Raw genomic sequence first — 72,089 nt, 5'->3', positions numbered from 1 at the left:
AGAGAACTGTGACTGGTTGTGTCTGGCTCTGCCCCTCCAGCATTCACTGGTGCACTGGGCTATGGAAGGGACGGGGGGGGGGCTGGCTCAGCCTCTCAGCAGGTCGCTAAGAAGCTGAACCAGGTGCCGATCTAGGTATCTGGGTGGACTGACTCTGTGACTTCAGCCGACAGAACTAACTGCACTCCTGTGATCCAAAAGAGAAATATAGCCAAAAATGCTTTGACTATACATCTCCTTTTAAGCTAGGTAGACATGGGTTGAAATTAGTTTAGTGAAGCAGAAACTGGCAGAATTTCAATCCATGTATGGCCATTCCCGTTTGAGAGGAATTGAATTAGTGATTGACTCCTAGCAAACAGGTCCGTCTGTATATTTTTTCTTCATCAGCATTTGCAGCCAATTGGCTGCAGTGCTGTTCAGTGTATTCTGGCAATGGAGAAGTCTTAGCTGGCTGATTAAAAAAGAAAAAAAAAGATTCATCCAAAATAATTTTAGGCCTGAAGATTACACAAAACCCCCAAAACATTACATATTTTCTAAAAGCAGACACTCTAGAGAATAAAATGATGGTAGTTCCAATTTTTTTATCACCCAATTTTCTGAAAAGGTCTAGGAAATGCACAATTGTGGTAAAAAAGTATATTAAAGTTAACTTTAGGGCACAAAAACGCAATAAATTACCCAATTTTTGGGAAAATATAAAAGATGAGGTTTCTGTGAGTAAATAGATACCCAACATGTCAAATCTTAAATTTGCAAGCGCCCGTGAAATGGCGACAAACTTCAGTACCCTATATTTTCCATTACTTTAAAAGCTCCCTATAGGTCATCAGTTTACTGTTACGGATGACATCTGGGGCTAAAACTATTGCTCTCTCTCCGGCATGTGCAGCAATATAGAACATGTGTATCACAATTGGCATGTGTGTCCGTACATGCATATATGTGGGGGACCTCAAAAATGTTTTGGGGGAATTTTATGTGCTTGGGTGTAATTTATATATATATATATATATATATATAATTTTTTACTTTTTTTTCATCAAATAGGGGACAAAAAGTCCCCTATGTGATATTTTTTTTCTGACATGTTCTCTTTAATGAGATATCCAGGGTCTCCACTGTATGTAATGCAATGCAGATCATATTGCTTTTTGTCCTTTCCCGACCATGCCGAGAGACTGACCCGGAATTGACATCAAACACTGCTTTCCAGGTCAGCAACAAGAAGAGTGATTGTATGTTCGCTCTGCTCCTTCCCCTCTTCCTGGTGACACCCACTATGCTAGTCCCGGGCCCGCAGATTGGCAAGCAGAGCCCAGGATACATTGCAGGGATGCACGGTGGTGGTGTTACTGGAGGTATGTGGAAGCAATCGAGTTGTAGCTACCGTGAATATGAAAAAAAGCACATCCTTCTATACTGTGTACTTGTCTCCATCCAAAGCTCTGAGTGTCCTTTCTCTCTGCTGCCTGGTTCTTTAGTTATCAGCATGATTCAGTCCTGGCAGCTTTTCCCAACACCAAGAGGTAACATAATGATGGGTGAGGGAGCTACAGCCCAGCCTCTGATTGCTATCCACAGCTGTGCATGTTCTCTGTGTAAAGAAGGGTGTGTCCATTCCCTCCAATCAGGCCTCAGAGCTGTTGGCTCTGTGAAGAGTTCAGATCCCTATTCACTGCTCCTAAAAGGAATGAGAAGTTCTTTCTTCTGTGTGATTTTAGAATGATCTACAGAAGAAATGGCTGCAGATACACAGCTACAACTTAAGTAGGTTGATTTGTTTCATCTATGTTTATCCCCAAGGTTAGTCACTCCATTGGGTACATGTGAGGGTTTACAACCACGTTAAGTGTGTTTTTCTTCCCCCTGTAATGTCCTGAATGCACTCTTGAACTTCTCAATATCCCCCTAACTTCGATCTGTTAGCCCTTGTACACACAGTCGGAGATTCCGACGGAGTGTGTCCTATCGGACCGTTTTGTCGGATATTCCGACTGTGTGTGGTCTCTATCGGACTGTTTCCGTCGGAATATCCGACGGACCAACTTTTCCAACTTGCCGGTAAAATTTTCCAACAAAATGCTCCGATCAGACATACTCCGATCATGTGTAGCCTACTCCGACGGACAAAGTGCCCCACATGCTCAGATCAAATTCCTAGACCAAAGCTATTGGCTACTAGCCTGAACGTAGTCCCGTCGTTACGAAATAACGTCATCACGTTATGTACAATCAGATTTTCCAACAACTTTGTCCAACCGTGTGTATGCAACAGTTTTGGACAAAATCCAACGGATTTGGTTGTCAGAATGTCCGATCGTGTGTACAAGGGCTTAGTGGTGTTCATATGCACAGCTCTATGCGCACTACAGGTCCTATAGTCCATAGTTCCTAGACTCTCAGGAATAAGCAAGAGAGGGTGGCTACATTCCTACATACAGTGGACCATGGAGAACAAACATAGCCACCCCTCAACAGGAAATCAGATCACATCAGTAAAGGAATTTGTTCGGAGAAGGATTTGGAGATTTGTAGGAGGCTGAGAACAATAGAAGGTCATTTTAAAGTTAAGAATACATACTTGATACGATTATTTTTTTTTAAATCAGAGTTTAGTGTCACTTTAAGTTTTCCTCTTTACCATCTAGTCTCCAGCATAAGAGTGACTGTGTCTGTGAGGATTAGTGGTTTTTCAGGAAAAACTGTCATTCATATTTACATCAAGAATCCTTTAGAAATCATTAAAATATCACGTATAAGTGCTCGAAGGCCATTTGTGTGTGGCTCCCACCATGCTAGTATAAACCACATGCCTTCAGCATATTTAGGCTTTCTAAATGTCCTAAAAATGGGAATCTATTTCAAAGCACCGATGCTAGATGCTGACAGACGTAACAAACCTGTTCATTTTCAGAAGTAGAACAGCAAAGGCAGCCTCCATTTTTTTTTCTCATGTCAGGTTTACTTCAATAGCGAAAGAAGGATGAAATGACAGCTTTGGAGGTTGCTCTTTCGAAAACATGGTAGCTCCCATCATTCCCTTCCTATAAAACATATCTTTGTGAACTGGATGCACTTAATCATTTTCATTTAGCAGATTGTAATATAATGGAAATATATATTAAACAGAGAATGCACTAATAGTCACGATGTCACAATCTGCTCACATATCTAGATGGACAGTAAGCAAGCTAAGTCTAAGATGTTCAGGTCTCATGGACTAGGTCCAGTACATGTGTGTGCTTACTTTTGTATGATATCATGCCTGCATTCTTCATATTTTAAACAATATATTTATATATATATATTTGTAGTATATTGGTTACTTTTAAATTGTGCCGCTTCAATACAGTTGTCTCCTCATCCATATGAGTACAGCCTGCCTGGTACCTTTATTTCCCATTGATCTTCACTGTGGGACCCTGGCTGGCTCCAAATAACTGTTGCAGTCCAAACACTGCTCTATTCAATTGATGGCTGGAGGCTGTAATCAGTAGGAGTTACCAATAGGAATGGATAAGGTTGTGGTGCACAGAAAGAGTAGGACCCTGCAGGACATTCTGGCAGCAAAAGCTAAAGCGTGTCATGCAGCACCACACACTGAAAATTGTCTAAACAGGGACAAATAGAGACAAGGATTTTTTTTTGTTCCTAAAACAGTGGTATCCAAACGGCCGACCATGGGCCAGATTTGGTCCTTTGCGTTTATTTGGTCCTCGGGGCACTATTCCTTCCACTGGCACCGATGATGAGCCATTATTCCTCCCACTGACACCAGTGATGGGCCATTATTCCTCCCACTGACACCAGTGATGGGGCACTATTCCTCCCACTGACACCAGTGATGGGGCACTTTTCCTCCCACTGACACAAGTGATGGAGCGCTATTCATCCCACTGACCCCAATGATGAGGCACTATACATTCCACTAACACCAAAGATCAGACACTTTTCTTCACATTACACAGTCTGGCCCTCCTAAAATCTGAGGGGAATAAACTGGCCCTTTGTTTCGAAAGTTCTAAAATTAATTTATTTTGTTTTGTTACTCTGTAAATGCTTTCACTATATTCTAATTTCATTTGATTTTGGAAAACCCTAATGCCACGTACACACGATCGGAATTCCAGCCAGAAAAAGGATGATGAGAGCTTTTCATCGGAAAATGCGACCGTGTGTATGCTCCATCGGAATTTAGCTGTCCGAATTTCTGTCAGCCAAAAATTGATAGCATGTTCTCAATTTTCCAGATGGAAAAACTTTCTATAGGTAATTTCAAACGTGTGTATGCAATTCCGACACACCAAAAATCACGCATGCTCAGATTCAACTACGAGACAGAAGCTATTGGCTACTGGCTATTGAACTTCCTTTTTCTAGTCACATCGTACGTGTTGCACGTCACCGCATTATAAATGATCGGAATTTGATGTGACCGTGTGTAGGCAAGACAGCTTGAGCTGAATTCCATCGGGAAAACCATTAGAGCTTTTTCCAACGAGAATTCCGATCGTGTGTACGCGGCATAACACTAAAATTTATTTGGAACTATTCTGTCTCCTGAATCTTTTTATTGACCTTTTAATGTGATGGGCAGCTTCACTGACCAAAAAGGAACACTGAGAGGTAGAAGGGATGGGGTCAAGCTTGATTCCTTAGGATAGGTCAACAGTTACAAATAACAGTTTGTCTATATCTTTAATTTCACTGATGACATTTTTTCATCATATGCTCAGTTTTTATTGCCCTTGTTTTTGACAGGTTTCCTTTTATTTTGGCTATTGCTGTGATTGCTCTTACAGATGTGCACAAAATAAAAATAAATAAATAAAAGGATATCGCTATATCATTTTATACTCAGTCATTTTCATATTTTAGAAACCGAAAATTACACTATTTATGACCAATAAACATAAATAAAATCATACAGGTTGCCAATAAGTTCCCTTTAATTTTCCAAACCATTGAACATAAAATACATTCAGCAAAAATGAGCTGCCTGTGCACAACATTAAGAACTCTACAAGTATGCAAGCATACCTGGAATTTACATATGATGAGAAAGCAGAATGCTTGAATGTTATTGCACAATCTGTCATTGATGCCGTCCATATGGACACATGCATTTCAATTTTGGCAGATCAGCAAATCCTGTTATTACTGGAGCAGAAACACCCATTTTCAAAGAAATAGTATATTATTAAGCAAATTGCTAGTTCTTTCAGGATATAATTTGGAATTGTGAACAAGATGCTTGCTGCAATCTGTGACCTGTCAAGTATTAGAAAAATCTGGGTACAATAAGGAAACATTTGGGTGATATTTATGTGAAATATGATTGTTTTGAAATATGTAAGAGCACTTTGTGCAATCATTTTGTTAAATAATTGGACACTTTAGAGCATACCTTCCAACTTTCTGAGATAAGAACGAGAGACGCCTATTATAAAATGTAGGTATGCATAGGACACACCTTCTGTCACGCCCTCTTAAAGGAGAATTATACAAAAAAAGAATAAAAAAAACACACAAGTACTATTTTTTTAACACTACTATTCCTATGTACTGACTTTTGACTTTAACAAATGCAGCAATTTAGAAATAGGATGAAAGGTTTAGCATCGGGAAAAACTATTTGAAAGATAAAAAGTGCATTGTATATGCAACAATATAGATCAGACCAAAATGAGGGACACATGAGGAAGAAAAAGGAACAAAGGCACTTTGTTCCAAATCAGGGACAGTCCCTCAAAATCGGGGACAGTTAAGAGCTATGTTTAGAATGCTACTAGAGAAAATATGGGCTCCTGACTATATCCAATGAAGAACAGAATAAATAATAATATTAACAATAATATTAATACAACTAGAAGGACTGTATATTTTATGTTTCTGAATTATACTTTATTAGCAAAAGTGACAAAGTGTTAAGACATAGGCATGACACTAAGAACTGATCTATAATGCTACTTTCACACTGGGACCGCGCCACATTAGTGGTAAAGCATTGCGGCACTTTTCGGGCACTAGCAGGGTGCTTTTAACCCTGATAGTGGGCGAAGAGAGGGTTAAAACCACCCCTGTTGTGGCACTTGTGAAGTGCTTTTCAAAAATGATATCGGTGAAGGTGTCCCTGTAAGGTGCCACATCTAAATTGACTAGACAGAAGAAGGGATCCCCTAAGTGGACTTTTAAGGCACTAACATAAATTGTAGAAAAAAATTATTTTATTAAACACAATAAGCGCAGTAAAAACAAAATATATTGGAATGGTTACAATTACTGTGTACTAGGTACAAAATCATGATGATTGACTGTAAAGTTCTCGTAATTCACCAGATGTGTTTATAAGTAGGTCAATCATACATCTATAATGTAGTAACAGCAGAAAGTCAAATACAGAGCAGCCATACAAAAATGTACAATGAACAATATTATTTACAGCATGTATATGACAATAACAATGAATATTGTGTAGACTCACACATTTTGTGGAGATATCGTCGGCGAAACATTCCAATAAAGCTATTTAAAACCAAAGAATACAAGCGGAAGTGTGTCTCCAATAATCTGCCTGTTAGGGTAACTGGTCTTCAGAGCATATTTTAGTATACTATCAAATGAGATTTGATTACAGCCGGGCTAGCATGAGAGACATTGGACAGCTGACAATACTGAAACCAGGAGGGTGTAGCCCTGTAAGTAAAAGTAGTATATTGTGATACGGGGCATATTAATTGGTATGATTCAGCTAACTTACATTACTTTTTTACTAAAAGAGTTTTTAGAGAATGCGCAAGCAAGATGTACACAGGGAGATCATTATATTGAAGAGGTATATATCTAAAATATATGAAAATAATTTATATTATATATTTTATGTATATATGTATCCTATGTGCGCTCAATGAGAACAGAAAAATGGTTGAAAGGTTGTGTCAGAGCTGGGCTTAGCCCTCCCTTCTCTGAGCTGTCTGCTCAGCTGTCGGCTAATTGCCAGCTCTTTTCTCTCTACAGTTGCCCGCCTGTTGATGATATCCTGCTCATCAGTCCTGCCTACATAAGCAGTCCAGTCCAGAGGTTCCCTGTCTTCGCCTTGGTCAAACATCACAGAAACTATCTCCTGCGATCTTGTTCAAGACTTGCTTTGCTGACAAGACTCTTGCGATCTTGTTCAGACTTGCTTTGTTCCCTTCTGGCTCCAGATCCTGCTTGCTGTTCCACTACATTGATCCCTGACTTTTGGTTTGGCTGACTATCCGTTCTGGTTACTGAATTTTGGCTATGTTTTGACTACGTTTATTCTTTTTATTTTTATTATTAAACAAGTGTGATTTAACTGTACTTCTGTCTCAGCCTGATTTCATGGTTTCTGTCAGTAGGGGAAGGCCACTGTCAGAAATGACGGCTGGGCGGCGCGGCTCTTGTTCTGGGTGGACATCATATGAAGGCCCTCCAGAAAGACCGCTCTTGCGTGCCCCCGGGGGGGAGCAACGCGGCGATCACGACCACGTTGTGTTGCTAGGACATGGCGTAACCCCGATCTGTGTGAAGAGCCGCGGCTCTTTAACCACTTAACCCCCAGACCAATTTGCAGCCAAAGGACCAAGCCCCTTTTTGCGATTCGGCACTGCGTCGCTTTAACTGACAATTGCGCGGTCGTGCGACATGGTTCCCAAACTAAATTGGAGTCCTTTTTTTCCCACAAATAGAGCTTTCTTTGGTGGTATTTGGTCACCTCTGCGGTTTTTATTCTTTGCGCTATGAGCAAAAATAGAGCGACAGTTTTGAAAAAAATTCTATTTTTTTTTACTTTTTGCTATAATAAATATCCCCCAAAAATATATAAAAAAAACATATTTTTCCTCAGTTTAGGCCGATACATATTCCTCTACATATTTTTGGTAAAAAAAATCACAATTAGTGATTATTGATTGGTTTACGCAAACGTTATAGCGTTTACAAAATAGGTGATCGTTTTATAGCATTTTTATTATTATTATTTTTTACTAGTAATTGCCGGCGATCCGTGATTTTTATTGTAACTGCTACATTATGGCGGAAACATCTGACATTTTTGACACATTTTTGGGACCATTGTCATTTATACAGCAATCAGTGCTATTTAAATGCACTGATTTCTGTGTACAGGACACTGGCAGTGAAGGAGTTAACCACTAGGGGGCGGGGAGGGGTTAAGTGTGATGTGTGTGTGTTTTTTTACTGTTGGGGCGTGGCTTGGCATGTGACATCACTGATCGTCTTTCCCTATAACAGGGAACAGACAATCGGTTACAGCCACACTAGGAAGCACGGGGAGAGGTTTGTTTACACATAACTCTCCTCGTTCTTCAGCTCTATGACCCGCTCGCGGGACACCAGCAGCAATCGGGTCCCGCGGCCATGGTCACAGAGCTCAAGACCGGGTTGCAGCGGCGCGCGTGCCACCCACGGCTGGGCATTTAAAGAGCAACGTACCTGTACGTTGATGTGCCCAGCCATGCCATTCTGCCGACGTAAATGTGCAGGAGGTGGTCCTTAATCGGTTAAAGGCCTGGTACGGTTCAGGAGGGGGCAGGCACTCGCTTGTCCCCACCCCTTTCCTGACCCGCCGGGCTGCGTGCTCAGATAAGAGTCTGGTACAGACTTTGGGGGGACCCCCACGCCATTTTTTCAGCATAGGGGTTACCCATAAAACCCATACTAGGCGACGGGGCTAGCAAGGTGTCAATCTCCCCGATGGAGGTGACGACATTGACCTCCTTCTCTAGTCCTGTCGTACCTGAAGTCACGTTCAAAATGAATGGACTTTACTCCATGTGTGGGCAAGTCCATTCATTTGGAAAGTCCGGCGGACTAGCACACAGACGAGCGGATTGTCCGCTGGACAGCCGAGTCCAGTGGACAATTTTGAGTCAAGTCTTCTTTCACCCACCGGGCTGCGTGCTCGGATAAGAGTCTGGTACGGACTTTGGGGGGACCCCCACGCCATTTTTTCAGCATAGGGGTTACCCATAAAACCCATACCAGGCGACGGGGCTAGCAAGGTGTCAATCTCCCCGATGTAGGTGATGACATTGACCTCCTTCTCTAGTCCCGTCGTACCTGAAGTCACGTTCAAAATGAATGGACTTTACTCCATGTGTGGGGAAGTTCATTCATTTGGAAAGTCCGGCGGACTAGCACACAGACGAGCAGATGGTCCGCTGGACAGCCGAGTCCAGGGGACAATTTTGAGTCTTCTTTCAAAGTCCGCCGGACTTTTGGAAAGAAAAAGTCAGCCGGAGCCCACACACGGTTGAATTGTCTAAGTCGCCGGATAGTCCGATCGTTTGTACGCGGCATAAGAGACGAAAGCTATTGGCTACTGGCCCGTTTATAGTCCCAACATACGTGTTTGATGTCACTTCGTTCAGAACGATAGGATTTTCCGACAGCTTTGTGCGACCCAGGTTTCGGCCAAAATCCATTGCGAAAAAAATCAGACGGATTTTGTGGTCGGAATGTCCGACCGTGTGTACAGGGCATTAGACTACACACTCGGTTGTTCACATATAAGTTGGTGTCCATGGTCCTTAAATCTTATTGTTCATTAATCCGTGTTAAGAATGCATGTGAACTCTTCTGTAAATGACTGTTTTTCTGCAGATGACTATAATGGGAAAATCAGAGAAAACTTCCAGTGTTCTAAATCCACTTTCTTTTTTCTAAACCAAAGAACTCAATGAAATATGTAGTCAAATCACAATGTTAATAGCCTCTCTCAAATTCCTTCCTTTTCACCATTTAAGGAAAATTAATTTTGAAGCTGTTGAGCTTTAAATAAGTTCCATTAAAGAAAGATAATTTTCTCTGGGGCTTGTGGAATAATACTCTATGTAAATAGGACCATATATTTGCTTATATAAGTAATCCCTTCATAGTAGCTCTTTTATATATCAATCAATCTTTTTATCGCTGCATGCAGTGAAATTATTCTTTGCCGCCATATGAAGATAAGTTTCCAAATCCCTTGCTGTTACTTCGTATCTAAAGTCATTTTAATCAACTTAAGATGGCTCTCTCTCTCTGTAGCTCTGTTCTCCTTCAGGAAAATTGTCTTTGTCAGAATTTCAATAACTTTACATAACTCATGTGAGTGCTTCAAGTCTTTGAAGACTACTGCCCTGTGCAGAAATGAAAATTGTTACTCTAGGTAACGAGAGCCAGTTCTACAATTTAAAACTTGTAGGTCCCATCTTCTACAATTTCTTTTCTTTAGGCATTCATTATATATGTTGTGTACGTTTTGTCTTCTGGATCCTTTCCATATGTAACATCCAATGCAAATGTTCCTCACCGAAACAGTATGCAGCTACCTGAGCTTGCTCAAGATATTAGCAGCTAAATGTAACTGTTCACCTTTACAGTGGGCTTCAGATCTACAGATAACTTAACCTGGTCATACATGGTTAGATTTATGTTGAAATAGTTATATGGACATTCTGAAAAATTGTTAAAAAGAAAATGTTTTCTTGCCATAATTGAGTCAGCTAATGTCAATTGAAGCCCCTAAAATTTCATTCATACCTGCCTTTTTTAAATCACAAGCATACTAAAAAAGGTTTTGTTACAATATGTATGATTCTTCCTGAATAAAAACCACATTCACTGTTTGAATTTTGTCTGTTCTAGAAAAAAATTTCCATCCTCATCCTTCAAATTTTCTTAATTAGGGTAAAAAAAAAATTTGATTTCACCCTACTAGCCCACTACATCCTGAAAACACTTCCTGCCCAGTTGTTGCTGATATACAACAAATAAGTGAAACATTTTAGAAATCTTTGAGGGAATCATTTAAATATTTCTCTTATTTCCTATATGATCCAGGAGTTTAGCATTTGTGTTGAATACCAGATTCCATCTAGTTTGCCGCCGTGGACCAAGTTGGCACTGGGAGCTAAATCAATACCTTTATACACTATGTCACCAAAAGTATTGGGACTCTTTCCTTTACACCCAAACAAATGTTTTGCCTTTCATTTCTATTTTAAAATTAATAAGTTGTTCTACAAGGTGATTGTTTACAATCACTTTAAGTAAAATGTTCATACATGACATAGACAGAACCTAGGACAACTGAACTGTTTTATTTCAGTCACAATTGTATGATTAGTTTTTTTCCTTCACAAAATAAAATCCACTGCAGAACACCAACTAGTTGCTATGAGAATTAAGAAGACATACACTTTATTACCAAAAGTATTGAAATGCCTGCCTTTACACCCACATGAACTTTAATGGCATCCCAGTCTTAGTCCGTAGGGTTCAATATTGAGTTGGCCCACCCTTTGTGGTTATAACAGCTTAAACTCTTCTAGGAAGGCTGTACACAAGGTTTAGGAGTGTGTCTATGGGAATGTTTGACCATTCTTCCAAAAGCTCATTTGTGAGGTTAGGCACTAATGTGGACGAGAAGGCCTGGCTCACAGTCTCTACTCTAATTCATCCCAAAGGTGTTCTATCGAGTTGAGGTAAGAACTCTGTGCAGGCCAGTCAAGTTCCTCCAAACCAAACTCGCTCATTCATGCTTTTTATAGGCCCTGCTTTGTGCACTGGTCCAAATCATTTGGTGGAGTTGGGATTATGGTGTGGGGTTGTTTTTCAGGGGTTGGGCATGGCTCCTTCATTCCAGTGAAATAACTCTTAAGACATCAGCATACCATGATTACAGCTGCAAAGGGTGGGCCAACTCAATAGTGAACCCAACAGACTCAGACGGGGATGTCATTAAAGTTCATGTGCGTGTAAAGGCAGGCGTCTCTATACTTTTGGTAATAAAGTGTATGTCATCTTAGTTCTCATAGCAACTAGTTGGTGTTCTGCAGTGGATTTTATTTTGTGAAGGAAAAAAGCTCACACATTTGTTAAGTGATTCAAATAAAACAGTTCAGTTGTCCTAGGTTCTGTCTATGTCATGTATAAACATTTTACTTAAAGTGATTGTAAACAATCACCTTGTAAAACAGCTCATTCATTTTAAAATAGAAATGAAAGGCAAAACATTTGTGTATAGATATAAAAAAATATATATATATACTTTTTTTCCTTTTTCATGATGCGTCTTTCATGTGTATAGATATAAAAAAACATAAATACCTTTTTTCCCTTTTTTTTTATAAGTAATCGCATTCTCAGCTGCATAAGAGCTGGGGGGAGGAGAAGCAACAGCACGTTGAGCTTCCCAGTGAATGGCTGTGCAACGGGGGTGTTAGGACCAGTCTGATCATTGGAGGAGAGCAGGCTAGGTTTTCCAGCAAAGCTAGAGAACTGACCATGGTGTGCTCTCCTGCTTCGTGTGATCAGTTCTTAATAGAAAAACAGGGGGACTGGCAGGAACACCAGGGATTTCACATGAAGGAAGCAAAACAAACAGAACAGGATGCTACATAGTACAGCAGTCACATATCAGAAATATGAAGTGTTGGGGTAACAAACGCTTTAAGGTATATTTTTTCCATAAGATACAAGACAGAACATACCTCCCCAGTGGTTAATGATATAAACATAAGTATATAAACAATAAAGAAGGGAGGACAGACCATATTGGCTCCATAAAGAATGAGGAAGAACATCTGGTTACAAAAACTGGGGAGATGTGGAAGGTATTGAATTTATTCTTCTCCTCAGTCTTCACGAGGGAATTGGGGGGCTTCAGTAACCAAACTACAGTTTTTGTGCTCATGACCCATCACAGGAAGCACCCTTATGGCTAACAGAGGACAGAATTAGAAATAGACTTGGGAAACTTAACATTAATAAATCACCGGTACCAGAAGGCTTGCATCGGTACTTGGGGAAGTCAGTCAAGTAATTGCCAGACCATTGTTCCTAATTTTTACTGACAGTCTACTAACTGGAATGGTACCAGCGGATTGGAAAAAAGCCAATATAGCACCAATATTTAAAAAAGGACCAACGTACATCCTTACAGACCAGTTAGCCTAACATCAATAGTATGCAAGCTCTTGGAGGGAATGATAAGGGGCTATATACAAGATTTTAGTAATGAAAACTGTATCATTAGCAGTAATCAGCATGGATTCGTGAAGAATCGTTCTTGCCAAACCAATCTTTTAACCTTCTATGAGGAGGTGAGTTGCCATCTAGATAAAGGAAGGCCGGTAGACGTGGTGTATCTGGATTTTTTCAAAAGCATTTGACACAGTTCCCTATAAACATTTAGTGTACAAAGTAAGGTCCGTTGGCATGGACCATAGGGTGAGTACATGGACTGAAAACTGGCTACAATGGCAAGTTCAGAGGGTGGTGATAAATGGAGAATACTCAGGGATGGTCAGGGGTGGGTAGTGGAGTCTCCCAGGGTTCTGTGCTTGGACCAATCCTGTTTAATTTGTTCACAAACGACTTGGGGGATGGGATAAACAGTTCAATCTCTGTATTTGTGGTCGACACTAAGCTAAGCAGGGCAATAACTTCTCTGCAGGATGTGGAAACCTTGCAAGAAGATCTGAACAAATGAATGGGGTGGACAACTACATGGCAAATGAGGTTTAATGTAGAAAAATGTATAATAATGCATTTGGGTGGCAAAAATATGAATGAAATCTACACACTAGGGGGTGAACCTCTGAGGGAATCTATGATGGAAAAGGACTTGGGGGTCCTAGTAGATGATAGGCTCAGAAATGGCATGCAATGCCAAGCTGCTGCTAACAAAGCAAATAGAATATTTTCATGCATTAAAAAGGGGATTAACTCAGGGATAAAGCGATCATTCTCCCGCTCTACAAGACTCTGGTACGGCCACAACTAGAGTATGTGTTAGTACCTGGGCTTGAACCTGGGGCCTCTGGTGTGTCTGGCAGTGACTCTGCTTGCTGAGCCACCTGGAATGCTGGACAGTTCTGTGGACAGTTCTGTGGACAGTTCTGTGGACAGTTCTGTGGACAGTTCTGTGGACAATTCTGTGGACAATTCTTTGAATGATCTTGTCTTGAATCTTGTTTGCCTTGAACCTTGAACCCTTTGCTCCTCCCATGAACTTCCTGATTTAAGCCATGTCTCTGCACTTCCTGGTTGCCAGAATATTGTGCCTTCACCAGCCAATATCTTGCTCCTGGCTCTCCTGCTGCAGACCGTATCTTCGCTACCATTCGTTACCGACATTTGGCTTGTTCCTCGACTACACTTCTGCTGAATCCCAACCTGCAACTATTTGTTACCGACTTTTGGCTTGTTTCTCAACTACGCTTCTGCTTGATCCCTACCTGCTATATCTGCTACCAGACCCTGGGTTGCTCACCTCCTGGTGGGGCTATCCTGAGGACCACGACCTGGCACTAACACGCAGCAAAGCCCATCTCCACCATCAGGAGCTCTGGTGAATACCGGTTAGTGCTTAGAGCCCGCACCTCAGGTGAACCCATGTCATCAGCCAGGGTGACCTGTGTGAATACCTGCTCTGCTGCTATAGCTACTGGCCTCTGAGCCTGACTCCATACCGTGACAGAATATTCTGGCCAAAAACATGGAGGCTGTTGTAGAAGCTGCCGTGGCTCCTCTCAGGGTTCAAATTGCTGAGTTGCAGACGTTTGGTGCTAACTACCAGGAAAAATGTTTTAGTTACAAATTGAAGTGAAAGGTCTACAAGAGGAAATCCTTGATCTACACAAACAATTGCGGGATTTTCATGCCTGAGATACTGCTGCCATAGATACTAATGCACGAATGCCCCTACCACTCAAGTTTAGCGGAGACCGCCACCATTATAGAGGGTTTCTTAAGCAATGTCGTATATACTTTCAGATGCAACCTGCTGCATTCACTTCTGACAGGAAAAAGGTGCTGTTTATTATCAACCTCCTTGCTGAGTAAGCCTTAGCCTGGGCCTCCCCTTATGTGGAGAAAGATGATGTCGTCCTGGATAATTTTGATTCTTTTGTGACTGATATGAACCAAGTTTTCGATTGATCCTAACCGCTGTGCTACTGCTGAGGCAAAATTGCATAATTTACAGCAGGGTAGACGCTCTGTTGCAGAGTACACAACTGAATTCTGAGGTTGGATCTCAGATACCAATTGGAATCCAGCAGCACAAAAGAGTCAGTTCAATCAAGGACTCTCGAACAAGTAAAAGATGAGCTTGCCAGAGTAGAAAGTCCTGATGACCTCGAGGCTTTTATTAAATTATGTATTCAAATTGATCAGAGACTTACTGAAAGAAGAAAGGAGAGACTGGGAATCCTAGGCAGTAATGGTAGCATGCATTTTTCTACTACTCAGTATCCTCCTGAGGGTCCAAGAGTTTTTCCTTATTCTGACACTCCTGAACCTATGCAGGTGGATGCTATTAAAAGATCTATTACTACTCAGGAGAAAGAAAGAAGACGTTCAGAAAACGTATGTCTTTATTTGTGGAGACTCTGGACATTACACAGTTAATTGTCCCAATAAATTTAAAAGAACAATTGCAGCAACGGATGTTACAGTATCTGAACAAATAAACTCAATTTCTCAGTCCATCTCTCCTTTGATTCAGGAAGCAAATAAAGTTTATTTATTCAACTCATTTTGTCATCCCTATAAAGCTTATTGTTGAAAGCAATGAAATACCTTGCTCTGCTATGCTGGACTCAGGGGCTGGGGGAAACTTCATCGACATCGAATTTGCCCAAAGTAATAACATTCAAATAAGAAATAAACTCGCCCCAATTGAGATGGAAACTGTGGATGGCTCACCTTTGTCTTCAGGACCTGTTACCCACGAGACAATCCCACTTAAACTCCTAATTGAAACTGACCATCAGGAGACTATCAGATTTGAGCTGATTACATCACCCAAGTTCCCTATTAACCTGGGCATTCCTTGGTTCTCTATCCATAATCCCTCCATCAACTGGGAGACACGTTCTTTAAGCTTTACATCTGACCATTGCAAGAAACATTGCAAAGAATCTTATCAAATGAGCCCTCCACCAACCCAAGATTTACAAGCATTTTTTGCAACTATCCAGTCATACGACAAGCTACCTCCACAATATCTTGAGTTTTGGGACGTTTGTGATAAAAATAACGCAGATCAGTTGCCTCCTCATCGCTCTTATGATTGTCCCATTGAATTGCTTCCAGGGGCAGAAATACCATTTGGTCGCCTTTATTCTTTATCAGAACCTGAAATGAAAGTGCTCGGGGAGTGGATTAATGAGAATCTTGAGAAGGGTTTTATCAGACACCCAACCTCTCCTGCTGGCGCAGCCTTATTCTCCGTGACAAAAAAAGGACTCCACCCTGCGTCCGTGTATTGACTACAGAGATTTAAATAGGATCACAATTAAAAATCGCTATCCACTCCCACTGATTCCAGAAATGCTCGAGAGACTCCGCTCTGCCAAGCTCTTTACCAAATTAGATTTACGGGGGGGCATACAACCTTGTCCGCATTCATCCTGAAGATGAATGGAAAACTGCTTTCAGAACCAGATATGGACATTTTGAGTCTTTGGTCATGCCCTTTGGGCTTTGCAATGCTCCTGCAACTTTTCAACATTTTATTAATGATGCTTTTCGAGATTTGCTTGATCAGTTTGTAATAGCATATTTGGATGACATTCTCATTTTCTCTGATACTTTGGAAGAACACCGCAAGCATGTCTGTATTGTTTTCGAGAGATTAAGGCAGAATCAACTTTACATCGAACTAGAGAAATGCGAGTTTGAACAAACTCAGATCCAGTTCTTGGGATACATAATCTCTTCTGAAGGGGTAAGCATGGATCCTGATAAAATAAAAGCTATGGTGGATTGGCCTGTCCCTAAGAATGTTAAAGAGATACACCGATTTGTTGGATTTGTCAACTTTTACAGAAGATTTATAAGGAATTTCTCTAAGGTAATTGCTCCAATTACACAGCTGACAAAGAAAGGGGTGCCCTTTTTGTGGTCACCTGAGGCACAGGCTGCCTTTAGTAAACTGAAAACTCTCTTCACTTCTGCACCAATATTGGTACATCCAGATCCAGAACTACCTTTCATCGTAGAAGTTGATGCTTCTAATGCTGCTGTGGGAGCTATCCTTTCTCAGCGAATGGGAGAAAAAATGCAGCTTCATCCTTGTGCTTATTTCTCTCGACTGATGTCTTCAGCTGAGATGAATTATGACATTGGAAACAAGGAGCTGCTGCCAATTAAGGAAGCATTTTCTGAGTGGAGGCATCTGCTGGAAGGAGCTAAGCACCCTGTAACCGTTCTCACCGAACATAAAAATGTAGAATTTATTAGGTCTGCTAAAAGGTTGTCATCTAGACAAGCACGTTGGACCCTTTTCTTTTCCAGGTTCAATTTTGTTATCTCATACCGCCCTGGGTCAAGGAATGGTAAGGCTGATGCCCTATCATGTAGTTGTCTGGGCCTCTCCAGGAAAGCACCTCTGAATGTACAATCCTGCCTCAAAAGAACTTTCTAGGGGCCATGAGTTCGAAGACATTTCTTAATCTTTTCAAGGAGGGGTATGAGAATGACCCACTTCTTAATAATCTTCCTAAGGACATTAACTTCAAGTACAACAATGGTTTTTGGACTCCAGCGCATTGCCTCTATGTACCTGAATCAGTTCGGGTAGAAGCCGTCAGGTTGGTACACGACTCTAAACTTGCTGGTCATTTTGGGGTTTCTAAGACAGAAGAACTCTTATGTTCCTTTTGGTGCCCTGGGTACAAGAAAGATGTAAAGAGTTATGTGGCTTCATGTCTAACCTGTGCTCACAATAAGACACCTCGATCTTCTCCTCTGGGGTTACTTCTACTACTGCCTGTTCCATCAAGACCATGAGGGTCAATTTCTATGGACTTTTTGGTTGACCTTTCTCTTTCAAAAGGGATGACCACCATTCTGGTAGTCGACCGTCTCACTAAGATGGCTCATTTTATTCCAGTTAAAGGGGTACCCTCCGCCGAACATACTGCTGAGGTAATGGTTAGAGAAGTTTTTAAACTTCATGGAATTCCTGATTATGTGGTGTCTGATAGAGGGGTACAGTTTACCTCAAAATTTTGGAGAAGTTTTTGCTCAGCTTTGGGTGTAAGGCCGCGTACACACGGGCGGACTGTCCGCCCAACTAGGTTCGTCAAACAGTTTGACAAACAGTCCGTTCAAAATTTGCATGAGCGGACTTGACCACACACGACGAACGAACAGTCCGCTGAAAACTTGCGCGATGACGTGAACGGCACGTACGACGGGACGAGAAATTCGGCGTCCGATACACTGCAATGCAACCTTTGCCGCGTAAATCCTTTCTGAGCATGCGCGGAACTTAGTTTGACGAACAAGCCTACACATGAGCGGACTGTCCGCTCAAACCAAGTTTCAGCGGACAGTCTTACGGAAATTCCGAAAAACTTTGTTCGTCAGACTGTCCGCTGAAACTGTCCGCTGAAGCCCACACACGAGCGGACTGTCCGCTGAAACACTGTTCAGCGGACAAAGTTGGACGAACAGTCCGCCCGTGTGTACGCGGCCTAACAGTTAATCTGTCCTCAGCTTTTCATCCGCAGTCTAATGGTCAGACCGAGAGGACAGATCAAACTCTGGAGCAATACCTTCGATGTTTCGTGAGTTATTTTCAGGATGACTGGGTGGACTACCTTCCTACGGCAGAGTTTGCTTATAATAACTCTAAACATAGCTCCACTTCCCAAAGCCCATTTTTCTTAAACACCGGGTATCATCCAGTATTTATTCCTGATCTCCCCATCTCAACTTCAATTCCTGCTGTTACCAACAGACTAACTTCATTACATGAGATCCAGGAGAAATTGACTGATATATTGAAGGAGGCGCAGGAATATTACAAGAAGGTCTCTGACAGACATCGTAGGTCTATTTCCACTTTTCAAGTAAGTGAGAACATTTGGTTATCTACCAAAAATTTTAAAGTTCAAGTTCCACGTGCTAAGTTGGGTCAAAAGTTTATGGGACCTTTTGAGATTTCTGCTCAAATCAACCCAGTCACTTTTCACTTAAAACTTCCTTACAATATGAAGATTCACCCTGTGTTTCACACAGGCATGTACAGGCCATCGGGACTACCGGGAGTTTCCCGGTGGGCCGATGGCTCAGTGGGCCACTCTGATGTAAGGGGGCTGGTGATGGGACACTCTGATGTAAGAGGGCTGCTGATGGGACACTCTGATGTAAGGGGGCGGGTGATTGGACACTCTGATGTAAGAGGGTGCTGATGGGACACTCTGATGTAAGGGGATGCTGATGGGACACTCTGATGTAAGGGGGTGCTGATGGGACACTTTGATGTAAGGTGGCTGCTCATGGGACACTCTGATGTAAGGGGGTGCTGATGGGACACTCTGATGTAAGGGGGCTGCTCATGGGACACTTTGATGTAAGGGGGTGCTGATGGGACACTCTGATGTAAGGGGGCTTCTCATGGGACACTCTGATGTAAGGGGGCTGGTAATGGGACACTCTGATGTAAGGTAGTGCTGATGGGACACTCTGTTGTAAGGGGGCTGGTGATGGGACACTCTGATGTAAGGGGGCTGGTGATGGGACACTCTGATGTAAGGGGGCTGGTAATGGGACACTCTGATGTAAGGGGGCTGGTAATGGGACACTCTGATGTAAGGTGGTGCTGATAGGACACTATGTTGTAAGGGGGCTGGTGATGGGACACTCTGATGTAAGTGGGTGCTGATGGGACACTCAAAATGTAAGTGGGCCGGTCTGGATGAAGTCCAGGGCCAAATTTCTGTCCCAGTCCAGCCCTGGTTTCATATATCGCTGCTCAAACCATTTAATGAAAATACTTTTTCTGGAAGAATTCATCCTCCTCCTCTACCTGTTGAGGTACAGGGTGAAGAAGAATTTGTGGTGGGAAAAATTCTTGACTCCAGGACCTCTAGGAACAAATTGCAATATTTGGTTCAATGGGAAGTATATGGGCCAGTAGAAAATTCTTGGGAGCCTGAAAAGAATGTTCATGCCCCTAGATTAACAAGGGAATTCCACCAGAGGTTTCCTCAGAAACCTGGCCCTAAGATGTCCAGGGGACATCCTGGGAGGAGGGGACTACTGTTAGGACCTGGGCTTGAACCTGGAACCTCTGGTGTGTCTGGCAGTGACTCTGCTTACTGAGCCACCTGGAATGCTGGACAGTTCTGTGGAAAATTCTTTGAATGATCTTGTCTTGAATATTGTTTGCCTTGAACCTTGAACCCTTTGCTCCTCCCATGAACTTCCTGATTTAAGCCATGTCTCTGCACTTCCTGCTTGCCAGAGTATTGTGCCTTCACCAGCCAATATCTTGCTCCTGTCTCTCCTGCTGCTGACCGCATCTTCGCTACCATTTGTTACCGACATTTGGCTTGTTCCTTGACTACGCTTCTGCTGAATCCCAACCTGAAATAATTAGTTACCGACTTTTGGCTTGTTTCTCAACCACGCTTCTGCTTGATCCCTACCTGCTATATCTGCTACCAGACCCTGGGTTGCTCACCTCCTGGTGGGGCTATCCTGAGGACCGCGACCTGGCACTAACATGCAGCAAAGCCCATCTCTACCATCAGGAGCTCTGGTGAATACCGGTTAGTGCTTAGACCCCGCACCTCAGGTGAACCCGTGTCATCAGCCAGGGTGACCTGTGTGAATACCTGCTCTGCTGCTATAGCTACTGGCCTCTGAGCCTGACTCCAGACCGTGACAGTATGCTGTCCTCCAGTCCTCAGGAAGGATGTACTGGAAATGGAAAGAGTACAGAGAAGGGCAACAAAGCTAATAAAGGATCTGGAGGACATTAGTTATGAAGAAAGATTGAGAGCACTGAACCTATTCTCTCTGGAGAAGAGGCGCTTGAGATGGGATATGATTTCAATTTACAAATACCATACTGGTGATCCCACAATAGGGATTAACCTTTTTTTGCGTAAGGGAGTTTAATAAGACACGTGGCCACTCATTAAAATGAGAAGAAAAGAGGTTTAACCTTAGACTGCGTAGAGGTTCCTTTACTGTAAGAGCGACAAGGATGTAGAATTCCTTTCCACAAGTGGTGGTCTCAGTGGGGGGCATCAATAGTTTTAAAAAACTATTAGAAAAGCACCTGAATGACCGCAACATACAGGGATATACAATGTAATTCTGACATATAATCCCACACATGGGTTGGACTTGATGGACTTGTGTGTTTTTTCAACCTCACCTACTCTGTAACTATGTAACTATGTAACTATGTAACCCTAATGTGGACAGCAACAAAGTTGAACTCAGGAGGCTGATCTTAAAGTTGAACTTTAGTCAGAAAGTCCTGCCAGATCACTTCTGGCTGCCCCGTTTTTCAAGTAAAGCTATGTAAAACATAAAAAAGTTCCTATACTGTTTAAAATCCAGTAATACATTGTCTCACCCTGCTCTGCACATGCTCAGTTGCTCTATTTCTAGGCACTGCTGAGTTTGTAGAGGCCGATCTGCTGACAGCCTTAAAGCAGAATTAAACCCTCCTATCCTTTACAGCAAAGGAAGCTGCTTTTGTTTGATCTGCAACTGCCATGGTGCTGCATATGTTATGACACCAGCCATTTGATGGTTTAAGAGTTTGGTTGAGGACACAAGCAAATGTGACAGTTAGCAATCCTGGCACTCCAGGAATGTAGCTGTTTTTTGAAACCATGCAATTTATGGGTTTAGTTTTCACTTTATGATTTACAGCTGCTCAGGGGCTTCAGCAAAATGGCCGCCTCCAGCCAGAAGAAACAGAAACAATGCTGGAGGCAATTTGCAGTACACAGTAATTTTGGTAGCATAATTATTAATGTGGAATGTATGTTCCTTGCTAAAGAACATTTTTTTTATCAAAAACTGATAACATTAGGCAAGAGAGCAGATCATGGTCAGTTCTTTATCTATGCTGTTAACTTATCCTGCTCTTCTCCAATGATTAGACTTGCCTTGACACTACCCCCCCACACAGACATTCACTGGGAAGATGATTGCGCTGCTGTTTATCCTTCCCCTGTTCTCTGAGCTCCTTATGCAGCTGAGAATGGATGGTATGTGTATATATATTGTTTTATGTACCGTATATATATTTATATACAAAAATGTTTTGCCTTTCATTTTTATTTAAAATTTAATGAGTTGTTTTACAAGGTGAGGGTTTACGTATACTTTAATGTACAGGCTCGTATTTTACCTCAAAAAACACTATTGCATCTGTCAGTTTTAGGGAAATGCATATTAATGAACATCACATACTGTATGTCAGCACATTGCCGTTTAACTTATTCATCAAAGCCCCCTCAACACCCACAGAATTGCACCTCTGACACATGTGTTGTATGCATGTTGTAAAACAATACTGATGTATGTGTAAATGGTAAACTGGAACATAGTTACTTTATTATTCATAGGTAATATACTCCTGAAGGACAATAATGTAATACTTGTGTTCTTAGCATAGGGATATACCTTATATTATTCTATTATTGCCTTATATTATTCTATTATATCGTTCATGCCATTACCCCATTACCATTATATGCTTTGTTATAGGTCAGACTTGATACATTCATATTATTTTGCATGCAACCTTTTAAAAGGAAAATTATATTCTAATTTTTGATTAAAATGTGCTACAAACTCACATAAAATATAATGTAAATGTACCCACGTCCCAAATATTTGGATACTGCAGAATGCAAATTCTGGAGGCACTAGAGACTTTCATTTTACCACTAATATTCTTTGTGGTTATTCCCTTTTTCTCTTGTCTGTATAATGTATTGACGATTTTATAGATTTTTGTAATAAAATATGTCAATTTTAAATTATATAGAATGTTGAGAATATTAGTGGTACCATGAAAGTCCCTAGTGCCTTCAAAATTTACAGTCTCCGGTATTCTAATTTTTGATCTTATATGTAGTATTCAGGGGGTTAGTGGGTCTGATTTAAAATTGGGATTTTACTTTAAAGTGGTTGTATACCCGCATACATTTTTATTTTTATTTTTTAAAACAAAAAAACATGCAAGGCAAAGGCATAATGAGCTAGTACGCAGCGCATACTAGCTCATTATGAAATACTCAATACTCAAAAATAAACCTTTAACCCTAATGAGAGGTCAGACTTAATGGCAATGGTATAAGGATCCTTGTAGCAATAATGACAGCAATGTACCCTTTGCAGATCTGATGGTATTCACCGGCATGCAGGAGCTCATTAATTGTATCCAATAAGGTGTAATAGCAAGCAATATGATTTCTTGAAATGGTAGAAGCTAAGGTGTCTATGCGCAGTGTTCAAAATAGGTTAAGTAAACTATTCCCAAGGTAAAGATGTCCATGCAACGTGTCCCAGTGAAACCGTGAGAAAAGGATTTGTAAAGGTGGGCGACTGCCCTCTCACCAATGACCAGGCCAATTCAATGCCCTCCAGACAGCAGCCCCTGTAGCAATATGCAAGTGGATACGCCGTTACAATCTCCTGTTGCAAATCTTAGAACACAGGTCGAACGGCGATCAAAGTGGTGCTGGATGGATGTCTGGCAAACAGCAAGCAGTGCTAGGCCCCTCTCATCTGGGTTGGAATGTTGTACACCACATGGTAGGCCGTGATCTCTCTCTCGCTCTCTTATACACAGAGAGGTCCGTCTCATGTCAGGCCCAGGAGGAAGGGAGTGCAGGGCAGGGCTTTGGCTTCTTATATAGTTCCTCCCAGGAATCTCTCTGATGGCAGCAAAGATTCCTGGGATATGTGGTCTAAATACAGGGTCGTGCAAAGCAATTATCAATCTGTGGAACTGCTCATCCCACAATCCCTTTAGCTTGGCTCACAAGCTCACATGTCAGTTGATAACACTGAGCACTAGAGGGACATGCGATGCATAGAAATACCGGGGGAACACAGTACTTTATAATTGTAGTCCACATCACCTTTTCTGTCAATATTCTTTTATCTTTTATTTTTTATCTTATTTTAACATATATTTTTTCTGGTTTATTTTTGTTGATGGGGATCTAAGTTATGCTTATCCCTGTACTTATCTGAGCTTTGAATCAGATTATACCATTTTGCAGCTCATGGTTCATAATGAGGCTTGGTTATGTGTAAATCAAAAAGAGGCTTGGTTGTCTCTGTCTTAATCAAAACGAGGCTTGATTGTTCCTGACTCTATTTATGGCAATGACTCAGTGCGCCACCAGTTCCCCATGACTAAGTCACTCTTTGATGAAACGGACGTCAGGAGGGTGGCGTGCTGACATCATCGCTGTCTAGGATGGGTGTTTGCCAGCCGTCCGGCATTTCTTTACGAGCTTTTAATATTTCTACAAATGTAAGTGCAATATATTTGCTTATAAAATAAACTGTGTTTTATGGACTTACACTATGGTGAGTTTTCCTTTTTCATTGGGATCGTGATTGCTGCTTACTGGTCTGCCCTTTGAGTTTGGATCGTTTGGCTTGTCCTCATTTTAACCACAGCTGATTCCTGCCATGGATATCTGGAGGTTGATTTGACGCCACAGATTTAATACTACAGGCCCTGTATCGCTTACCCTCTGGTAAGCGCACATGTTGTGTGGTGGAAGTTCACAAGTACTGGTGTTTCTGTTTGCACAGAAGATTTTGATTAACCACTTAACGACCGCCGCATGCCATTGTACGTCATCACAATGGCATGTACCAGCACAAGCACGTACATGTACGTGCTTGCCTTCCAGCGGGTGGGGGGTCCGATCGGACCCCCTCCCGCTGGATTCGGCGGTCCGTTTCGCTTCAGGAGCGATCCGGGATGAGGGGATGGCCGTTGGTTTCTGGTCATCCCCTCTCGATCGCTCCTGGCGAATGAGAAGCTTCCTCCCACTGTGTATTGTATACACAGGCAGGGAGGAAGTGATGTCATTCTCCTCGGGGTGGTCTTTTTGACCGGACTACGAGGAGAAGACTAAAAGTAAGTGCACCAAACACTACACTAACACTAACTAACACACAGGCACACAACCCCCCCCCCACCCCCCCGATCACCCCCCTGATTGATCCTAGTTAACCCTTTCACCCCCTTTTGCCAGTGTCACTAAGCGATAATTTTTCTGATCGCTGCATTAGTGTCTCTAGGTAGCTAGTTCTTTTTTTAGGTTCACCGCCAGGTTTTTATAGCGCTAGGTACCCCGATATACTACCCAATAATGGTTTTAACCCCCTGATTTCCCTTGTTAACCCTTTTACCCCCTTTTGCCAGTGTCACTAAGCGATCATTTTTCTGATCGCTGCATTAGTGTCACTAGTGTCGCTAGGTAGCTAGTTATTTTTTTAGGTTCACCGCCAGGTTTTTATAGCGCTAGGTACCCCCATATACTACCCAATAATGGTTTTAACCCCCTGATTGCCCTTAGTTAAACCTTTTACCAGCGATCACCGTATAAGTGTCACTGGTGACGCTGGTTAGCCAGTTAGTTATTTAGGTTCCCCGTCAGGTTTTTATATAGCGCCAGGGACCCCCATATACTACCTAATAAAAATTTGAACCCCCTGATTGCCCCTAGTTAACCCTTTCACCAGTGATAACCGTATAAGTGTTACGGGTGACTCTGGTTAGTTAGTTTGCTTTTTATAGCATCAGGGCACCCACCATTTATAAAGGTTTAACCCCCTGATCACCCGGCGGGTGATATCAGTTAGGTTTTAGGGTCAGGGTCTGAGTCGCCCCAGGCAGCGCTAGGCTAGTGCCAGTACCGCTAACACCCACGCGCAAAGCATACACCTCCCGTAGTGGTATAGAATCTGAACAGATCAATATCTGATCAGATCTATACTAGCGTCCCCAGCAGTTTAGGGTTCCAAAAAAATGCATTGTTAGCAGGATCAGCCCAGATACCTGCTAGCACCTGCGTTTTGCCCCTCCGCCCAACCCACCCAAGTGCAGTATCGATCGATCACTGTCACTTACAAAACACTAAACACATAACTACAGTGATCGCAGAGTCAGGCCTGATCCCTGCGATCGCTAACAGTTTTTTTTGGTAGCGTTTTATATTTAAATCCGGAAGGCAGTGCTTGGTTTTTGGGGTCCCGTACGTGGCTAGGCTCCCAAAAAGTCCCCCACATGTGGTATCCCCGTACTCGGGAGAAGCAGCAGAATTTATTTTGGGGTGTAATTTGACTTATGCCCATAGCATGTGTGAGCAATATATCATTTAGTGACAACTTTGTGCAAAAAAAAATAAAAATTTAATATTCCTGCAACTTGTGGCAAAATATAAAATATTTCATGGATTCAACATGCCTCTTAGTAAATAGCTTGGGGTGTCTACTTTGCAAAATGGGGTCATTTGGGGGGGGGGGTTTGTGTTATTTTGGCATTTTATGGCCTTCGAAACTGTGATAGGTAGTGAGGAGTGAAATCAAAAATTTGCACCCTTAGAAACCCTGAAGGCAGTGATTGGTTTTCGGGGTGCCGTACGCAGCTAGACTCCCAAAAAGTCCCACATATGTGGTATCCCGTACTCAGGAGAAGCAGCAGAATATTTTTTGGGGTGCAATTCCACATATAACTATGGCATATAACTATGGCATGTGTGTCATTATTCAATCACTTGGGACAAAAAAAAATATTCAATGGGCTCAACATGCCTCTCCGCAATTTCCTTGGGGTGTCTACTTTCCAAAATGGGGTAATTTGGGGGGGGGTTGTACTGCCCTGCCATTTTAGCACCTCAAGAAATGAGATAGGCAGTCATAAATTAAAAGCTGTGTAAATTCCAGAAAATGTACTCTATTTTGTAGACGCTATAACTTTTGCGCAAACCAATACATATACGCTTATTGACATTTTTTTTACTAAAGACATGTGGCTGAATAAATTTTGCCCTAAATGTATGACTAAAATTGAGTTTATTCGATTTTTCTTATAACAAAAAGTAGAAAATATCTTTTTTTCTCAAAATTTTCGGTCTTTTTCCATTTATATCGCAAAAAATAAAAATCACAGAGGCAATCAAATACCATCAAAAGAAAGCTCTATTTGTGGGAAGAAAAGGACGCAAATTTTGTTTGGGTACAACATTGCATGACCGCGCAATTACCAGTTAAAGCAGTGCAGTGTGAAATTGTAAAAAGACCTCTGGTCCTTAGGCTGAAAATTGGTCCGGGGCTAAAGTGGTTAAGTCACCATTTTCACTTTATTCACTGGACTTTTGATATAATTACTTTATTTCTTTTATTTTAGGATTTATTATTGTTATCACGTATTTAACACGTATTACATATTTATTTAATCACATGTTCATTCATCAGTATGATTTTATATTTATTATGGTGATTTTTTGGTTTCATTTAGTGTCATCTATATTACATTATTTTAGCTTAACTTTATGCGCAGCTATAGTCTATGTTTTAGTCCACATTGCTACATGTATGAATTGTACATGCTTATTTTGCTAGAAAAGAGTATTGGCTTGTGCACATTGTAGGCATATTTTGTAAGCTATGAATTGTGTTTTGTGCAGTTGTATGTGCAGCTTTTCTGTTTAGTAAAGCATTGATACACTACAGAAGTCTAAGCTTCCTTGGCTTTTATAGCAACAACCTTTATTAGACACAAAGCAATACTTCTGTGTAAATCCATTGCACAGAGCCAGTAAATATGACATGTTTGTTATTTTAGAAAACAAAAAGTAAACTTTTAGAATCACTTTAATCAACAAAAAACTAACAACCCGCCAACATTCAGAACTTAACAGATTCCAAATAATTCGGAAATTAGGAATTTCTGTATCCTGCCCAAGAATCATAGCTAGGAAATCCAAGCAGATCAACTGTAACAGGTATGAACGCATTCACTGAAAAAATCTCCGGGCCTTGTAGAGAAAGCGCTAAAACCATAAGTCAGAAATACTGCTAGTTTCCTGCAAGATACAGCTGATTTACCGAACAAGCTCCACAATATACAGCAGTTACTGCCAAATACACTATGGATGTAGAATCTCTCTATAGCATCATACCTTACAAAGATTTGATTGCTGCATGTCACAGATTTGTATCATCCTCACCAAACCACCGATACAACTCATTCTAACACAAAGCTATTTCACTTTCATTAATGACATTTATCTTCCGTGTATGGATACTTCTATGGGAAGTAAAATGGCACCCTGATATGCCAACTTATTTATGGAAGACATGGAAGACCAACTCCTTAACAGTATACGGCAAAAGCCATATATACAGTATATTATTGATAACATTTTCAAGGAGAGAAGGTAAAATAAAAATGTACCCATTGTTTTGCTCAATAAGTTTCCCCTATCAATCAAATTAAAAATGAACTCCTCAGGTATACATGTAAATGTTCTAGACATACCAGTATCCATCAAGGATGATAAACTGAACATCTCAATATACTGTATGAGTACCCACTGACTGAAACAACTACCTCCACAGTTACATCTGCCACCCTTAACACACCCAACGAGCCATCATACACAGAGAAGCCATCAGATACCATTGCATATACTCTGACCCAGACAACATTTGCACAGAAGATTAACCACTTGACCACTGGGCACTTAAACACCCTTAATAACCAGACCAATTTTCAGCTTTCGGTGCTCTCGCATTTTGAATGACAATTACTCAGTCATGCAACACTGGACCTATATGAAATTTTTGTCCTTTTTTTCACACAAATAGAGCTTTCTTTTGGTGGTATTTAATCACCGCTGGGTTTTTTATTTTTTGTGCTATAAAAGAAAAAATACAGAAAATTCTGTAAAAAAAAGAATTTTTCTTTGTTTCTGTTAGAAAATTTAGCAGATTAGTAATTTTTTCTTCATAAATTTTGGCCAAAATTTATACCACTACATATCTTTGGTAAAAATAAGTACAAATTGGTGGATATTATTTGGTCTTTGTGAAAGTTATAGAGTCCACAAGCTATGGTGCCAATATCTGAAAATTGATCACACCTGAAGTACTGACAGCCTATTTCAATTCTTGAGACCCTAACATGCCAGAAAAGTACAAATACCCCCCAAATGACCCCTTTTTGGAAAGAAGACATTCCAAGGTATTTAGTAAGAGGCATGATGAGTTTTTTGAAGTTGTCATTTTTTCCCACAATTCTTTGCAAAATCAAGATTCTTTTTACTTTTTTTTTTTTTTCACAAAATTGTCATATTATCAGGTTATTTCTCATACACAGCATATGCATACCACAAATTACACCCCAAAACACATTCTGCTATTACTCCCGAGTATGGTGATACCACATGTGTGAGACTTTTACACAGCGTGGCCACATACAGAGGCCCAACATGCATGGAGCGCCATCAGGTGTTCTGGAGCACCCAGGACAATTCTGACATTTCTCTCCTACATGTAAAAATCATCATTTATTTGCTAGAAAATTACATAGAACTCCAAAACATTATATATGTTTTTTTAGCAAACACCCTGGAGAATACAATGGTGGTCTTTGCAACTTTTTATCTCGCACGGTATTTGCGCAGTAATTTTTCAAATGCTTTTTTTTGGAAAAAAAACAGTTTTGTGCTTAAAAAAAAAAAAACACAGTAAAGTTAGCCCAATTTTTGCATAATGTGAAAGATGAAGTTACGCTGAGTAAATAGATACCTAATATGTCACTCTTCAAAATTGCACACGCTCGTGGAATGGCGGCAAACGTCGCTACTTAAAAATCCCCATAGGCGACGATTTAATTTTTTTTTACTGGTTATATGTTTTGAGTTACAGAGGAGGTCTAGGGCTAGAATTATTTCTCTCGCTCTAACGTTCGCAGCGATACCTCACATGTGTGGTTTGAACACCGTTTTCATATGTGGGCGGGACTTACGTATGCGTTCGCTTCTGCATGCGAGCACATGGGGACAGGGGCGCTTTAAAAAAAACATTTTTTTTTATTGTTCATTTTACTTTATTTATTTTAGTTTGACATTTTTGCGGAGTGTTGCAGGGCATTGCGGAGTGTTGCAGGGCATTGCAGAGTGTTGCAGGGCATTGCAGAGTGTTGCAGGGCATTGCAGTGTTGCAGGGCATTGCAGAGTGTTGCAGGGCATTGCAGTGTTGCAGGGCATTGCAGTGTTGCAGGGCATTGCAGAGTAATGCAGAGTAATGCAGAGTATTTGCAGGGAATTGAGGGGTTAATTTTCGGTGAGCAGCGATGTGGGCACTGCAGATGCAGCCCACATCGCTGCTGACACCGATCTCTTCCCCCTCCGCTGTACCGATCGGTACAGAGAGGGGGAGGGAGGAACCGGCGTCATAACATGACGCCGGCTTGTTTACAAGTGATCACTCCGTCATTTGACGGAGCGATCACGTGGTAAACGGCCGCGATGAGCGGCCGTTTACCGTGATTCGTGATGCGCCGGGTCCACTGGACCCAGCGGTCACAGATGCTCTCGTGTGCGCGCCCCAGGGGGCACGCGAGAGCAGAATTCTGGGAGGCCGTTAATTAACTGCCTCTCAGAGTTAAACAACCGCCCTGAAGCCGTTAATCGGCAATGGGCGGTTGTTAAGTGGTTAAAGGATCACTAAAGGCAATTTTTTTTTTTTTTTTTTAAATAACAAACATGTTATACTTACCTCCACTGTGCAGCTCGTTTTGCACATAGTGTCCCCGAACCTGCTCTTCTGGGGTCCCTCGGCGGCTGTCTCGGCTCCCTCCCGCAAGGACTCCACAACTCATGCGAGCTCCCTCACATAGTGTGGAGTGCTTTTGGGCGCGCTCCCGTGATGCAGCTAGTGGCCGAAGCCCCTGTGTTTGTGTAGCACTATCCCTGCAGGAGCTGCTAGTGAATAAGGGATCCCCCACCCTGCACAGCCAGGCACACAGAATTTTCCACAGAACTCTTAAGTCAGAAAACAGCCCTTGCAGCTTTGTTTTGTGTTTTTATTAGGGGTTGACACAACTGACAGCACATGGTAAAGTGAATAAGGGATCTCCCACCCTGCACAGCCAGGCCCGCAACAATTTCCACAGCACTCTTTAGACCAGCCTTTATCAACCTTTTCAACACAGAGGAACCCTTGACATAGTTCTCCGGTCTCAGGGAACCACTGCTAAAAATTAGAAATCTACAACTCATGATACATTAGTGTGATGGTCAGTGGGAAAATGGTCCTTACACTGGTGGTCATTGGGAAGAATTACCTCCTTACAGATAGCTAAAAAGATCAATGGTGTCAGTGAGAACTTATCTGAGAGGCAGAAATTTCTCAGTGCTGAAGGAACCCCTAGCAACCTCTGGAGGAACCCTAGGGTTCCGTGGGAACCCTGGTTGAGAATCACTGCTTTAGACAGAAAACAGTCCTCGCAGCTTTGTTTTTGTGTTGGTATTGAACTTGGAAGGGAATAGCCCACTTGACTTTAGAAGAACTTTCCATTGACAATCTCTTCTGTACAGACTATTTACACATTACTCAGCTCCTCCAGCACAACTCTTGCTTGAAGCACTACAACTCCCAGGACCAGCTGGCACACTGTTAGATGATCTGACAATAGGGCTCAGTGTGATTGGTAGCAAATCCCTTTACAGGCAGGGACTGTGGGCCCCTTGGTTGTGTAGAAAAGTCTTGGTACCCAGCTGTCCTTCTGCGGCTAATGATCCCAGAACCACCTCTTCAGGCACTGCCCACCTAGCTGCAGCTGCCCCTTTCTCAAGCCCTCATGGCTAAGCTTCCACAGTCTTCACAGACTGACTCTGCATCCATCTCAGACTGCTCTCACCCAGTCCTCTCAGAGCCCACCTGGCTGTCTTCTCCTTGGAGATCTCCCGGCCATGCTCACTGGCTCCTGCTGTCCTTACACCTTCTCCTGTGCCACTGGACAAGATTCCTCCTTGAGTTTCCAGAGGATCCCTCTTGCACCCGAGCTCCCAGACTAGAGGTCCACCCCCCCCGACTAGGGGGTTATCCTCAAGGGACCACCAACAGCCTCCTAGCACTCCACCTCCAACTTTCACCTGAACTCTCCTGTCCAGCTGGGTGCACTGAGCATGCCGCTGCTAACGGTGATATGCCGTTAGTGGCGGCATCCATGTGCAGGATTGACGTCATCGCGGCTCCGGCCAATCACAGTGCCAAAGCCGGAAAGAAGATTGATGCTCCATGGAAGAGGGGACAGCAGTGATATCGCTGGCTCCTGTGTCAGGTAAGTGACACATACTATATGATGCATAGTAGCCCATTATGCTTTACCTTTGCAGGGAATCAAAGAGGAAGTAAACCCTGATGGGTTTACTTCCTCTTTAACACTTCTACCTAAAGTACCTGGCATCCTCCACTAACTATGAGGAAAATACCAAAGGAAAATACATTTGTTTTGAATTGTAATAATTGGCACTTTTTCCTTGCATCAAATTAAAAATGTTTCAAGGGAAGTTCTATGTGGTGTTGCACCAGATACACCATGTTCAAAGTGTTATGTGCAAGTTCCTATAGCTGTCTAATCCAGTGAGCCAGAATAATGAGGCACTTGGTATTAAATGCCCTTGATCAACTATCATATTGTGAGTGTATTTTTAACTTGTTTTTTTTTTTATAATGTGCCACTATGGAGTTTTCTCTTTACCCATGGAATGGCCTACATTGGAGTCATGTAACGAGAGAGGTGAAAGCCATTATTACTCTTGTTTGATGGATTACTGAAGAGTCTGCAAACTGTCCAAAGGGTGAATTATCTATATCAAAAAGCGCTATTTGACCTCCTATTTATATGAGCAGTGGGGTCCATCTCAATGATAAAAGTACATCTGTTGTAGCACAATGGTGGTGTCTCACAAACATATGAAGAGTATAGAAGGCACGGTGGATAACTCTTAAAGACACAGTTACAGAGTTTTCATCTTCTACATTTAGTAGAAAACATTTTTGGACCTTTTTTGCTTTTAAGGACTGCTTTTTTTTAAGAATGGGGCTTTCTCTATTTAGATATTGAAAGATTATACTCATTCACTTATAACTTATTGTATATGGTTTCATAACGCATGACACAGAATTATTAATGTGTAGTTTGGTCATAAGTTTGTTATACATTGCTTAAAAAGAGTCCTGCACCATACCACACTGCAAGTGCACTTGGAAGTATGGTCGTTGTAGATCTGAGGGGGACATGCAAGGAAAATAAAAAAGAGCATTTTTGCTTGTACATGACTGGATGATAAAATCATCAGAGATTCCCCTCACTTCAGCTCTACCCCTCACATCTACAGCAATTGCATTTCCAAGTGCACTTGTAGGGCAGAGTGGATTTACCTTTAGTAAATCAACCCCTATGTGTTTTTGAGCTTGTAGATTTTGTGGAAGCAATGAGGAATTGTCAGATGAACCTTGTAAAGAACTTGTTTATTTCCAGCCAACAGTGAGCTGCATGTAAGCCTTTTTTAGTTTCACTTCATAACTTCCTACTTCCTGTTCCCACCCCCAGGTCCTCAGACCTCTATGGAAATCTGCATACATATTCTACAGAGCTAATTTTATTTATTTCCACATATTGGTGTAGCACAGGGGTTATATATATATATATATATATATATATATATATATATATATATATATATATAATGAGGCACTTGCACCATTATTCTGATTTGCATAGAAATCAATCAGCTTCCAGGTTTTATTCACACATGGCTGAGCACTTGCATCAAGCCTACTATAAGCATACAAGTCTGATGTACATCTTGGGGAATAGGGATAATAAGGGTATTTACTGAAGCATGAAGGGACTCTAAATAAAGTCTATAAACAAGTCCATGTAAAACACCTTGAGAGGCAGCCCAGTGAAAAGCAAGAAGCAGCTTCTGGAACAACTGAGGAAAAAGCACAGGCGCCAATCTGAGTGTAGTTTTTTAGTGATTTTTAATACACATATAGATTAGGGTACTCACAAAGGTAAAATGTCAGTAGGCACACCGTATGCACATTGAGCACAAAGGGTATGTACATTGAGCACAAAGGGCATATGGTGTCTGTGGGAAGAATACGTCCAGATGGCTTCTGTGGTGGGTACTCGAGCGGGCTACGCTGGTGGATGCCGATGCTTCCTGGAGCTTGGAGCAAACAGGTAGCCAGAGATTACGTCACTTTCAGGAGGGGGTGAGGAATAGGCGACACGTTTATGGAGCATGCGCTCCTTCTTCAGGTACAGAACCTTGTGCGTTCCAAGCTCCAAGAAGTGCCTGTGCTTTTTCCAGGTTTTATTGCCAAAGCTTAATCGAAACAAGCTGAGGTTAGACGCTAATTGGTTTCTATACAGAAGTGAGCCTGATTTTGAACTAGCCAGCTGACAGACTAACAAATTGGTATATGCCATGTTTATTAGGAAGTGCTAATTAAATAGGCAAATAGAAATTGGCATATTTTATGACACGTGCCTTTGCGTGGGGGCAGCATGGTGCAGTGGTAATAATTCACACACAGTCAGGTGCATTCAATATAACTTGTATTGTAACAAGGGCAGAATTGTATTGTAAAAAAGGCAGAACTTGTTTTGTAGGTAAGGCAAACAGTTCACAACAAACCTGGTGGGAGAGGACCCAGTCGGAAGCACTCACAAAAACCAATAGCATGTAGTGATGCAGTATTAGCTGAAATGACAATGTCTGTTTGAAGGGGCAGGATGCGGCCCACCCCTTTGCTCTCCTCATTCTGGCCATCTCTAACCCAAACGGGAAGATGTCCAAGGCCCTAAGCTTTCCCTTGTCTGGAACCTCTCCTTGCCATTAATAGTGCCCCTGACAGATGGGTATCCTGTCCCTACACTACCCACATACCAATACACGCTAAAACCTGTGGAATGGTGACTTAAAAAGACTTTGCTGATCCAAGATGGCCTCAAAAAGGTCACCTGGATACAGCACAATCTGTGATGCTTCTTCAGTCAGGTGTCACCTACAGTGGAGGAATTAGACTGCACCTGCCTACATGCCAGTCTTTGTTAATCCCCCCATATAGATCTACCCATTCATACTGCCTGACAGTACAACAAATCAGGATTAGAGCGGGTAAACCTTCTATTGAATCATGGAACCGTTTTTGTTTTCTAATACATGCAGTAGCACCAGGCACATTGATCAAAATCAATATGTATTTTTTAAAAAGATTAAAGCCTATCAACTGGGAAAATTAAATCCCTTTGCTGCACTGAAGCGGCCCTTGCACTACAAGGAAGAAATGCTCATTTACATCTAGGGTATCGCAAAAAAAAAAAAAAAAAACAGTTTTACTTACCTAAAGGTTTCTCGATGTCTTTTTCAGTTGCTGCGCCCTTTAAAAAACATGTAAAATCTCTCTAAACCCCAATCTAAAATGTAAAAAACATAAATACTTACCGATACTTACGAATTGGAAACCTGAGACTGGGGCAATGAACACAACTGACTTGATTAAATTGACTTCACATCAGAAGCCCTTGTCACTTTGAAGTGCTCTTCACATCAGAGGTTCCCCATTAACATTAGTCAATTCTCCAATCCCATCAGAGAACGCCTCTTCATATCAGAAGTCCCCCTTTATATCAGATACCCCCTTATGTCAGAGGCTTCATCACATCACATTTGCTTCTATACATTAGATGCCTCCTATACATGATTCGCCCGGTACCTGACACAGTCCCCTATCAGTTCAGTAACGCATGCTTTCTCCATCACAATGCCCCCAGTCACACACTTCCTCCATCACAAAGCCCTCCAATTACAATACTCCCCCTTCACATCAGGTCCCTATGTTTTGGCTCCAGCAGTGCAACAGAGGGCTGGCACTCCCATGCTTGCGGCACCCCTTTGGAACCCAGACAGCACGCTGGTTGAGAAATTCTGACCTGATTCTTGCTCTCCCTACACCTGGCATTCTCCTCTACTCCTCTGTGGTCCAGCAGTGAACTGTCCCTCAGCATCTTCACATCTATTGCACAGCTCTGGAACCGGCATTGTACTTGATGACATTAGAGTACCTGCAACCTCTGGAGTGCCAACCCTAGCCGCTAGACATAAATGAGCATTTACCTTTTGAAGTGGTCAGGGGCAGTACAGTGATGTAGGGCTTAGAACTGTTGCCTGGCAGCAAAAGGGTTCAAATCCCAACCATGACACTACCTGCCTGGAGTTTGCATGTTCTCCTTGTGCCTGTGTGGGTTTCATCCAGGTACTCCGGGGTCCTCCCACATGCCAAGTAGTATGTGTATGTATGAATGTGAGTTAGGAACCTTAGATTGTAAGCTCCTTGAGGAATATGAATGTACAATGTATATGTAAAGTGCTGCGTAAATTGATAGCGGTACCTGAAATAAATAAGTGCGCTTTTTATGAGGATTTTTGTTGTTCCTGCAGTTCAGCTTTAAAGCTTTCCTGCATTAGTTACAAATAAAATTTCACTAGGGAACCATATTATATAACGTATTTACAATACGCAACCATAATCTGTACTCCTTTTTTTCTGTCACTCTTCATTCATCTAGGAAGCATAGCTTTGTGGGACAGATTTTATCTCCCTGGATCTTGGGTGATGTTTTACTGACTTTTATGGCATAATGGTTTTTCTAGTTTATCACAATCAGTGTTGTGATATATACCATCTGGTGTGCTTTAATCAGTACTTCTGATAACCTTTTCATCTGAGAAGATCTTTCTGCTCACAGGAATTCTGTTAATCAAAGCTTAATTCAAACACCTTGAGATTAATTCAGCATGTCATTTTCTGAAGTGTACAAACTTTTACAAATATGTTTATAAAATTGATAAAGTTCTTTGCCAGCTTGAAAGAATGTCATTAATCTATTTTTGTTTAATGTGTAAGAACATCCTGCTAAACAGACTACAGAACAACTTACCTAGCACATACCTTCCTTGCATATTATTAAGTAAGAAAGGGTTAATGCCTTTTGGCTCCTATAGATGTCAGCGGGGATCAATGCTAACTTTGGGTATCGCAGACTTCACTCTGGGTTCAAGCTGACTCAAACTGAACCTGTGAACCTGGCCAGGATTGCTCTTCCCTATTAATAGTTACTGGTCTATTGTATTTTTGTTCTAATGAAGTATAAGCATAGTCAGATCTGCAATAGACCTTCTCTGCAATGTTATGCTAAATGCAAATATGAGCTCATGCATGGCAAAGTAACAGGTTTGATTTAATGCCAATTCCTCTCAAAAGCATATAATCACCTTGCCTTTGATCCCTCACTGCTCCATTTAGCCTCAAGAAGAAAATAAAATACCAGCTCATTCTGCTTATGGAGGAGCATGTGACTCGGTCCATGTTACAGCTCTAGTTCTTGGTGATTGGCCCAGTGCTGTCACATAGGGCAAAGAGATAGTCAGCACTTTGAAAACTCAATCTGGTAATTTGACCAGACTAAAGTCCAAACAGAACACTCTGCAGAAGACAGAACTACTCCTTCACTTGGTGGTGGAGCTGTGTGAAATCTGGATTGAGTCGATTACACAGCTTTCAGATAATGTTAAATTCATTGCTTTAGCATGGCAGCAGTGTTTTCTGAATATTAGTGGTTTACCAATTGCCTTTACTTGTTATCGGGGTTTGCTTTTTAACAAGCACCTATTATTTAAGGCCCAACTACCTTGTATTGCTTTCCCCTTGCACTGTGCGATGATTAAATGCTTGTTAACCCTGGGGCATGGGGAAAAGGATGTAATACTTATTTACATCTGCCTGGGGTTGTGTGCAGGCCCTTGCCATCCTCATGTACAGTGCAGGCTGTTGGCCCTGCATTGTACTTGATGATATGGTTTTGCGACCACTGGCTGGAGTATTTTGGGGAAGAAGCTTTGGGGGACTGATTGAACACTGCAGTGAGTAGTGAGGTAATGAAAGTATTAAACCTTATTCCTCATCAATTATGCCCCGTACACACGATCGGACTTTACAACATCAAAACTGTGTATTTTTGTTTGTGCCGCGGGGATCGGGCAGTGCTTGTAGATCACAGACTTAACAATAGCATCCAATATCAGGCTGCTGCTAACAAAGCTATAAAATACTGTAAAAGAGCATACATTCAAGAGATAAATCAATAATTCAAATCCTTTACAAAACACAAGTTCGGCCTCATCTTGAGTATGGATTTCATTTTGGTCACTAACTCTTAGGAAAGTCATATTTTAAATTAAAAAGAGTTCAGTGAAGGGCTACAAAACTAAGAAGGGGGGTGGATGTCCTCAGCTATGATTACAGATTACAGTTATTCACTCTGAGGAAGAGGCAATAGGGAGGAGATAAGTGTCAAGAGCCTGTAAACGCTCCTGTTCTCTGACGGCTGCTGGTCTCATTCTAGTATGCTGGTTTTAGCTGTGATGTATCCCTGCCTGTCTGTCCATCTCCAAGGTGAAAACTGTGGACAGGCTCTGGGCGGAGACCAAACCTGATTTAAGCCAGCCAAGCCTGCAGTCTCATGCTTGTGATTGCATTTGTTATACGTGTTTCAAACTTCCTGTTTGTCTGCCCTGCTCTGCTGGTTTGGATTCCCTTGTTGATGACCTCGTCATCAACAAGATTCCGTTTCCGTTGGATAACGACTATTCTGTGAACTCTGCTTGCCTTTTGACTTCGGATTTTGACCCTGACCCAACTATTAGGTACATAACAATAGGACAGGGGGTCATGATTTGAAGTTAGAATAAGAAAGTTTAACCCTAAATTTTGGAAAGATTTCTTTACGGTTAGAGCAGTAAAATGTGACACTACTTTCCCTGGGAAGTGATATTGGCTAATAGTGTTGACAGCTTCAAAAAAATGTTTAGATGTCTTCCTCAGGAAGCAGAATATACAGAGCTATGGGAATGGTTAGAAAATAAAAATCACACACACACACACATTGACCTGGATGGGTCCGTGTATTTTTTTTTAATCTTATAAACCATGTAACTTGGATATTCGGTATTTTGGGTCAGTGATCAGTTAGATGGGGTGGGACTTGAGGAAGGTCATATTTTGCACCAGAAATGGGCTTTGTCAATGGAATAAAACTCTGGTTACTAGTTACACAGTAGTAATGATTTACCCTAGGTTCACACCTATATGTTTTTTAGTGTGTTTTGCAGTTTGCAGAAATGCACTACAGTCCATTTAACATGGTATGGTACACGTTCACATCTATGCATTTTGCAGCCAATGCATTTTTTCACATTCATTTTTATTGAAAATTTTCAAAAATAAAGTGTACAAATATATTATAGACAAATAGAAAAGATATATTCAAAATGGGTGAGTCCCCTGTCATAGTAGGTTTAGACAATTCAACATTTACAAAGTAAACCTTGGTAACAAATTATTCCTGTCACTTGGAGGGCATAAGTCAAGTAATCACAAAGCACAAGCTGCATATAATGACATGCCTGCATATAAAGATTGACAAAGATCAAAATATTATAGGAGCAAATAACAAATGCACAATAACAATAGAGTGGGGAAAAGGGATGGGAATAGGATTAGGACTAAGACAGCACCAGGAGGAGAAGACTGAACCAGAAACTACTGGAGGAAAAAGATACCGGTACCGGAGAAAGAAGACATGTTGGACCTATGACGGGGGGACATTTTTAATTTTTAATAAAGGACTGGCCAAAAACATCTCTTGTTTTTTTTAACACTTCACTGCTTTTTGGGGTGAATAGGTAGCGGTACAATGCACCCCATACTCATTCACATATGGGGGGTGGAGCCACCTTTTTTAAAGAGAGCTTCCAGATTCCAATAAGCCCCCTGCCCGCAAACTCCCACAACCACCGGCCAGGGTTGTGGGGAAGAGGCCCTTATCCCCATCACCATGGGGGCAAGGTGCTTTGGGGCATGCAGCCTGGTATGGTTCAAGGGGGGGCTCACTTGTCCCCTCTCTTTCCTGACCTGCTGGGCTTCATGCTGGGATAAGGGTCTAGTATGGATTTTGGGGGGTCCCATGGCATTTTTTTAAAAATGTGGGCATGGGGGTCCCCTCCAAATCTATACTAGACCCTGTTATGGACCTAGGGGGGGCCCCATATTGTTTTTTTCACAATTTTATTTTTCGCCAGCAATTTTTTACATTCAGCTGTCAGTGAGTAATCCCGCTAACAGCTCATGACCCATTGTTTGTTAAGGATCAGCAATGTACAGTGTGTTTAAAGAGAGAAAAAAAAAACGTAAAATGCGAAATGCATGAAAACTGCATGCAAAAACGCATAAAACACGAGGGTTTAAAAACGCAAAACACACTGCAAAATGTGCCTGAAAAACACATCAAGCGCAGTCGCATAGATGCGAAGCCAGACTTAACCTTTGATTTTTTTCACTTTTTGTTTTAAAACAATGGAAAGGTATATTATTAGTATTTGCCTCCCTTTCCAGGCAATCTATCTGATTCAGTCTAGGAATTGCAGAGTGATAAAAGAGGTGTTTGAGCTGTGTAATATTCTCTTTGTCATAGTTCATGCACACCATACACATAATATGCTTTTACCCACGAAAAGTAGGTATAGGCACAAATGTTAATATCAATAATGATTTTTTTAATCCATCTCTTTTATAAAGCTTATTTAAAGTGTAAAAGTTTTCTGCAGTAAAGATTGTTGGTAGGTACAATCAAATGTGAAGGCAATAGCAGTGTGTGCCATTCTTTCAGGAAAACTCAGATGTTCTGGAAACCATTGGAATGCAAAGCTATATGATTGCTTTGCAATGTGTGACTGTCTTTCTCTTGTACGCAGGAAGTTCTTTCCCATTTGTAGTGTTGTCACTTGTTTAAGTCATTGACTTGCTTGAGTCAGTGACATATCTGCAGCATACAATTGTATATTAAGTGTGAAATTCTCATAAAAGATGATGACTCAGACGATCCATTCATCTGCGTATATAGCATGTGTTAGGCTCACAGATGGAGGCCAGTGTATATAATCTAAAATGCATGAGTCATACAGAAAGTATAAATTGCAGTTTGAATGCTAAAGCCTAAGTTAATGGTAAAATTAGCAGTAGTGGGATTTTCAATTGTCTCAAATGTTACCTATATGAGCACGATGCATCAGTAAGTTATAGTTACACAGTAGGAATCTGCCCAGGTTCTATTTACCATGGGTTTAGCAAATCTTGTTTGACTTAGCAGCAAAATCTATTAAAGTTTATGTGGGGGCAAATCCTGTTAGCAAATTCTGAGAATTTTAGGGTTAATAAGCAAATGGCTGTCCAAAACAGCATAGGAAGCTGAGCACTGCCATAGGGGAATATACAAAAAAATACCATACAACAAGTATAACTTCCTTGTGTTGTGTTAAAGCTGTACCTGGCGTTATGCAATATCACAATTCTTTTGTACACTCTCACCGACAGCATTACTGGCAGCACATATGGCTGTAGAATTGATTATGTACATTTTCAATGTAGCACTGACCCCTGAAGGAGCTGCTGATTTAAATTGGGCCTGCACTCTACTGAGAAACCCCCCTTCTGAATGACTCTGTCCCCTTGGCACAGCTGTGGTGCAATAATAATACAATACAGTGTAAACAATATAATGTACCTGTGTCTACCCCTCAGGATCCTCTGGCTCCACCTGGTGGGGAGAGACAGTAAACCACACACTTGTACTCTTAAACAGAAATACTTTTACTGAAAATATAGCAAATAGGTGGTTACAGAGTATGCACTGTCGTTCCAACGTAGAATGTCAGCACAGCATACATCAACAGTCAAATACAATAAAGAGCATGCAGGTATGTTACTATCTAGATCTGGGAGCTCCCCTTATTTAAAGTCTAATGTGAGGCCTCACTTAATGTATTTCCTCCTTTATCTTCTTTCTTCGCTAGCTTAAATAGTTTCTCAAATAACTGTAATCCAAAGGGGTAAGTAGAGAACGTTAACTTAGAAAACTTCAGGTGTAACTCCAGAAACTTGTAATCACACTTAGATACCAAAGTGTAACGGGCCTTGGGCCTACTAAGTGTCAGTTGCTCAGTTGCACTTCCATGGAACAACAGGTTCCAGCAAGGCCTATTAGTAAGTCTAAGTATTAGATTAAACGGTGGGCCGCAACCCGCTTACCAATCGGATCAGAGTTCTGAGTGATGGCTTGAGTCCTACAGCTGCAGCTTGCTTCCGCTGACTAGGCCAGATGCTCCGTGTCACTCTCTGCTGCTCCAACAAGCATCTCCGATCCCCGTTGGTCTAATCACTAGCTCTTGGCTCTGTCCAGTCACTCAGCAACCAGTCCAGTTTGCACCCTGCGGTGACTATCTACTAATGTGTAGAAAACCTCACACACAGTTCCGCACAGGCAGGCAACGTGGTTCCAAGAGACCAAATATGGCCGCTGCAGTCCCTTTTATACCCAACCCAGCATGCACTGCATATCAAAGTCTTCATGGGTAGGTCACACAGACTCCTGGGTAGATAAGGTCAAAATGACCAAAGTAAACACAGTCACTTCCTGTTATCTTTCAACACCATAGAAAAGAAAAATAGCTAAGGTCCAGTTCCAGTTTTTGGTCACTAGATGGCATCCAATATTAGTGAATACATTGTCCATAGATTTACATTGTACTTCACATTTATTGCATTAATCCCCCATTATATCCCCGCTACATCAATAAGCTCAGCTTACACATAGCAGCAGTACCTCAATCAGCACCCCACATCGCAGGACTCATGACTGTGAGTCCCATAAAATTAGGATTGTACCGCAGGGGATTTGGAAGTAAACAGAGTGTCCTGCGGGGGGGGGGGGGGGTGCACATAGGTCCTATCAACACAAAATATTAAACTATATACTGCATATTCCCAAAATAAATGAAAACCCAAAATGTCCACTCCATTGAAAAAAAAGCTCTTTTTAAATGAAAGCCTTGCAGAAAAAAAAAAAATTCTATGGAAGTATAGCACTCGCCTCAAAAGGGATGCTGATTTGTGTCCCAGATTCTTTTCCCACTAGTGCAGCGGCAACCAGGCAAATAGGAAATTTCCCTCTTCTAGCAAGTTTATTGCAGATTCTTGGATGGGGCTTAGACCCCTTTCACACTGGGGTGGTGCGGGCAACAGCGATAAAGTGCTGGTAGTTTTAGCGGCGCTTTTTAGCCACTAGCAGGGTGTTTTTAACACCTCTAGTGGCCGAAGAAAGGGTTAATAGTGCCCATGTTGTGCTGTTGCCAAAGCGCTTCACAGGCGCTTCTGCAGCGTTACCCTTTTATTTCAATGAACCGCCCCAAAGATGCTGCTTGCAGGACTTTATTTCCCATCCTGTGTGCAGCACGCCCCAGTGTGAGAGCACTCGGGCTTTTACACTGGGGTAGCTTGAGAAATGCTTTTCCGGCGCTTTACAGGCGATATTTCTAGTGCTAAAACACCTGAAAAGTGCCCCAGTGTGAAAGTGGTTTTGGGGATGCTCTGTGGTACTCTAGAACACTGAACTGGAATGTGAGGACACTCTTCCCATTGCAGCTACTTCTGACCACAGATCTTTGAGCAGTAGGACATAAATTAGACAGCACTGGGACACCATTAGCAATGTTCAAGGCAAGGCAAGCCTTAAACTTAGTACACCAGGGGTTAACAGCAGCAACAGTCACTAGGATCCCTCTCTCAAGTCTGTCCTCACATTGTCCCTGGGACTTGGATGTCTTCCTCCAGATTTGGGCAGACAGTTTCCCCATTGGAGCCTACAGACTGGATCCTCAGTAAAACCCCTGTTCCAGCTCTTAAAGAATTAGCAGCAGGATAGCCACCCCCCCCCCCCCCCCCCCCAGCAATGTACAGCTGGAACCTCAATGAGAGGGTCAGAAACTGTGTCTGGACTGCCAGAAAGGTCAGCAGCCTCTTCTCCTGGGGAAGAACCCTGCTCTCTGAGGCTCCAAACTATTTAAAAACACCCCAACCACCATCTGGGTCAACTCTGGGGATTCGCTAGGGTTGCATAAATATTCAGACTGCTCAGTTGATGCTCCCACCCACTATGTTCTGGAAGCCTCAAGAAGACAAAGGGAAGCAATCAAACTCACAGCCTGCAGAGCCCAGAGCAGCCTAAAGCAATCACATGCTGCTCTGTTCATTGCAGTAGAGCCACAGAACTAAACATTGCCTAGTCAAACGTAGAAACCTATCTTGGAGGGTGCTACAGAAGGGACGGCAGCTAAAAGAAGTAACCACTGACTGACCTCAAATCAAACACAAAAAAGAAAAGCCCCCAAAAATCAGAACAAATCATCGTCAAAACAAAGGTATTGATTGCCCAAACACCCGACAATGAAAATTAAATAAGTTTTAAACCAAAAAGCAAATATTTAATATAATGCAACTTACCATTTTTTAGATGTGATGGCAGCATTAGTTTTCTTTTTTAGGTTTTCTTTTTTCTATTTTCATCTGGGGATTTAGCAAGTAAATCTGTTGTTTTTGAAAAGAACAAGCTGTCTTGCAATTAGAGGGATTAAACAAACCATTTAATGCTGGCAGGGGTGCCTACAATGATCAGCTTTTATTTATTTATGTAAAATCTTTATCCCAAAAGGAAAAAAACTTTTTGCTTTAACTGATTATAAAGTATTAGCTGGAGTCGTTAGTGTATTTATCTGTTAGTACATCTAATACTCCCCATCTGGTTAAGAACCACAGGTGCAAAGTCAACAGGCTAGGAACCATACATAGGGAGATGTGTAACTGGCATGCATATACTTAAGCTGATCTAATATACTGCAAGTGTTCGTGTCGGGAAATAAGAAAAGGAGGTATTAGATATTTATTTATATTTTATATCCATATGCATCTGTAAATGTAAAGAATTCCCCTAGGGAAATGTACTCAAAACAAAGTTGTATCCACTAGGACTAGGAATGAGCTCACGGTTCAGTATGAACCGAAGTTCAGACCAAATTTTGCTCGTTCAGAGGTCCAATGAATGGCTAAATTAAATGGGTGTGTGGCCAAGCCAAATCTCCCATTGCAGCAGGTAGTGATACATTTAGCATAACTCTTTAGAATATTAGTATATTTAGTACCATATCTAAATGTGACAGTGCCCTGCTTAGGATTCCTTTCAACCAGTGAGCCATTTCCACGTGGCCTATTCAGCTGTCAGCTGGGAATTCCTTTACTAATTATGAACTGTGGCTGTAGTTCATCATCACCACCTCTGGCCCAATTTGCTTCCCCTACCACAGACTACGTTGCACGATTGCCACTACAAAAAAAACAAAAAATTATAAAAACACATTGACAGTTTTTGACAAACCCGGCATGCATCGGTCCATGACATCAGAAGGGGTAGTATCACCAGGTGACGTAGACAGGTGGCTCCACCCCTTCCCTCTAAAATAATTGTCAAACGGAGGAGCCTGCAGTAGGCATAGTGCCTCTGTGTGGGCGAGAGCATTTTTTTTTAGGTGTGGCAGGCGGTGTGATTGAGGACAGGTCTACATCGTGGACACTGTCTTTTATTTTTTAATAAAGGATTTGTCAAAAAATGTTTATTATTTATTTACACTTTTTTGGTGAATGGGTATGTACCCAATACCCATTCATATGGGGGGGGGCAGGATCTCGGGGCCAGATTTTGATAAGCCCCCCGTCTGCAGACGCTACAACCACAGCCCAGGGTTGTCGAGAAGAGGCCCTTGTCCCCATCAACATAAGGGTCTGGTATGGATTTTGGGGGGGGGCACGAAAAAAAAAATTGGCGTAGGGTTCCCCTTAAAACCCATACCAGATCTGAAGGGCCTGGTATGGATTAGGTTGTTAATGAGTGGGCAGCCACTGATGTTCCAGATTCCGAAAAGCCCCCCTGCCTGCAGACCCTGACAACCACAGCCCAGGGTTGTCAGGATGATGCCCTTGTCCCTGTCAATATGGGGATAAGGTGCTTTGGGGTGGGGGGGAAGCACCCACCCCCCCATGTTGAGGGCATGTGGCCTGATATGGTTCTGGGGGGCACTCGTTTGTGCCCCCCCGCCTGACCTGCCAGGTTGCATGCTCAGATAAGGATCTCATATGGATTTTGGGGAGGAGCTTACGCTGTTTTTTTTTTATTTTGGCATGGGGTTCCTCTTAAAATCCATACCAGACCTGAAGAGCCTTGCATGGACTGGGGAGGACCCCACACCCTTTTTTTTTTAAACATTTTTCTATTGCTGGGAAATGCCAGTATTCTTTTCTTTACATTTATCTGTCAGTGGGGAAGCCAGCTGACAGATGATGAGTCAAGGATGCGGGTGGCCAGCTTTTGGCCTGCTGCTTAACAACCAGTCATTTTTTCACATAGAATTGTGAAAAGTTAGAATTTGTTCGAAAATTATTAAATGAAAATGTTTACAAAAATGAAATGAAATTTTATGAAAACTAAACGAAATTAAACAAATTCGGAAACCAAACTAAATGAATTCCATTCCACAAAATTAGTAACATAACGAATCTGTAAGGAACGAAACTAAACAAATGTTTCAGTTCTGCACATATCTACTGTGCATGAACCAAATTCTACACCTAGTGAGGTCAATACACAAAAGTCTTTCGGTGTATGGGTTACAAGTAGTAATTTATCATTCGCATAGAAAACACAAACGCAAATACCACATTTAGGATTACCTATATTGGTATTTTTTTTTTTTTTTTTTTTTTAAGAATGTTTATATATAATTTTATTACAAAAAAAAAGTTGCTAACATTGGGCTACCCCTAGAAACCATTAAATATGCAGAATCATCCCACATCAAAAGCTTTAACTCTAACAGCCCTCCAACTACTCCTTATATTAAAATATAGGTTCTCCCTAAAGAATCACATTACCTATACACAATTCTGTACAGTTTTTATAACCAAGCTAACAAAATGAGCTGCACTTGAGTTCACATTCTTAGCAAATAAACAAACAAATGGGCTTCAACACAATTTATACAGCAGACAAAGCATTCACTCATCATCGTCATCATCTTCCTCATCCTCGTCCTCCTCATCTTCTTCATCCTCCTCATCATCGTCATCTTCTGGTTCAACCTTCTTCTTTGAGCTTGCTGGCCTGCCAGGAATCTTCTTACCAACATCACTGCTGCCCTTTGTCCGATATGCTGCAACATCCTTCTCATATTTCTCTTTGAGTTTTGCTGCTTTCTGTTCAAATGGCTGCTTGTCTTTGGGCGTCTGTTCAGACCACAGCTCTCCTAGTTTCTTAGCGGTATCACCAATGGACAGGCCAGGAGTGTCGGTCTTTATCTGGGGGCCGATTTTCAAAACAGAACAGGAAGAAGGCAGATGGTGGTCGTTTTGGGGCATTTGGGTCCTTCTTTCTCTTTCCCCCCTTCTCCCCCTTGGGTGGGATGTAGGTTTTCATTTCCCTTTCATATCGGACTTTGTCACCTTTGGCCAAGTCTTCAAACTTTCCTTTCTCCTTGGCAGACATGGTCTTCCACCTCTCGGAGCACTTCTTGGAGAACTCAGCGAAGTTGACGGAGGAGTCCGGGTGTTTCTTCTTGTGCTCCTCCCGGCATGTCTGCACGAAGTAGGCGTAGGAGGACATCTTGCCCCTGGGCTTGTTAGGATCTCCTTTCCCCATTGCTGATACCTGAGCTGTACGAGTGATAAGAGGTGACCGATCCGCCTGTGTGTCCCGCACTAGAATGCCTATATTGGTATTTTAACAACTGTAATCATAAAGTGTACATATTCATGAACAAGCCATTCTATTATTAAATGTGTGTATTTCAGTTATGTATTCAGTTAGAGTTTTACAGATACCAAAGATGCACTAGGGCTATTTACACCAGCAGCCCTGCAGCAGCAATGCCGTATCTACGGTATGGCAGCCATGGCAAGTGCCATGAGAGGGGGCGGCCAAAAAAAGTCCCCGGCACAAAAAAAACCACTCGTCCTCCCACGGTCACCTCTCGGCTCTCACGGCTGCCTCCCACTCTAATATAGCCTCTGAAGCTGAACAACGCCTGCGCCGTGAGTGGAGGTGGTAGCCCCACCATCCAAGCGGACATAGGGTTGTGAAAATTAGAGGGCTCCTCGCGGGCGTGCTTCACTCGCCACGCTTCGGGCTCGGCCTCGCTGCGCTCGGCTCTTTTATATTCCTACTCTATGTCCACTTGGATGGTGGGGATAGAACCTGGACTCACGGCGCAGGCACCGTTCATCCTCGGCTATTTTCGGAATCTGTGTTGCTGTGTACTGCGCATGCGCAGGGCACAGCAGACACTATTCGATGGGGGACCATATATGATAGGACACCGGCACTGCACTTGCTAATAGTTACTTGGCCCAGGGAGGGGAGCAACAGGAGCCCCCATGATGGCTGATGACTGGCCAAGCTGGTTCCACGTAACGGGCGGGGCATAGCCGAATGCGCTGCATGCCATCATCTTCTCCCCAGAGCAGGGGGGGGGGGTCTGTGACATGAGGATGAGAAGAGAAGAGTAACGAGAGAGAAACAATGGATGACGGGGAACCCACAGACAGCAGAAAGGATTAGCAGCCTAGCAGGTACTACTTAAGTCATGATCTTGATCATCATAATGAGGTTTTGTGTGTGTGTGCCACTGCCAACTGCCAAGCAGAAGCAAGCAGCCAATCAAATATAGTGCTCAATATGGATTCAATAAATATGCACAAAATAAATATGCACAGCCATATATATAAATAAAGTGTAATAAAGTGATTTGTGCAATAGCAGGTACTACTTAAAAGTAGTACCTGCTGTTGCACAAATCACTTTATTTATGATTTCTATGGCTATGCATATTTATTTAATCCATATTGAGCACTATATTTGATTGGCTGCTTGCTTCTGCTTGGGCCTGGCACACACGCACAATCGCACGCTTGTTTTAAGTCATCATGTGCGATTGTGCGTGTATGCCAAGCAGAAGCAGCCAATCAAATATAGTGCTCAATATGGATTAAATAAATAGATATCATAAATAAATTGTAATAAAGTGATCTTTGCAACAAGCTCATTAAACAGTCCACATTCAGTGAAAATTCATGTACTATAAACTTTGCAGTACATGAACTTTCACTGGATGTGGACTGTTTAATGAGCAGTGGTGGGTTGACCCATCAGCAATCGGGCACTGCCCGAGGGCCTGGGGTCATTAGGGGAGCCCCATAACAGGCTCTGCAAAACTGCAACACATACAGTCTAGCATGGGCAGTGGCTGTAAAAAGCCCTATCACAGGACGCCCCTCCTTCACTCCCATCCACCCCAGGTGCTTGTACTGTACATTATATCACCCAGGATGGACGAGAAAAGTGGAGGGGCTGTTGGGAAGCAGTGCGCCGCGAGGGGTCTTATTATTACAAGCATCAGGTGTTTTTTTTTTTTGTTAAGGTTATCTGAAAGATGGGTTTCAAATGTTTTGACACAGGCGCAGTTTTAGTGCTTGCCATAGGTGCCATTTTAACTAGATACGCCTCTGTGCAGCAGAGCCCTTTATCAGCCATAAATAACATAATAGATTGTTTTCCTTGTCACTACAAATCCTTACCCACACAGCTACAAATCGCTGTTATGCCATGGCTAACAACAGGTGCATTGGATAACAGGATCAGTCACTGAAGCAGACTATTCTGTCTGCTAGCTCCAGTCAGTCAATCAGTGATTGAGCTACAGATCACTTGGAATTTCTGCAACACAGACCTTTTATTGACTACAATACACTTGCTGGCAACATAAATACTAGGGAGAGCAATTCTGTAGCTTCTAAAAATCACTGCTGCAATATTGCCAGTGCATTACATACACAAAGCTTGAGACCACACTTGTGTAGTAGCCTAAACTGAAAATCACACCACTTCCATTAAAACACCAGCATGTATTCATGCATGCTTGCAGGGCCCTAGCTTTTTTTTCCTAGAGAAGGGGGTTAACCTTGGGCACCCAGAGGGGAACAATAATGCACTGTGAGCACTGCAATGAACTAGAGGTCTGCTAAAACTGTGCTGAGAGTAGGAGGGGCTTAAAGCTTGAGCATACATAGTACCAGATGCCACAGTCCTTATACCCAAAGGCTTCATGCACATTGACGTATAAGGCCACATACAGTGTAAATACTGTCAGGAGCTGCATACAGTTGCCTATAGCAGTGCTTCTCATCTCCAGCCTTCAAGGCGCCCCAACAGGTCATGTTTTCAGGATTTCCCTCAGATGAAACGGCTGTGGCATTTACTAAGGCTGTGAAACTGATTAAACCCCCTGTGCAAAATAATGGAAGGCCTGAAAACATGACCTGCTGGGGCGCCTTGAGGACTGGAGTTGCAAAACACTGGCTTATTGTCAGAAACCATGAAATCAGGCCGAGTCAGAAGTATGGTTAAATCACACTTGTTCAATAATAAAAGTAAAAAGAACAAACGTAGTCAAAACATAGCCAAAATTCAATGGCCGGAACGGATAGTCAGCCAAGCCAGAAGTCAGGGATCAATGTAGTGGAACAGCAAGCAGAAACTGGAGCCAGAAGAGATGTCAGCAAACCAAGTCTTGAACAGGATTGCAGGAGATCGTTTCTGTAATTTGGACCAAGGCGAAGGCAGAGCTTCTCTGGACTGGATGGCTTAAGTAGGCAGGACTTTTGAGCAGGATAGCATCAACAGCTGAGTAACTGTGGAGAGATAGTAGCTGGAAATTAGCCGACAGCTGAGCAGCCAGCTCAGAGCAGGAATGGCTGAGCCCAGCCCTGACAGTACCCCTCCTCAAAGACCCCTCCCCCTCAGAGGACTACCAGGCTTGAGGGGAAAATTACAATGGAAATCACAGAGGAGGACAGGGGCATGTACGTTTGAGAATGAGACCCAAGAGCGTTCCTCTGGACCATACCCTTTCCAATTCACCAGGTACTGTTTGTGCCCACGGAACCTATGGGCGTCAATAATGGACTGTACTTCATACTCCTCATGGTTCTCAACCTGTACAGGGTGAGTATGTGGCACAGAGGTGGTAAAGTGGTTGCAGACCAAAGGTTTTAATAAGGAGGCATGAAATACATTTGAAATACACATATTAGAAGGAAGGTCTAATGCGTGAGCCACTGGATTAATCCTGTGAAGAATACAGAAATGCTCAATAAACCGAGGTGCGAACTTCAGTGAGGGAACACAAAGTCAGAGGTTGCAAGATGACAGCCAGACCCAGTCCCCAACCTGGTAGGAAGAGGCAAGCAGGCGTCTGCGGTCAGTATGGAGTCTGTACCTATCATTAGCATGTCACAAAGCCTCCTGGACTTGTGCCCAAGTGGAACGAAGACCATAGAGATGCTCTTCTAAAGCAGGAATATTCTGCTGAACAAACGAGTCTGGCAATATTGGAAGGTTGGAAACCATAATTTGCCATAAATGGGGACAACCAGGAAGCAGAATTCAAGGCACTGTTGTGAGCAAACTCTGCCCACGGTAATGGGTCTGACCAGTTGTTATGATGGTCAGAAATATGACAATGTAGGAATTGCTCCAAGGACTGATTGGCTCGTTCTGCGGCCCCATTAGACTTCGAGTGAGACGCAGAGGAGAAAGCAAGTTGAATTCCCAACTGTGCACAAAAGGCTCGCCAGAACAGGGACACAAACTGACTACCCCTGTCCGAGACAATCACCTTGGGTAGCCCATGTAAGCAAAAGATCTCCTGAGAAAAAATGGAATCCAGTTCCTTAGAATTGGGCAACTTCTTAAGTGGAATACAATGACACATCTTTGAGAGCTGGTCAACCACCATAAGGATAATTGTGTTGCCCTGGGAGTTGTGTAACTCCACAATGAAAACCATAGACAGGTGATTCCAGGGCCTCTCTCCATTGGTTATGGGTTGTAGGAGGCCCACTAGAAGGTGTCATGGAGTCTTACTCTGAGCACACACAGAGCAGCACGTAGACTAGGCCACCAGAATTGTTGGGAAATGGCCAAAAAGAGTTGATTCTTCCCAGGGTGGCCAGCAGCCTTGGGAGAATGGTAAATCTGGAGCACGGCAGAACGGAGGCTCTCTGGGACAAAGCAGCGGTAACAAGGTTTCTCAGGAGGAGCATGGACCTGAGCAGCAAGAATTTTGTCAAGCAAAGGAGAAGTGAGAATGGTGCGAACCATAGCCAAAATACAATCAGGAGGAATCACAGGAACTTGGAAGTGGAAAAAAGTGGAAAAAATTGTCGTGACAAGGCGTCAGCCCTTACATTCTTAGTACCGGGTAAGAATGAGACAATGTAATTGAAACTTGACCAGAAAAGAGCCCATTGCGCCCTTCTGGGAGAGAGGTGTTAAGCCTCAGACAAGAATGTGAGATTTTCTATGATCAGTAAGAATGAGAACCAGCACAGTGGTACCTTTGAGGAGAGGTCTCCATTCTTTCAGGGCTAAAATGATCGCCAACAGCTCTCTGTCACTAATCTCGTAATTGCATTCCGCAAGGGGACAATTTCTTGGAAAAGTAGCCACAAGGATGCATAGTGCGCTCAGAGGTAAGACTTTGAGACAGAAGGGCACCAACACCAGTCTCAAAAGCATCAACTTCAAGGATAAAATGTAACATAGGATCAGGATGTGCCAACACAGGAGCAGAAACAAAGGCAGCCTTGAGACCCCTATAATCAATGCAAGGTCTCAGTTCACCACTCTTCTTCTTTTTCACAAAGAAGAAACCAGCACCAGCAGGGGAGTTGTCCTTTCCCTGCCACACTGTCCTGGGCTGTGTAACTCCAGCATCAGCAGCCAGACTTTGGCCCCACCCACTGGTTGCTAGGCAAGATGCTCTGGCAGGGCTCCTACCCCCACCTCGATTTTTGGCCCGGTATACCCATAGTTGGCAACTGTCACAATTTGGCTGGGACAATCACGTATTTTCAAACACTTTCCCAAACCGACCTTGTCCCTGGCTGTGTTCCAGAAATCGAGGCTGATCATGGAAAGTGACAGGGGGTGCCCACAGATGACAGACAGTGTGTTTCACATCATGTTACCCCATTGTGTTACACATGTCAGGGACAGAGATCCCTCCCCTTACCTCCTCCGCCGCAGGTGATAAGGTGGCACTCAGAGAATCACTCAGTGCAGTGGGTGCAGAATGGCAGTGTGTTTTACATTATGAGAACAAAGATCCTCCCACAGCAAATTATTAGAACACCCAGGGACTCACTAAGGAGTGATAACGGCACAGCCTGATGAAACAGTTCTACATGCAGCAGGTGGTGAGGCTTGCAAGAACCACTCAGTGTGTAAAACTGGCTTGCATAGTACCGGCTTGCAAGGAAAGAATGCCAGCTGTCAAAACTTAGCTGTGATGTCAGGGATGGGCAGGACCTGAGCAGCTGTGTCACGTACCTGGTAGGCGAGCCCAGAATGCAGGGAGCGGCCTCTCGTAGCCTCTGGCTCGAGAACCCCTGAGGGTGGTAACAGGGATTCAAAAGTTCAGAGGGCACAAGTGCCTGGCTGGTGTAAGGCAGATCCGGATCGTCAGCAGCAAGCACAGGTAGCAGATAAGAACGGCTGATGACAGTCGGCAGGTGACAGCAGGCACAGGCAGTCGGACTGGAACAGCAGAAGGTCGTCAGCAGGTGACAGCAGGCACAGGCAGTCGGACTGGAACAGCAGAAGGTCATCAGCAGGTGACAGCAGGCTCAGGCAGTTGGACTGGAACAGCAGATGGTAGGCAGCTGGTGGCAACAGGTACTGGGTATCCGATCGGAGCAGCAGGAGGTAAACGGCAGAGTCGGGCACAGGCCGGGTCAGTAACAGGCGGACAACAACGGTACACGGGAAGAGACGGAGACGTAGTCAGACAGGCAAGAGGTCGGTGGCAGGCAGCAAACGAACGTAGTCAGGAACAGGCCGGGTAACAGGAATCAAGGCAACAGATAGCGGGTAACAGAATCACCGGACACGCTGTAGACTAGACAGCAAGAAGGAAACAGAGGCAGAGTCCTTGAGTAGCCTTTAGGGCTCCAAAGTGGTCGCACGGCGAGTCTGCGTGCCCCCACGAGTAACCGTGCGCCCGTTCGTGACCCCGCGCACCAGTGTGCACTCGTTCGCACCATCGCACACCCACATGCGCCCGACCGTACCAACGCGCACCCGCGTGCATCCGTTCGCGTTAACGCGTACCAAAGGGTACCGACAAGTTCTCAGCAACGGGCCCCTGCGAGCAGATCTCCCATGTGCGATCGGATCACCAGGATGGTCATGACATTGCCCCCCCCCCAAGGGGCAGCCTCCTGATGCCCAATTGTGCCATCTTACCCGGATGGGACCTTTTAAAGGCAAGGATTAGTCTCTTCGCATGGATTTTGGATTCCGGTTCCCAGGAATTTTCCTCAGGCCCATATCCTTTCCATTTAACCAGGAATTGAGTCTGGTTCCGTCTCTTCCTACAGTCTAGAATGGATTCAACCTCGTATTCGATTTCTCTATCGATAATCACGGGTTCCGGAGGACTGGCATTTCGGTTGGCAAAAGAATCCAGAACTGCAGGCTTGAGTAGAGATACATGGAAAACTGGGTGGATCCGAAAAGATTCTGGAAGCTTCAATTCGAATGCCACGCTATTCAAATTCCTCACGATCGGAAAGGGACCCACAAATTTTGGGCCCAATTTCTTAGATGGGCAAGCCAGCTTTAGATTCAGGGTGGACAACCAGACCTGATCCCCGACTTTGAGATCCAGTTCCCCCCTTCTCTTTCTATCAAACACTTCTTTATTGTACTCCTGTGTTTTGGTCAAAGTCTCTTGCAGAAGCTTATTGTTTGTCGTGAAGAAATTGAGGTTCTCCTGCACCGCCGGTACCGGACATTCAGGGAGATTGCTAGATAGAAATAGCGGGTGAAAGCTGAAATTCGCAAAAAACGGGGATTGCTTGGTGGCAGAGTGAACAGAGTTGTTGTAGGCAAACTCAGCCAAGGGCAGAAGCGAGGCCCAGTCGTTTTGAGAAAAGGAAGAGAAGCAACGCAGATACTGCTCCAGCGTCTGATTCGTCCTTTCGGTCTGGCCGTTGGTCTGGGGATGATATGCCGAGGAGAAGCAGAGTTCAATTTTCAGGGCCCCCCAGAGCGCTCTCCAAAACCTAGAGGTGAACTGCACCCCCCTATCCGATTTGATATTAGCGGGGATGCCGTGGAGCCTCACAATCTCCCTAATGAAGGTCTTGGCCGTCTCTGTGGCAGAAGGAGTGCCCCTCATGGGCAAAAAGTGAGCCATCTTGGTGAGCCTATCTACCACCACGAAAATTGTAGAATAATCCTCCGAAGGCGGTAACTCGACGATAAAGTCCATGGAGATCATCCTCCATGGTCTATCGGGAACGGGCAGTGGCTTCAGCAGACCCCAGGCTCTCGAGACTTACTGACCTTGCTCCGAATGCAGGTGGTACAAGCCTCCACATATTTCCTGCAGTCTTCCTTCATCTGTGGCCACCAGAACGTACGTCGAAGTAACTCCAAGGTCTTATGTACCCCAAAATGGCCGGCCAACAAATGGTCGTGACAGGAGCTCAGAACTAAAATTCGTACTTCCTGGGGAACAAAGATCTTATCCTTGTACCAAAGGAGATCATCACTGGATAATAGCGGGATGTCGGGTGGAGAGGCAGTGCCTATGGAGGCCTGCTTAATTTGGGACAGTAAGTCTCCCTGGAGCAAGAGGAAGTTCCCTGCGGAGAGGATGGTATCCGGAGAAGAAGGGCTTTCTGGTTGACTATACATGCGAGACAGGGCGTCAGGGTTGGTGTTCTTGGATCCTGGACGGTAGGTAATATGGAACGAAAATCTGGAGAAGAAGAGCGCCCACCTGGCCTGACGTGGTTTCAGTCTTTTAGCAGATTTAAGATATTTTAAATTTTTATGGTCTGTATAAACCAGGATCGGGTGGGTGGCGCCCTCAAGAAGATAGCGCCATTCCTCGAGTGCCGCCTTTATTGCCAGTAGCTCACGATCACCGACATCGTCATTCTTTTCCGCCTCAGATAGCTTGCGGGAGAAGAAGGCGACCGGGTGCAGAAGAGACTTAGGCCCCTGTCTCTGGGAAAGCACCGCCCCAACCGCTATTTCTGAAGCATCCACCTCTAGGATATATGGCAGAGTTTAGTCGGGGTGTTTTAGGACTGAAGCTGATACAAACAAGTCTTTCAAGATCATAAAGGCCTCCTGCGCCTTGGGGGTCCATTGGAACCTCTGACCCTGTTTGGTCAGTCCGGTGATGGGGGAAATGATAGAGGAAAATCCCTTAATACATTTTCTGTAGAAATTAGCGAATCCCACAAATCGCTGGACCCCCTTTTTGTCAGAAAGGGCAGGCCAGTCCTGGATAGCAGAAATTTTCTGGGGGTCCATCTCAATCCCTTTTACTGAGATGATCAGACCGAGGAACTGGATGCTTCGTTGCTCGAAGACGCACTTTTCAGGCTTGGCATACAGGCCGTGGAGACGAGCTAAGACATTCTTGACATGTTCTCGGTGATCAGCTAAAGTGGAGGAAAAAATCAGGATGTCATCAAGATAGATTATTACAAACAGGTCAAGATAGTCTCTAAAAATATCATTTACAAAGTGTTGGAATGTGGCAGGGGCATTGCACAAACCAAAAGGCATAACTAGATACTCAAAGTGCCCGAAGCGGGTACGGAAGGCAGTCTTCCATTCGTCACCCCTCCGAATACGGACGAGGTTGTAGGCACCCCGAAGATCCAACGGTTCTTAATAGTAATCTTGTTCAGTGCCCGATAGTCCACACATGGGCGTAGGAAATGGTCTTTCTTTTCAACAAAGAAGATCCCTGCACCTGCCGGGGAGGTGGAAGGTCGGATGAATCCCTTCTCCAGGTTGTCATCCAGGTAGGATCTCAGGGTACTCAACTCTGTCTCAGATAAAGGGAAGACCCTTCCGAAAGGAATCTCTGCCCCGGGCAGCAATTCTATAGGACAGTCGTATGGCCTATGGGGAGGTAAGGTTTCGGCACCCTTCTTACTGAATACGTCCAGAAAGTCATGATAATCCTTAGGTACGGCTTGTCGGATCTCAGCGTCTGTTTCCAAGCAGAGGAGGGAAGAAGAGTCCTTGTTGTCAACCGGGAAACAATGCTGGAGGCAGTAGGCTGAGGGGAACTCAATTCTTCCTTTGGCCCAATTGATGCGTGGGTTGTGTGCCCTCAACCAAGGCATGCCTAGAATGACAGGGAACAACGGAGACTTGATGACGTCTAGGCATAAAAGCTCCTGGTGAACCCCGGCAATGATAGCGGACAGTGGGGAAGTCTCCTGAGTCACTGGTCCAGACTCAAGGGTAGAGCCATCGGCCAGAAATACTGAAAGTCCTTTCTCCCTAGGCCGAAGAGGAATATTGTTCCTTAGGGCAAAGGACGAATCCACAAAGCCACTACACGCCCCGGAATCCATAATTGCGTGGGTTTGGATAGTCCTTCCTGGAAGCTGCAAAAGAATAGGAACAGCCAGGTGAGAGGTGTTATTAGACAAAACGGGTGAGGAAGCAGGAGGGATGAAAAGGCACTTACGCATCTTAGCAGGGCAAGTGCGAATAAAATGTCCCGGTTCTCCGCAATAAAGGCAAAGGTTGCCGGCCCGGCGGCGTTGGCGTTCCTCGGGTGTCAGGGATGGTCGGAGTAACCCCAGCTGCATGGGTTCCGAAAGGTTTGGTGCGGCCGTGGCAGGAGCAGAAGGGGCCGAATGAGTGGAGCTTGGCACGCGTGGCATCATCCAGACGGGGAGAGTGGTTGTGGAGGAACGCTCCTGACGACGCTCTCTTAAGCGTCTGTCGATTTGGACCGAAAGGTCTATGAGGGCTTTCAGAGTCTCGGGGGTACCTACTCGGGCCAGTTCGTCTTTCAGAGACTCTGAAAGGCCCATACGAAACTGGTATCGAAGAGCTGCGTTATTCCAGTCCGTGTCGGAGCTCCAGCGTCTGAATTCCGACACATAATCCTCCACAGGCCTGCAACCTTGTTGCAGAGCGTGTAAGGCTGCCTCGGCGGTAGCAGCAAGTTGAGGGTCCTCATATAACCTTGACATTGCCAGGAAAAAGGTATTCAGGGTATCTAGAGATGGATCCTACCGCTCCAAGAGGCGATGTGCCCAGGCCTGAGGTTCGTCCGTCAATAGGGAAATGACGAATCCTACTTTGGTTGCCTCGAGGGAGAAGGTCCTTGGTTGCAAGGCAAAAAAGAGTTCGTAGGAGTTACAAAAGGCTCTGAACTTATTCTGGTTGCCAGAGAACCGTTCCGGAGTAGGGACCCTAGGTTCGGGCGGCATCATCACCACCGATGGTGGGGCAGAGGACCCGGAGATGGCTGGCAAAGTAGCAGATAGGGCTTGGACTTGTTCTTCCAGTCTGCCGTAACCTTCCTGCAGGTTCTTCACCGCCTGGGTAAGGCCGGCAAGATAGCGGCAGTGCTCGTCCATAGGGGAGGCTCCCTGCGTGGGCTCGGACATGGCTGTCCAGTACTGTCACGTACCTGGTAGGCGATCCCAGAATGCAGGGAGTGGCCTCTCGTAGCCTCTGGCTCGAGAACCCCTGAGGGTGGTAACAGGGATTCAAAAGTTCAGAGGGCACAAGTGCCTGGCTGGTGTAAGGCAGATTCGGATCGTCAGCAGCAAGCACAGGTAGCAGATAAGAACGGCTGATGACAGTCGGCAGGTGACAGCAGGCACAGGCAGTCGGACTGGAACAGCAGAAGGTCGTCAGCAGGTGACAGCAGGCACAGGCAGTCGGACTGGAACAGCAGAAGGTCGTCAACAGGTGACAGCAGGCTCAGGCAGTCGGACTGGAACAGCAGATGGTAGGCAGCTTGTGGCAACAGGTATTGGATATCCGATCGGAGCAGCAGGAGGTAAACGGCAGAGTCGGGCACAGGCCGGGTCGGTAACAAGCGGACAACAACGGTACACGGGAAGAGACGGAGACGTAGTCAGACAGGCAAGAGGTCGGTGGCAGGCAGCAAACGAACGTAGTCAGGAACAGGCCGGGTAACAGGAATCAAGGCAACAGATAGCGGGTAACAGAATCACCGGACACGCTGTAGACTGGACAGCAAGAAGGAAACAGAGGCAGAGTCCTTAAGTAGCCTTTAGGGCGCCAAAGCGGTGGCACGGCAAGTCTGCGTGCCCCCGCGAGTAACCGTGCGCCCGTTCATGACCCCGCGCACCCGCGTGCGCTCGTTCGCACCATCGCGCACCTGCGTGCGCCCGACCATACCAACGCGCACCCACGTGCTTCCGTTCGCGTTAACGCACACCAAAGTTCTCAGCAACGGGCCCCTGCGAGCAGATCTCCCATGTGCGATTGGATCACCAGGACGGTCATGACAAGCTGTCAACCACCAGCCAATGGGATGGGGACAGTGCAGGCCCCTTCATGTTTCATCTTTCTCAAGCAACCTCATCAGGGGAAATGCAAGGATTTATACAAAAGCAGCAATAGGAAGCTGAAAGCTGCCAATTGCAGTAAGCAATTAGCAAAACAAAATGTGTATAGGGGCAAGTTAATTAGAGCTCTGCTGCACGAGTACTTCACAAGAGAATACATAAACAAGGCACAAATATGGATAAAAAAGAAAGCTAAAATTAAGAAATAAATGCATGCTGATCTGCCTTTATAAAATAAAGAAAAGAGAGCACACCAACATTGCGCATTACCCAAGTGATATCTATTTTAATGTCTAAAATTCAAGTTTACTGCCTTTGAGTCCCTACTCACTCGCTCTACCCCTCAAAGGCACCTGATATCATACATATACACCCTACTGCAGGGTAATTGTTCTGCATCCAGCGGAGACGCGTCGCGATTTTCCTGGGAAAGGGCCCTTCAGGTGCCCCTTACGGATGACAATTGGGAAGACATATATGCACACATTCACAAAGGCTCATTAAATGTAGCAATACAAGAAAATTGCTACAAGATTGCTACCAAATGGTACAGGACCCCGGCCCTCCTGCACCAATTCTCACCTGCAATCTCTAACGTTTGCTGGCGCTGCAGGAGGGCGGTGGGCTCGATGCTCCATGTCTGGTGGGAGTGTACTCTAATCCAACAGTATTGGAGAGAGGTGCATGCCCTAACAGCACGAGTCACTACACTCCCCCTAGATTTTAGCCCAGCGCAATACCTTTTACATCACTCGACCTTGCCTAAGAGACTCTATCACAAGTCACTTGCCATGCATATGGTCAATGCCGCTAGGCTCTGCATTCCGGTACATTGGCGATCGAAGGACACACCATCCATTAGGGAATGGTTAGTGAGGGTCTCGAAGATCGAGGAAATGGAGGAATTGATTCACATTTCCCAAGAGCGCCTGCAAAGCTTTACGGCCACCTGGGCCGGCTGGATTCATTTCAAAACCACAGAGCATTACAAATCTTATTTTGCACCCCCTACCATGTTATCCGGAACTAACTAGCGGGACACCACGCCCACAAACCCTCAGTGAGGGCTGAGGCGGAGAGCGGACCCTACTCTTTTCTCCTTTCCCTTCTCTCATCCTCCCACCACTTTCCTTTCCTTATCTTTCACTATTTTTCTTACCTTCCCCTTCCTGCCCATCCCTCCCTTCTTGTCGCTGCCCGTGACTGGCCCCCTCTACACTAATGTGTTCTCTGCTCGCCCAGGTTGCGAGGTAGAGATTAACCCCTCTGGAACCACATCTTCCATTGCTTGGGCCTGTTAGCAATGTCCCTACTGACACTGGTTCATCCGCCTTTGAGGGCTAGCCTCGTGCGGCGGCACGTACTGAGAGGAATCCGTATTGGTACGCTCAAATACAAGACTAGTTGCCTTGAGCAATGTATAGTATTCTCCTAATGTCATATCTAGCTACTTAACACATTACAAAATGTTATGTTGACTGTACTGTATGGCAAACTGACCTTGTAACCTTTTCAAGAATTCAAATAAAAAACAATTTTGTGGAAAAAAAAATAAAAAATTCAAGATAAAAACATTTCACAGTCCAGGGTGGATGCAAAACAACCAGGTCACTGAGATGAAGGACCTTCCAGGAGGTTGATGCTTTTTGAGGGGTGATGCTTTCTCAGAGCCAATCTGAGATGTTGCAGCCTGATTGGCTGGTGAAACGCGTTGGGAGGGACTACCCGTGACATAATTTCCGGTCAGTTGAACGCACGCTGTGGTGGCTCTTCCTGGTTTTACTGTGTTTTTTAACTTTAGACAAGTGAGTATAATGGAAGGATTTTAATGGTTTATTTTTAATAAAAATGTTATTACACTATGCTGGCTCCCATTCTGTTCCTCTATATGGTAGCTGTGGCATAATGAGCTGATACACAGGGCTTGAAAGACACTGTTGGTGGAGAGGAGCAGTGAAGGAGAGGTGGTGCAGATGCTGCTTGCAAAGAGCCGTGAGGGGAATATCCAGAGGCCTTGGAGACTTTGATGCTGAAAGGCACAAAGTCAAAATCATCTGGTGAGTGACACTGGGTACAGAATATTGTATGCAGCCCTGAGAAGAAAGACTTAGTTGCACTAAAGCACTTTTCTATATTTGGAGCACCTTAAGAAGTTTTGCAGCACTTTAGGCACACGTCACTTTGCAATAAGAATTTGTTGGAACTTATTATATTAATTTTAGCATTTTTGTATTTACCGCACAAATGCATATATATAATGAGGACACTATTGTTGTGATAATAGTAGCATTAGAATAAGGTTATATGAAGAAATACACTAAAGTTACACTCCTCCTGTTGACATAACATACAGGATATATGCATACAACCAGCATTTCTAACCAAAATGTTTATTTTTTTTAAAAGGTAATCCGTTCTATTAAACAATTTAAAACACTATTAACTGCTTCAGATCCACACTATAGCCGAATGATGGCTACAGCGCGGACCTACTTTGCTGCGAGGGCATCAATAGACGTCCTCCCATGCTCGAGCTGTCTAGACTCCCCCTGCAGGAGTCTAGGCCACTCGAGCCTCACCGCCCTTCCGTCATTTGATGGTGGGTCGAACAGCAAGCACTTAAAGACAAGGCCGGAACAGAACAAGGGGTCTTAGCCAAAAGCATATTAATCTTATGTGTGTTCAATTCTGTGCATTCTGATTTTCCATGCATTGCACAAGGCATAATACATGAAGATAAACACAACTGCTGCAGCCATAGAAATAAGCGACTTCAGTTTGTAGTTTAGGCGTAAGGCTTGGCATGCAGCCTCTCATAGCACTCTTAAACGCAGCAGTTATTATAAGCTGTTTTACACAGCCCACACTCAGGTGGGATAAAGTCATAGCATTCCAGTTTAATTGTCCCTCTGAGTGTGCTGAATATAACGAGCCTTATCAAGCAAAACTATAATGTAAAAGAAAAGGCTTTTGAATCAGAATATTACAAAACCTTCCAGACCACTCTCACCCCACACTTACAAACACTTTTCAATGAAGCTGCAATCTTCTAATCATTCCCTGAGGAAATGCTCACAGCCATTATCGTCACTTTGCCTAAACCAGGGAAGGACTGGAGCCAACTTATCCACAAAACTTCAGCCCAATTTCACTCCTAAACATAGATCTAAAGATCTTCTCAAAAATTCTATCAAATAGATTGGCAGAAATTGCACCCTCCCTAATAAATATGGATCAAGTAGGATTTGTAAAAGGCCGTCAGGCCTGAGACGGTACTAGGAGAATGATCAACCTCCTTACAATACTGGAATCTAAGAAGGAACCGGCAGCCTTCTTAATGAGATGCTAAGAAGGTCTTTGATTGGGTCCATTGGGGATATCTTAAGGGCACTCTCAGTAAATTTAGGATTCAAGGCCCCATATCTAAGGCAATCTCAGCACTATACTCCTATATATACAATATACTCCTGTCCTTCGGCTCAAGTATATACATCCAATACAATGTCAGATCCATTTAAAATAACCAATGGGATTAGACAAGGGGGCCCTTTGTCCCCCATAATCTTTACCCTTACAATGGAACCATTTGGCGAAACTATCCAGCAAAATCCCAAATTTAAGGAATGAATACAGCAGTATATGCCCACAAAATTAGACTATTTGCGGATGACGTCCTTCTAACCCTGACTAATGTGACTCCTTCCCTGAGGGCGGTGCAAGACGAAATTGAGAAATTTGTAATGATCTCATATTATAAAGTGAATATAACAAAATCCTCAATACTCCCCATTAATATCAATAAACAGGCCAGTAAATTCTTAAAAAGAGAGTTCCCTTACTCGTGGGAACAACAAAATTGATTACTTATGCCGCGTACACACGTATCAGACTATCTGGGGGACTTAGTCTGGCGGACAAACCGCCGGACTGTCCGCTGAACTTTCCGAACGAGCTACCTGCCCACAGACACTACTTTTGCGGCGGACTAGATCCGCCGGACTATCCGCCATACCGCCGGACTATCCGCCGTACTTTTGAAATGAACAGACTCGCCCACACACACGGAGGAAAGTCCGCTCATTTTGAGCGCGGCTCCAGGTAGCCAGGACTAGTGAAGGAAGCGTCGCTGGTTCCGTCACCTGGTATGGAGTTAAAGGGGAATCCCTACACCGAAAAAACGGTGTGGGGTCCCCCCTCAGGTCCATATCAGACCCTTATCCGAGCACGCTACCCGGCCGGCCAGGAAAGGGCGTCGGGACGAGCGCCCCCCCCTCCTGAGTCATACCAGGCCGCGTGCCCTCATCATGGGGGTGGTTTGGGGAAGGAGGGCCGCACGGCCCCCCCCACCCAAAAGCACCTTGTCCCCATGTTGATGAGGACAAGGGCCTCTTCCCGACAACCCTGGCCGTTGGTTGTCAGGGTCTGTGGGTGGGGGGCTTATCGGAATACTGGAGCCCCCTTTAATAAGGGGGCCCCGCGGATACCGGCCCCCCACCCTATGTGAATGAGTATGGGGTACAATGTACCCCTACCCATTCACCTGTAAAAAAAAATAAAAAAAACACAACATACAAGGGTTAAAATAGTTTATTACACAGCTCTGGGGGTCTTCTCCCATCTTCGGGGGTCTTCTCGCCAGACTCCTCCGATATCTTCTGCTAGCTCTTTTACTAGTGGAGGAGCCCGGCTTTCTTCTTCGCCGCCGCCGCTCTCTTCTTCCGACTTCGGGGGTCTTGTCGCCCTCTTCGGGGGTCTTGTCCCCCTCTTCGGTTCTTCTTGCCGGGCCACCGCGCCTTCTTCTAGCTCTTTTATAAGCGGTGACCCAGTCTTCTGTCGCCAGCCGCCTTCTGTTCTTCTGGCGGACGGATTGATGTGCAAAACTACTTTCTTAGTCAATCGGACTTTTGGGTAAAAAAAGTCAGCCGTAGCCCACACACGGACTTGAGTCCGCCGGACTTTTCCACCGGATTGTTTGATTGTGTGTACGCGGCTTTAGGCATTAAACGAACTTTCCCCATATCCATACTATACAAAGCAAACTTCCCTCCACTCCTGCAAAACATCAAACAGGACTTGCTTAATTACAGAAAAACTGAAATTTCCTAGATAGGCCGCATAGCGTCATTTAAAATGCTGTCTCTACCTAAAATACTCTACTTCTTTCGAACTATACCTATAAAAATCCCAACCAGGTTCTTCACCACAGTAAATAAATATATTAATGCATATGTCTGGAACTAAGGTAAGCCAAGAATAGCACGTAACATCCTCCATAGATCAAAACAACAAGGTGGGGTAAACCTACCAAATATTCAACTTTATCATAAGGCAATGATACTAGACCAACTCAAAGCATGGTTTTAACCTACACCTACTAAATAGAGACCTAACCTCCTTATTGATCACAAGTGCCACACACCAGAAAGTATATATAGTCAATACAGCCTCTATCCTGGCAGCTGTGGAAGCTGGGAACACCTCCCTCCAAGATCTTCACTACAATGACTCCCTAATGGCCATAGTTATCCCTGCAACTACCTATGAATACCTCATACCCTCATTTCCAGTAGACTCCAGAACCAATACAGGTCAAATGTCCCTAGAAGAGATGCAAAAGTCCCAAGATATGAAAACTCTATATAAAGCAGCCCAATAAAACATTTCCACAGAAATGACCCTACTTCCTTTGTAAAAGTGAATAATGCAATTTGGTCATACTATCACAATATATCATTGAAGGGGTTTTAAAGGTACTCCAGGTACATGACAGACCAGCCAATGGTTAATACTGGAGACTACTGAAACACCCCGTACCGGGAGACACTTTCGAATGACCACAAGATACACAAGTGAGTTCAAAGAAAATGCCTGTCTTTATTGGGTGAGTATACAGCTTATATTTGGTTCAGCTTTACCAATCACAATAGGGGAGGGGGGGTTGGTTTAGTAAAGGGATAAAGTAATATCATTAATATTATGAATATAATTAAACAAGTCAGTAATATATGGTTTATACAAGTCAATGACCCTCTAAGATACATCATCATAAGTTAACACGGGCCAACAGGCCATCTGGTTATGAATCATCATCACCCAAGAAAGGGATATTGTGGTTCTATAAATACCTAAACAACCAACAGACTACATCTAAACCTCCCCAAATTACTAGATGGGAAAAAATTATAAAAACAGAATACTCCCTCATAGAATGGAATAAAGCACTCAATATAACCCTGGGCTCTTCCCACTGCACTTCTCATTATAAAAATAACCTATAACTGGTATATGACACCAGCCAAACCATATATTCCCAGATACCCATTCGGTATGCTGGCGCCAATGTGGACTAAAGGGCGACTTACTCCACATTCTATGGTCATGCAAGGACATAAGACATTTCTGGGAATCAGTGTTCACCTTAATTTCACACATTACTAGAAAGGGCCATGCCAAACAATGGCCCTCTTTGGAATGAGACTAGACCGCTTTCCCAAACAGTTCTTAACACTAGTCTCACATATCCTAAAAGCAGCCCAAATGTAAATAATGAATAAATGGAAACAGCTGACAATTCCCAACATCTCTGAAGTTATCCATAAAGTAAATGTAAACTGCATCTGTGAAAAATACATAGCGGGCCAAAACAACTCAATACATTCCTTTGATAAAAAATTGATATCTTTGGTCCAGGAGTTTATCCTAACTAACTTCTGAAATAGCCCTCAACTGATTTCCACTGATTCACTTGGGCAGCACATGCTCTTCTCCCCCCCTGACTATTAGCCCTTGTACACACGGTCAAACATTCCGACAGAAAATGTCCGATCAGACCGTGTTGTCGGATAATCCGACCATGTGTGGGCTTCATCAGACTTTTTCCGTTGGAATGTCTGACCAACAAAGTTTGAGAGCTGGATATAAAAATTTTCCGACGTGATCCGATCGGACTTTGTCCGTTCATTTGTAGAGAATTCCGAAGTGCCACGCATGCTTACATCAAATTACGAGAGCAACACTATTGGCTACTAGCCTGAATGTAGTCCCATCATAACGAAATAACGTCATCACGTTATGAATGATCGGATTTTCCGTCAACTTTGTCCGACCGTGTGCATGCAACACCAGTTTCGGACAAAATCCTTCTGAAAAAAATACGACAAATTTTGTTGTCGGAATGTCTAACCGTGTGTACAAGGGCTTAGAGAGTTGGGGGAAGGCTGAAGACACCAGACACATCAAAAATTATACATTTTAAGTATGTATATGTGGCACCTCCATATCCAATGTTCATGGATAATTATTTATATACGGTATATCACAATATTTAGTTGGGTGAAATTACAGGACAAAGTTATGTTCTACCTTGTTTTTGAATTATAAGCTGATTGTAACAGTTTTATCTCACCCTGTTCATTATCCATCTAATGATTGCAAAGGAACTACCTAGTTACCTTATTTCATATTATATGTATGCAATTATTTGTGCTTTGTGAAAAATACCAATAAAAACTATTTAAAAGAAAAGGCTTTTGAGACAGAGAGGAAAACTATAACAGAGCGGCCCATGTGGCAGAAACACTTAGGCCTCGTTCACACGTGGTATAATAAAGTGTATGTCTGTGTAAGGCTGTGTAAGCCAGACAGAGATGCACAGATGTTCAGTTTACAGATTGTGCATTCACAGACATGCACCCGCACCCACATGGATGTCAAACTGGGAGCAGCGGCTGTGTCTGTGCAGCCATTATGTCCAGATTCACATCAATGAGACCACCTGCATGGTGATGTGTGGAATACTTGTGTATCACAATGTGGAGAACAGACACGCCCAAGTGGAACTGAAATCAGTCAAACCCCATTTACACCTGTGTGTTTTAGTAGTGGTGAGTTTTTAAAAAAATACTGCTTGTTTCATCTTTGATATACTTTCAACAATATAAGTATGTTATATTGCGTTCAGTGGTAACACTCCTAAAATGCATACAAAATACACCTAAGACATAATATATAAACGTGAATGGAGCCTTAGGAAAAACTCACCTGACTGAGAGAATAAAATGAGCTCAAGAAACTATAGGGACTTTTGGGTAATCCCTTTGTAAATAAATTTATGTATCTGTGTGTTGCTGTCATGTGCACATTAACATATTAATTAATTCTTGCATTTGTATAAAGCCAGCCTTATACGTACATGGCATACTTAACTTTAGCTTATTTTATTGTGCAACATATTAAGTAGAACTAAAGGCAGCAATAATTACCATATTTATCAGTGTATAACACGCACCGGCGTATAACACGCACCCCAAGTTTAGGAATTTTAAGGAAAAAAACTATTAGGAGGGAAGTTTAACCACTTCAATACAGGGCACTTTCGCCCCCTTCCTTCCCAGCCCAATTTTCAGCTTTCATCGCTCTAGCGCTTTCAGTGACAATTGCGCAGTCATGCTACACTGTACCCAAATAAAATTTTTTATCATTTTGTTCGCACAAATAGAGCTTTATTTTGGTGGTATAAGCGCAAAAAAAGCGGAAATTTGGAAAAAAAACAATATTTTCTTTTTTCTATTTTAAAAGAAATCCAATAAAATCAAATGTTGTCATAAATTTAAGCCAAAATGTATTCTGCTACATGTTTTTGGTAAAAAAAATTCCGTTAAGTGTATAATAATTGGTTTGTGTGATCACGGACATATGTACGCAAATGATCATGCACATATGTGTGAGGGTGATCACGTACATATGTGTGCAGATAATCATTGGGACATGTGATTTTAGTGGGACATATGTGGGGGACATGTTTTTATTATTAGGGACATGTGTATTTATTATTTGGGGACATGTATGTTTTGGGGACATGTGTGGGGACATTTTGTTTATACTGTGTGGTGTGTTTACACTGTGTGGTGATTTGTGTTTACACTAGACTGGTGGTCAGTGAGTAAAAAGCTGTAAAAAACAGCTCATACTCACTGATCATCAGCCGGCTGCAGCGATCTGCTCTCCTCTCCTCAGCGATGACTTCTGTGTGAGGAGAGGAGGAGCCGATTGCCTAGCAACCGGCTGTTTGTTTACATCACATGACGGCCGTGATTGGACACGGCCGTCATGTGATCAGGAAGGCCAATCACAGAGCCCTCCTGCCGATCTGAGATGCGCCGTGTCTGGGTGACACGGGCGCATCGGGATCGCGCCGCTGCGCGCGCACGCGCGATCCCGCTCCTTCTGATGGATGTTCCTGAACGTCCTATCAGAAGTAGACGTCTCCCATCCGGCCGTATATGTGCATTGGCCGGGTGGGAAGTGGTTAAGGAAAAAAAACTTACATTTAAATGCTCATCAATGCAGCCTTATCATGGTCAGTGCAGCCTCGTCAGTGCAGCCTCATCAGTGCAGCCTTGCCCCAGTGTCCATTGCAGCCATGTCAGTGCAGCCTTGCCAGCGCAGCCTTGCCCCAGTGTCCAGTGCAGCCTTGCCCCAGTGTCCATTGCAGCCTTGTCATTGTTACTGGGTGGATTTAAAATTGGTGCCTCCGAGATTGCAGGGACTGGGTGGAGCAGAGCGAGCGCCGCCAAGGTCGCAGGGACTGGGCAGAGCGGAGCGAGCGCCGCCGAGATCGCTGAGACTGGGCAGAGCGGAGCGATCACTTCCGAGATACACATTGCTGAGTGTACTCTGCTCCTCTCGGCTCCACTCACAGTCACGCCCACTCGTGCCCTTTGATGGACACACGTCCAATGGTGGGACTGGGCATGACTGTGAGCAGAGCTGAGCCTAGCCGAGTACACTCGGCTATGTGTATCTCGGCGGCGATCCCTCTTCTCCGCTCAAAATCAGCGGAGATTGGCGGGATTGGCGTATAACACGCACCCACAATTTCCCCCTGATTTTAAGGGGGAAAAAGTGCGTGTTATACGCCGATAAATATGGTACTTTGGCTGCCACAGCCTGATGACCACAAGGTCCTTTGCCCCAGTTTCTTTTGGGTCCTGGGTCCTTTACCAGCTTGATTGGCTGACACATATACAGGGGTTCAATTAACCCAGCACACAGGCTCAGTGTTGTGGGAACAGAGAGGCCCGAAGCAAAAAAATAAATAGGCGAAGGGCAGGCATGACTAGGCTAGTAGGGTAGTCCAGCAGGTAGAGGGTTAAATAAAAACATGGTCAAGCATTAGTAGAAGGGGTACAGGCATTGACTGGTGGAAGTAATGCTAAAGAGGGGCAACAACTGTGTGGAGGTAGGATTGTAAGGTGTGAGGGACACTTTGAGGCAACGGATGACAAGGAAATGTCCCACTCTCCCATCCTGCAGATGGTAGACTTGTTGGTGGTTGTAGTGGTATGGTGGTTGGGAACCTTGGAGGGGTCCAAAATGTTCTGTGTAATATCAGAGTTAGGTCCGGTCTATATATATATGGCATCCTCTGGTTAATCCCAGTTAATGATGGGTTAACGGGAATTTGTGTAAATTAAGGTGTCAGCATGAAATTTGATATTGTCCTTGAGATGGTGTTCTGCGGCTGAGGACCTTTAAGTAGTTCTGCAGATACAAATTTAGTGTTGGTTATGTAGGGCCTCCAAAGATCGGCACCCTGGGGCCATTATTGTTATTGTTATATATTTCTGTTCTAAGGAATGTTAATATGTTGTCTATTGTTAATAAATGGCCACTTTGGCCAATTTTCACTCCAAAGGTGTGTTTGCCAAATCGTATTAGTTATAAGTGGGAAGTGGGGTTCACGGGGCTGCAGCAGTCTATGGGAGAACATTTGACACTACCTCTGGTAGGCCTTAGTCATGAGCTGTACATGCGTAGCTTAGTGTATATTTTAAAGAAGACTGCAAGCAGACAAGGAAGTTTATTTTATTGCAGAAGAGCCGCATGGCAACTTTTTTTTATTTGGACTTTATTTACACTTTAACCACTTCTGCCACGGAAGATTTTACCCCCTTCTTGACCAGAGCACTTTTTACAGTTTGGCACTGCGTCTCTTTAACTGACAATTGCACGGTCACGACTCTGTACCCAAACTAAATTTGCAAAAACAGAGATTTCTTTTGGTGGTATTTTATCACCTCTGCAGTTTTAATTTTTTACACTATAAACCAAAAAAGACTGACAAATTTGAGGAAAACTACATTTTTTTTTTACATTCTGCTTTAATAAATATCCCTAAAAAACAAAACAAATTTGCTCCTCAGTTTTGGCCGATATGTATTCTTCTACATATTTTTGGTAAAAAAAATCACAATAAGTACATATTGATTGGTTTGCGCAAAAGTTATAGCGTCTACAAAATAGGGGATAGATTTATGGCATTTTTATTATAATTTTTTTTTAAATAGTAATGGTGGTGATCTGCAAATTTTATCAGGACTGTGGCATTGCGGTGGACGGGTCGGACACTTTTGACACTATTTTGGGACCATTGACATTTATACAGCGATCAGAGCTAAAAATAGCCACTGATAAAAGGAGAGAAGGGAATTGGGACTTTGAATGAAGCAATTAAATAGTGGAGGTGAGTTACAATATAATGTATTTTATTTATAAATACTCTCAAAGCATTAAATCATAGTTCATATCATATATATATATATACGCACATGTAGTGTGCACAAAAACTGAACATAGTAAACAAAATACACACATACAACACATTATCAGAGTAATAAATGTACAGATTGATACAAAAAGGCATGTATATGCCAATAGTACCATGCCCAATGCTGGTATGTACACCTACATGGTATATGTACATCTGTCAAAAAGTATAAAAACATCGTCAAGTCTAGTAGTAATGAATAAATATCAGTTCGTATGAGGTGTAACTGCAGCATCAAATAAAGCTCTACGCGTTTCATGGGTATTCCCAATCGTCAGGAGCAGATGCGGCGGACATTCCTATGGAATATATATAAAAAGGGATATAAAGAACTGAATTCTAAGTAAAAAATACTCAAAATAATTATACAAGTATAAATGGTTGACCAGCAACACTCACCAAACCTGTCCACAACCGCAGCTAGGAGTGGCCAGCCAAAGGTCAGGCGAGAATACAAACCCCACCACGGGAGCTGAGGCGGCATAGAAACAAGAATGCAGCATAAGATGGTATCAGGGCATAAGCAGTATGAATAGAATCTCCATGTGGCAAAGAATTGTGTATATTGCGTGGAGCGAGGATATCTAAAAACAAAATGTTTAAGGGATATGTGTAATTGGAACAGTGACATGTTCTAAATAATAATTTTGTAAGAGTGAGAGTGTCAGATTATGAACGTGTAAGAATGTGAAAGAAGCCACAAGGGGTGAGGACAATATAAGAGAAGTGCGAGAGAGATGTGAGAGTATCAGTGTAAAAAAGTGATAGACAAGTATGTGAATCAAACAAGCAAGGAAAAAACGAAAAATCTAAAAAATCCAAAACAAGTGGAAAGGTGATGAGGAATAAAACCTAAGAATGAATAAAAGAAAGGGGGAGGCAAGAAAAAGAGAGGATCTAGTCCAAAAGAAAAGCTGACCCTGATGCTGCATAGAAGCACCACCAGCAAACAACGTAGCCGGTGTGCAGTCCCCCAGCGGCAGACCAGTCAAATGAACAGCCCACTACACTGGGGGATATGAATATATGCCGCCAACGCCACATCAGTGGACCAATAGGGGAGAACCAACCGCACCTGAACCAAGTGACCACTCAGTAACAGGCGCGCAAGCTCCCCATATCGGAGCAC

The 72,089-nt window shown here is 43.4% G+C and overlaps 1 pseudogene; it reads right to left on the bottom strand.

Annotated features, from left to right (window-relative positions):
• Window positions 1-46,800: 46,800 nt before the first annotated feature.
• LOC143963077 (high mobility group protein B2 pseudogene) lies at window positions 46,801-47,624 on the bottom strand (annotated as a pseudogene).
• Window positions 47,625-72,089: the final 24,465 nt, after the last annotated feature.

This window comes from Lithobates pipiens, unplaced genomic scaffold (genome assembly GCF_037356315.1).
Source record: "Lithobates pipiens isolate NorthernLeopardFrog02 unplaced genomic scaffold, aLitPip1_a1.2 Scaffold_8, whole genome shotgun sequence".
Taxonomy (NCBI): domain Eukaryota; kingdom Metazoa; phylum Chordata; class Amphibia; order Anura; family Ranidae; genus Lithobates; species Lithobates pipiens.
Note: the sequence above shows the minus strand (reverse complement) of the source record. Positions and strands in the feature narration are given on the sequence as shown.